Source organism: Podarcis muralis, chromosome 2 (genome assembly GCF_964188315.1).
Source record: "Podarcis muralis chromosome 2, rPodMur119.hap1.1, whole genome shotgun sequence".
Taxonomy (NCBI): Eukaryota; Metazoa; Chordata; class Lepidosauria; order Squamata; family Lacertidae; genus Podarcis; species Podarcis muralis.
The window spans coordinates 79,744,378-79,796,776 of NC_135656.1; the positions used below are offsets into that span (position 1 = coordinate 79,744,378).

The window sequence follows — 52,399 nt, forward strand, 5'->3', positions numbered from 1 at the left end:
CTTGGCTTAGCAAGTGCTGGGAGTCAGGCCCTGGGTTTTCCTTCTGAGTCCCCAAACCATACCTCTCTGTTGCCACTTGGCCTGTCCTGAGCCTGATAAACTGGGGCTAAAAAGGTAAGGAAGCATTTCATTCCTTTTTCATCAGGACAAAAAGTAGTTTCTGATTGAAACATAGATATAGTCGATCCAACTGAAAAATAAGGTATTGTAAATCCTGGAAATAATGGTCATTGTTGGCTGTACAATTGAGTTTCCAACAGGGAACGTTGCCTAGATACTTGTTGAACCAAAATGTAATTGTTTTGCAGAAAACTACAGATCTGGAAATACTCAGAAGCGACCAGTCTTCGTAGCTGGTATAATTGGACTCAACTTCGCTCTGAACAGAAATCATTTTTTCAGACGTTCTGCCTATTTCAGCTCACACTTTTTGCTCTACTTTTGCTTCAACATATGTCAGGGCCAGAAAAAAACTAGGTCTTTTTTGCTGAAGTGCCCCATAAGAATAGAATTGCACGGTGAGGGCAAACCACTAAGCATGGGTAGGCAAGAGGCATATAGTAGGCTGCCATCAGAAAAGAATAAAATAGTTTGATAGTTTAAATCAGCAGTTCCCACCGCCTGCTTGGTTCCATAAACTCATTCCCAGTACCCCTTCTCTGTGAAAAGCCTAATTCAGAATAGCGGTTTGCATGACCCACTGAGGAAAATAGTAACACAATAAAATTCAAAACAGAAACAATGAATTGCACATGTATTCCAAATCCCATTAAAACTATTTCATTTAATCAGCAAAATTGATGAATTTGATCAGTGATAATCCTGCCATCCCCTGAAGGGTCGAGAATCTCTGGTTTAAGTGTAAACCTAAAATAGTGGCCACAAATCAAATCCATGTACAGTGGTGCCTCGCAAGACGAAATTAATCCGTTCCGCGAGTCTCTTCGTCTTGCGGTTTTTTCGTCTTGCGAAGCACGGCTATTAGCGGCTTAGCGGCTATTAGCGGCTTAGCGGCTATTAACGGCTTAGTGGCTTTAAGAAAAAGGAAACAAACTCGCAAGAACTTGCAAGACGTTTCGTCTTGCGAAGCAAGCCCATAGGGAAATTCGTCTTGCGGAACGACTCAAAAAACGGAAAACCCTTTCATCTAGCGAGTTTTTCGTCATGCGAGGCATTCGTCTTGCGGGGCACCACTGTAAGGACTTCCGGGACAAGTTTTGGCACACGGGTTCAGTGAATATAGGACAAAGTATCACTTGCTAGTAGTGAGATACTTAGCCTCACTCTGCAGACACCCAGGACCAACTTGATAGCTTCTCAACTGTCCTCTTGCTGAGTATTTATTGAATTTATTCCCTTGCTTCCTAAGCAGTCAGATCCACAGTCAGTTTCCTAACTAAAGCAGTTGAAGCATCAAGGACCTGAACATAATAATTAAATCAAAGGACACATTCTACTCATGTAAAAACACGCTGATTCCCGGACAGCCCGTGGGCTGGATTGAGAAGGCGATTGGGCCGCATCCGGCCCACGGGCCTTAGGTTGCCTACCCCTGCTATAAAAGAAAAACTACAATTGGAAGAGAAGGGTAAGGAGTTCCTGATACGGAATTATGTGCAAACCATAAAATGTATGTCCGAACTGATATCAATTATCATTCAGTGGCACTCTCTGGGGACTTATTACCCCATAAAAACAAAGCAACATCAACGAAACAGAAAATAGCAAATGAGCAAATACTTTTAAATATCAAGGGCAACATCCAGCAAAAGCTATTCATTAATCAACTAAAACCCCAATTGCCTCGCTCTATTTGGAAGCCACGCCTACACAGGGAAGCCTACAAGTATGGGGGCAGGATCCTGTCTCTCTCCAAACCTTCCACCCGATGTCTGGATGGGGGTGGGGGAAGTGGGAGGGAGATCTGACAATGGGCCTGGCAGGCTCAGCCCGGTAATTAGAACCACATGAGGAGATAATGACCAATTAAGGCTTCATGTTTCCTGGACTCTGTCCTTCCACCCCCCCCCCAAAAAAAAGTTAAAATAAAATACAATGTCAACATTTGCAGTATGTGTTGTTGTTTTTTAAAAAAGCATTATATCTGGCTTTCCAATGTAAACACACATCTCCTATTTAATTCACAGGCTTTCTTCAGTTCAAATTTACAGAGTCATGCAGGAAACACATCCGTACAGTTAATTTGTGCCTTTGCCTAGCAACCAGTCTTCTCGGTGCTCAATCCTCTGAAGAATGACAGTTTCATTAACAACTAGGATTACAGTTCCTTTAAAAGAAGAAGAAAAAATCCCCAACACTGATGACAGTAGAGAAAATGGAGTAAATGTTCACAGGGAAGGTCATATGAAGTTTATAATGTATTTTAATTGCTGCTGTGTGAACTAAATCACCAGGCCGTACTAATGACCTAATCCTCGATGACATCACCAACTATAAAAACACCTGTTCCATAGTGCACTGTTTTTTATTGCTCTGCATTAGGTCAGAATGAAAGTCTATAATACCAAGTCTTCGGAGAAAGTCATATTTTAAATTATTTGCATTTAGATATAATGAGAGGAATTCAGAGTCACGTTCTTCTGATTGTTCCATGAGCAAAAACATTTCAGCTTTCCTGTTGGGATCATACACACCCCTTCTCCACCCATGCACTGTTCTGCGGGTTCACACATTCCCCCCAGAGCCAATTTTGGGGAGTGGGATGAGGGGAGGAATTCCTGTTCCACAAACAGAAGTCCATTTTTGTAGCTTGAGGTATACTTTTAAGTGCCAATACCATAGCCTTATATTCACATGTTGGTATGTGTTAGCCCTGACTCCTGAGTGTTTCCCATAGTTCTGCAGGCAATATAATTCCAGACACTTTACTACACCCTAACATAATATTATTTTTTTTTTGACACCTTCTTTTCCTTTATCCACTGCTCTAAAAATTTTAATATATATGGTTCTGTTTTCTGGGACGGATAGGGAGACATTTTGACAACTGGGCAAAATTCTTGGCAAGATTAAATTGAAAACAACCAGGATTTTTTTTTTTTTTTTAAAAAAAGCTCTGCATATGCTAAGGAAAAGGCAACAGATTACACCTTCACATATTCAACAGTGTTTTCAAAATGTCTACCTGAAAATACATACAGTATCTGTACTTTACTGAAATAAGACTGTAAAAATAGATATTATACCTTTTTGAAGCACATGACCACCATATATATATCATCAGCAAAATTTTTTGTCTAACATTTTCTCAAGGTTTAATACTATTATGTAATCCAATAAAAGCATGCTATTTTTCTAGCAAAGTGGTGCTTCTTTTAATACTTCCCTCCCGCAGCCATTTACAGAGCAATGCTACACTCCCATTACACCAGACGGAGAGATACTCTGCCACTACGCCAGCACATGGATCTCTTAACATAAGAGCATAAAAACATCAGGATACTGTTGCTGGGTCAGGCCAGAGGCCCACCTAGCACACAGCATCCTGTTCTCATATGGCCAACCAGATGCCCACGAAAGCCCACAAGCAGGAGAGGATTGCAACATTTCCCTCTCAACTTGTGATTTTGTGGAGGTAGAGCATAGCCATCACAACTAGTGGCCATTTTAAAGAAATCCAAGTTGATTGCCGTCACTACATCCTGGGGGAGCAAATTCCATAGTCTGACACTGTGTGAGGAAGTTCCTACTTTTGACTGCCCTGAATCTTCCAATATTCAGCTTCTTTAGAAGGATCCTCGGAATGACTGCTGGACCTTGCATGGGCAAGCTCAGCTTGAGGCCAAATTATTGCTGAATAAATATGAATCCTCCACTGACACAGAGTAAAAGCATATGGCAACTTACCAAGTAATAACGTTGTGTTCATGTAACCGTTTGATAACCTCATCATTGACAGCTTCCTGTCAAGTGGTGAGGAAAATCTTGCTACTCCCATGATTGCTTGGGTAACTGCTGAGATTTCCCTCACTACTTGGATGGGCAATACAGATGACCAATTTACCAAGCGGCTACATTCTCAGCATGCTAATTTACCACACAGTAAAGCAAGAGGAAAATGGCCGACCCTCACACTGTCGTTTCAAACATTTCAACTGTCATTTTCTCCTTTCTGCGCTACCTTGATTTCATTATGGGTCTAAAGTTGTTTTTTCCTGGCAACATCCCCCTCCCCAGCAGCTGAGTGATTGGTATGCCGTTGTGACATGCTCCTGACACAGAAAATCTGAAGAGCTGCCTATCGTATTGTGCTGGGCTGGAATCTGTGGTCGCTGTTGGATTCTGAATCTCTTCACTCCCCATCAGGAATGAGGGGAGTTGTAGTCCAACAATATCTGGAAGACCACAGGATTCCCTCTTCTGTTTCAAGCCATAAGAAAGCTCTCAAAATTCACTTGTGTCATCACATGCAACCTGGAAAGGTTACATGCCCATATTCATTATAAATTTCTTCCCTGGTTTTAACAGGCCTGATAGGACTTGGTTTTAGGATTAGGATTGTGTTTTTGTTGTTGTTGTTGTTTATGTTTGTTCATTTGCTTTTTTGTTTGTTAATAGCAGTGATGAAGATAGGAAAGGATACTGCAAAAGAAGAGGTGTAAGAAATGGTGAAAAGAAAGGGAAGATAAACAAAAGGGTGCAGTCACACAGAGCCATTTCCCTGGGCGATTGTTCACTGGCATTGCAGCCTTTGCAGGAACTCCAGATAGCACATCATCTTAATGACAGTGCCACAGTGTGAAGGCAGAAGGCCAGCTCAGTGCAACTGCTGTGAAGGGGATGCTGCTGCTGCTGCTGGGCCGATAGACTACTGCTGTCTTCACTAGCAGCAGTATAGGATGGAGTTGGAAATGGACTTGCTGTCAAAAAGCAGATGTGCTTCTCTTTCATCTGAATATGAGAGTTTATGTTACTTCGCTTATGCTCAGCAGTCTGAAAATTATGTACATGTTGGCAGAGGCATTTGCATTCTTTGACTGAGAGAGTTTTGACTCACTTGGTGGTATTCAAGTAAGTTTTGCTCAGAGTTTGATCTGTTGAAAGTAATGGACTTAACTTGGGGCTCATCCACACTTGTCATGTGCCTAGAAAGCACAGGTTCAAGTGGTTTTCTGTTTGTCCCACTACTTTCCCTGGGGAAACCTGCTCATTTGCTCCAATTCAGAGTTAAAGAGTGAGTTTTCCCAGAGAAAAGCAGCGAAACAAGTGTCAGTCTGGATAAGGCCCCAGTCATGTTCATTCATTTCAGTGGGTCTAACTCTAAATAAAACTTACTTGAATGCCATCCTCTTTATAGATATCAATGACACACATAATGTCCTTTTTCATAGCTCATTTGAAAATCCAACTATCGATGTTGCAATTATTGATGTTGTTATTAAAAACAATCAGGCTTGTGATGTGCTGTTTGGCATTTTCTTTTTATGGATCTATTGTTTAGGAACTGTGGTGATCCAAAGGCCCACAAAAGCTATCAATATGAAAAATTGCCCCTTTTTTGCATTTTTATTCATGGGTTATTAACCTTAAAGGGAGGTACATTTCTAAGCAACAGAGGAATCTGTTTTCCTCTGTTAACAAAGCACACATACACCAATTTGTGACAAAAACATGTCCACAGACTGCAACAGCATTGTTCACTCTCCACAGATAACACAGCTGCGGAATAAGCTTGAAAGGATTATGGACTTGTTAGCACATTGGAGACAAAAATTGATGGAACAATGGAGCAGCCAAAACAATGATAAGCAGAGGCGCATTCACAGGCAGCTAGAAAGAATCAATTCACACACATGATCATATTGCCATAAAAACAGAATAATGAAGCAGAGGATTTGCTTCCTTTCCCCACTTTCCCTAATGCCAAAGGAATCTTGTTTTTGTGTACAGTGAAGTAGAGTAGACTTCACTGTTAGGACTGACAGCATTTCCTCAGCAACCTGCTAGAAGGAAGAGGAGGTTTGTACATTTGAGGGGAAAGTTGTTGTTGTTGTTAATATTACATTTATTTGTGTTAGAGCTGGAATGTTAGTTGATTCATTAGTCAATTAATGAATCTGAATAATCAAGTAAAGCTTTTTGACTAAAATGATGCCCCCAATTAATGGATTCAGACTCTTGAGTTTTTGGTTCCCCTGAAGGAGATATGGGTGCAGACTTCTTGTTTCAGCGCAGCGGAAGTCTCTTCACCACAGCACTGGTGTCCAAGTGTATCGGATAACCCCTGCCTCAAAGCGGCTCTTTGTGCTTGTTACTACAGTCCATCTGAAGTCAGCACACAATAGGCCCTGTGGTAAAGCTAGCTCTGTATGATGCCTTGTTCTTTGTTTTGCCTCCTTCAAGGCAGAGTTTCAGGGTTTTGTTTTGGAACTTGATCCTGTAGCACCCACAGCACTTGTATAAGACACAAGGAAGGCATCCAGAAAATAGTCCCTTAGTCACTCTATAGAAAATTATTGCTTGGGGGTGAAGGATGGGCAAATCCATCAGTGTTGGTTTCTCTCAGTTTCTCATTTTTCCAGTCTTAAATTTGATTCTCTGCATTTCCACAACATTTTGTTTTATTTTTTTAAGTCCTCATGAAAATTCATCACATTGTCAAATGCTCTTTCCCCTAATACACACATTTCATGCAAAGTGGTTTTTTTCCCTTATGTAAAGTGTTTTTGTATGCTATTTTCGCTAATATACACATTCACATGAACATTTCACCCTGGTTTATGCATTTCTGTGTACGTTACTTGGCTGGAGAATTGCGTTGCAAAATTTGGAGAAATGTGACTGGAATGATGGCTGTGTTTCAGTCGGTGTTCTGTTTCAGAAAGTGGAAATTCACTAAGTTCACCTGTGAACTAGTTTTTCCACCATCCCTCTTGGGGCACAATCCACCAGCACAGGTCCCATTAAAATACATGTGCAAGAGGACCGCCATGAAGCCTTTGGGGACAGAACCTACCCTGACATTCTGTAACGCAAGATGCAGTGCAGTAAATGGGACCTGTACAAAATGTCAGTTCATGGAGCAACTTTAAGTTTTTGCATGTATTTGCATGTTTGTTGAAAAATATGTATAGTCCACTTTTCAGTTTAAATACATTCTTGCAACCAAAGACAAATCCTTAAAATATACTGAAGGCAATCAACTATAACACCAGCCTTCGCCAACCCGGTGCCCTTCAACTGTTGACAGGGGCTGGTGGGAGTTGCAGTCCTAAACATACGGAAGGCATCAGCTTGGCAAAGGGTACAATACTCAAGAGGAAGAAATGCAAACAATACATGTAAGCTTTCCAGTAGCTTTTTTTTTTAAAAAAAAAAAACCTTTACAAAAAATTATTCCCATATATATATATGAGAGAGAGAAATTAGAAAGATAAAGTTGTTGGCGGCAGCATCCATCTGTCTCAAGTGACGATGGAGTGTGCGTCCAAGGGCTAAGTCAAACTGCTGTGTTAGCAGCACTGAAGTGACTTCCCTAGGGTGCAAGCCTGGGCAGTGGGTATGGAGGTCCTGAGCTGCCCAGAGAACAAGGCCCCCCTCTTGTCCCCACTGAGGTGGTCCAAAGGAAAGCAGACCAATATGTTTGGCACCAGCTTGGCTGCAGGAGTTGCTGGAAGGTGGCGTACAAGGCGCCATCCAACCTTCTTAGGGACTCCATTCTGGATTTGTGTAGAGTTTATTACTTAGCCTAAGTACACAAATAAAGAGAGTAAAGAAAATAGAATTATCAGGCGTAAGACCCATACCAGCAATGTAATGAACATTATTCATGCCATTAATCACATTGTTTGCCCTTGAGTGCAATATTTTTCTTTCACAAACAGAGCCAGAGTCCCTTCCAGATCAGGACCTTGGGGTGAGAAGTACCATCATCATTTTTACTCAGTGTATTTCATTTTTCATCATCATTTTTACTCAGTGTATTTCTAGACTTCAGGATCACAGCACAATTTTCAATCTTCATATTACAACAATAAAAACATCCATAAGCTAATAACTAAACCAATTCAAAAGTTTAAAACACTGTATCAAATGCAAAGCAGAAAACAGCGTTTCAGTTTCATCGAACAACTCAACTCAACATGCCCCCCAGAGGCCTAAGGGAAAACGCAGGTGTTAAGGCCGTTACAAAACCATACTAAGGTATCCTGTGTAGGCTGATGACTCAAGCTGCTGTGGAGAGTAAGTGGAGGATGAAAGGAATACAAGACAAGAACATAATGTGCACATTTTGCAGCTTCATAGAATAAAAATGCCCTTTATAACTTACCAGAGTTGCCCACTTAAGTTTCCATGAGATCAAAGGACCTGGCATGTGAATGGAAGAGGGGACTGTTGTAGAGGGAAGATGAAGAGTGTCTGCTGTGGTGTCTTTGTCTGACTACTGCCTGGCCCCCTGCACAGGCAATGGTTCACTTGGCTGCAGGCCTCAGTGAGTGAGTGGCCACTGCCAAATAAAACACAAATGTCCACATGGGAAGAAATCTATTTTCCTGCTGCACACAGTCTTAGGTGCAGGTTTGCTCCATCTGCCCAGTGCCAGCTTTTCTCAGTCACGCTGTGCATCAAGGTATAGGTATAGGTACCCCTGCCCGTATGGGCCAGTCTTGACAGACTCTAGGGTTGTGCGCTCATCTCACTCTATAGGCCGGGAGCCAGCGCTGTCCGCAGACACTTCCGGGTCACGTGGCCAGCGTGACAAGCTGCATCTGGAGAGCCAGCACAGCACACGGAAACGCCGTTTACCTTCCCGCTGGTAAGCGGTCCCTATTTATCTACTTGCACCCGAAGGTGCTTTTGAACTGCTAGGTTGGCAGGCGCTGGGACCGAACGACGGGAGCGCACCCTGCCACGGGGATTCGAACCACCGACCTTTCGATCGGCAAGTCCTAGGCACTGAGGCTTTAACCCACAGCGCCAATCAAAGCAATCCATTAATTTTCAGGTATGCACCAGCAGTTCTGTATGGTGAAGCATTTTGGGTTCTGCAATAAGCAGGAGTTCAACTTGCTATTGCAAGTAGAAAGGTTTCAACCTTTTGCCCCTCCTGCAGTCCTGGTCCAGATCAGGCCACTCTCACCTGCTGCTTGCATTGGGGAAGGGGGTAGTTCAGGTGAGGGAAGTTCCCAACGGGCAATGTTTTCCCATGCAAAGAGCAGGCATGAGGGATCAGGATCTGGAACAGGATCACAGTGGGTGCAGGGTCTAGTAGAGGGTCTCGGTCCAGATCAGTGGCCCTGTGCTGGCTGCTTGTGGGAAAGAAAAATACTGCATTCAAAAACAAGCCACATAATTAATGTGGCATGGAGTTTGGTCCTGAGTAAGGCGACATCAAACCTAACAGTAAGAATAAGAGTAAGGCTGACCTAGACAGCATCTTAAAAAGCAGAGACACCACCTTGCCAACAAAGGTCCGTATAGTTCAAGCTATGGTTTTCCCAGTGGTGATGTATGGAAGTGAGAGCTGGACCATAAAGAAGACTGATTGCTGAAGAATTAATGCTTTTGAATTGTGGTGCTGGAGGAGACTCTTGAGAGTCCCATGGACTGCAAGAAGATCAAACCTATCCATTCTCAAGGAAATCAGCCCTGAGTGCTCACTGGAAGGACAGATGGTGAAGCTGAGGCTCCAATACTTTGGCCACCTCATGAGAAGAGAAGACTCCCTGGAAAAGACCCTGATGTTGGGAATGATGGAGGGCACAAGGAGAAGGGGACGACAGAGGACGAGATGGTTGGATAGTGTTCTCGAAGCTATCAGCATGAGTTTGACCAAACTGTGGGAGCCAGTTGAAGACAGGAGTGCCTGGTGTGCTCTGGTCCATGGGGTCACAAAGAGTCGGACACAACTAAATGACTAAACAACAAGGCTACATCCACACCATGCGTTCAAAGCACACTTATGCCTCTTTAACAATCATGGCTTCCTCCAAAGAATCCTCCATCCAGATGGGTGGGGTATAAATAATGAATTATTATTATTATTATTATTATTATTATTATTATTATTATTATTAAGCTACAGTTACCAGCACCCTTAACAAACGGCAATTCCCATGATTCTTGGGTGGGGGAAACCATGACTGTTAACCTGATTTATATCAGTGCTTTGGATGTACAGTTGTACCTTGGAAGTCGAACGGAATCCTTTCCGGAAGTCCGTTCGACTTCCAAAACATTTGGAAGCTGTGGAAGCCCCGTTGGGTGTTTGGCTTCCAAAAATAGTTCACAAACCAACACTTCAAGGTTTGCAGCGTTCGGGGGCCAAAACGTTTGGGAACTAAGCTGTTCAAAAACCAAGGTACGACTGGATATGATTCAGGACGCTCTCTCGGGGACGCTGTGGCATAGTTTCACCAGTTGCCCACAACTGTGTATACAGGATATGAAAACTGCCCCAGGCTGCATCCTCAGCAGCACTGCTATGGATGCTGGACTGCCCTTCACAGATGCCACATGACTTTGCTGGCACCCCTAAACATACTGTCCCCTCCTCGTGGAGCTGCAGAGGCCTGGCTTTTGTTTTGCGCCCTCCTCTCCTGAGGCTTGTGCCCTTTCATTTCCGCTGCCTCACAAAAGCTGCTTTTTAATCCACCAGTTTAATCCACTTTGGCCCAAGTTATTTATTTTCTTAAAGCTCTTCTGAAGGAAACTGTAGAAACCTTTCTGAACGCCTAATTAAATTACTCGCGCCAAGTACCTCTTTATCAGCTGATTGGAAATCCTACCAAAAAATGTTAATATACTCAAAGAGCGTGCTATGCTCCCAGTTATGCTACGTTGTCCCCCTCCTCTTAGGTTTATTATGCAGCTATTCAAGCCTCGTGTTAATCTCTTCTATATTACACGTTTAATCAATTTCACAAGTGGAGCTAAACAAACTGCCCTGACAAGCAGGAATCTTAACCGTAACCAATGCAAGCCTAGGACCCTTAAGCCAGTTTTATGACACATCATGGTGAGTCTTTGGCGGCAGAATAAACTATTTCGGTACCAAAGAAAGTTGTGAAATTATGGATGGATGGCAGTTCTTTCCTTCTTCCCATCAGTGCGAAATGCCTCATTTTATTTTTATTTATCAGGGACAGAGCCATGGGTATGAGCCTCTCCAGCCTTCAATCAAGTGGTGTCTAATTTTTATGAAACAAACAAACAAACCTGATGCCCTCCAGATTTTGACTGAGGCTAATGGAACGCGGGTGGCACTGTGGGTTAAAGCCTCAGTGCCTAGGACTTGCCGATTGAAAGGTCGGCGGTTCGAATCCCCGCGGCGGGGTGCGCTCCCGTCGCTCGGTCCCAGCGCCTGCCAACCTAGCAGTTCGAAAGCACCCTTGGGTGCAAGTAGATAAATAGGGACCGCTTACTAGCGGGAAGGTAAACGGCGTTCCGTGTGCTGCGCTGGCTTGCCAGATGCAGCTTGTCACGCTGGCCACATGACCCGGAAGTGTCTGCGGACAGCGCTGGCTCCCGGCCTCTAGAGTGAGATGAGCGCACAACCCTAGAGTCTGTCAAGACTGGCCCGTACAGGCAGGGGTACCTTTACCTTTACCTAATGGAAGTTTCAGATCAAAATATCTGGAGGACACCAGGCAGGCAAAGGCCACCATCCATGGTTCACATTACCACTTAGTACGCATCTGGTGCAGAGCTTCCAAGTGTCCTGATTTTCCAGGGGCAGTCCTGGAATTACAAAAAACTATCCCAGCTTCTGATTTGATCCTGGAAAGTCTGCTTTTAAAGACTGAACCCTGACAGGTATCCTGATATCTTTTCCTTTTGCTAAGAGGTGCTGTGTGTATGTATCTGATCTGGATTAGGACCATGGTGCTGGGAGAGAAGGAGTCCAGCATTGTCCCCTGATGCAAATTACTCCCTGAAGTTGCTGTTAACTGTGGAAGGGGGGAAATGCAGACACAGTAGGAGTATTTGCCTCTGTCCTGAAACTACTGTCATTCGCTTTCATCGGTGCTCTCGTCCTATGCACCATGCATCATTTTATACGCCTTTATCACATTCTTTCTTTATTTTCTAAACTGAAAAGCCCCGGGTGCTTTAGCCTTTCCCCATGAACGTAAGGGAAACATGAGCTGCTCTGACCTAATCTAAAACAGGAGCAGTGTTACACTGACACTGCATAGCACAGGGCAGTCAGGCCTATATGCAAGTGCTGTCTTCCTTGCTGCTGCAAGTTTATTCCATCAGTGCCATCAACGCTTCTGTGGCATTATTTCCGCTTGTTATGTTAATTGCACATTAGACAAGCTAGAGGGCGCTATGTTCTTTAAGCTGTTTTGCTAGCACTGCAGAAGATCTTTACAAAACAGGGGAGAGAGAAAAAGAAAATGTTTTAAAAGAAATGAAAAGCATGCTTTTAACTTCCTCATTCTAGGGGGGCCAGCTGCACAGTTGCAGGCTATCTAGTATTCGTCATGAAACACAAAGGCAATATTCAACCTAATAGTTTGTCAATAAAATTGGCAAAGCTCAGTCTTCCAGAGACACAGAAAAGAACTGCCAGCTTTTTCTAAATGGGTTCCCACTCCTCAGACACCTCTAGAATGACAAGACTTCTCTAAAAACTTGGGGGATAAACACAAAGTGCTGTTTGGGACTCCAAATATTTAACCGCCAATTTTAAACCTTATAAATAGGATTGACTAAAACCCACAGTGAAGGAGATATCTTAGTTGCACACCCTCCAACATTTCTCTGATGAAAATAGGGACGTCCTATTCCTTAATGAAAATTTTTCTATTTATACCCCACACATCTTACTGAGTTGTCCCAGCAGTCTGGGCAGCTTCCAACATATATAAAAACATAATAAAACATTAAACATTTAAAAAACTTCCCTATGCAGGATTGCCTTCAGACGGCTCGAGGGTCGGATAACTCCATACCCTCCAACATTTCTCCAATGAAAATAGGGACATCCTAAGGAAAAGTGGAACATTCCAGGATAAAAACAGAAACCGGGACAGCTTCTGTAAATTAGGTATGTCCCTGGAAAATAGGGACACTTGGAGGGTCTGTAGTTGTAAGGGGCAGCTAGAATGTCACACAGGAGTGGAAAAGATTTTGAGGTCTCCAGAACTTTTCTTCAGCTGAATGTGAAGCCAAACAAGTAGGCTGGGAGAGTAAAAAGCCAGGAGGCATGAGGAGAAACTGCCACACTTTGCTGTTTTGTAAGAGTCCTAAGATAGTGGGTTGAGAAGTTGAATCCATTTCACATTTAAGGGAGAATCAAATTTAACACTTTCTGAAATAATAGGGAAACCAAAACACTGCTGTCCTTCAAGATTCATGCTGCTCTGCATTTTTCAATGTGTTTCTCCAGCCAAGTAATGTTGACAAAAATTCATATAGGAAAGTAACATGTGCATTGTATATTAGTAAAAAAACAACATTCAAATGCATTAAATTAGGGGAAACTGCCTTGCAAAAAAATAGATGTATTTGGCAAAAATGCATACAAGCCTTCAAAGGCATTTGCTGGTGACTTTTCATGAGGACTATTTAAAAATCAAAAACCCAAACTGATGTGAGCACCCCCAGGGCTGTGCTCATTGCAACCAAACCAGTCACACTCCTTTAAATCTGCCTCTGAAACTATGCAGAGATGGGCTGGCTGTCAATAGACTGCAGTTTTGGTCCAGGGTAAGGGCTGAGACAAAAACATGTCCCTGTTCCAGCTACTAGGTCACATAGTGGCTCACATGCACCCTTTGTGTACACATCTATGTTGCCGCCATTTGTTCCTATGTGGAAAAGTAACGTACTGCACTTGAACACAGGGCTGAAACCATGCTGCTTCCCACAACGACACTGACAAGGACCTGGCAGGGTGGGGGTGCATTGTATCGCTTTGTGCAGAGTGCTCAGGCCACCCTCAGGGACTCCCCCCAAATATACCATACCTCGCTGCACATCGCCTGCCCCTTTCAATGCTGGTTTGTAAACAAAGAGCCTGGCTAGCAGAATACTTTTGCCAGCACTGCACAAACGCCCTTGTTTGCCCCTTGTTTGCCACTGCTCTCTGACCGAGCATTTTCCATCCCACCCCCCTTTTCCATTTTGTTGATGTGAAGTGGCTGTTGGCAGGCAGCTGAAAGAGACCTTTTCTTTGAAACTAATGAAGGCTTGGATGAGCAGGCACTCTTCCCCCTCTCCTTTCAAAGTGCGACTTGAGTCCAGCTGATGATTTCTCCCTGAAATCCTCAAAGTGCTTGGTGGCGGCGGAGCTGTCTGTAGCACTGTCAAGTGCCTTCTTTTCACAGGCATTCCTTCAGCCTTAAAAATGTGGAGCAGTCGAAAGGCTGCGGTGGACGGATGGCTATTTATATAGAGATATGCACTATCAACATGATGGCCCTCCCAGAAACATGCTGCTGATTAAAAGAGAGCAGGCCCAGGGGATAGAGACCGGCAAGGCAAGCACTCATGTTTGCAGGAATGCGAGTTCATGCAAGGACAACTTTCCCGGGGCAATTTTTTGCTCAGAGAACAGGCTGCATTATATTGTCCTGTTAAATAAATCAAAAAGGCAGCGCCGTGAAGATAAAACCCCTGCATTCGGCAGCTTTGCCACAGATGGGTCTTCTCTATATACCTGGACAGTTCAACCAGATGGGCTGCTTCTGGTTTATAAAACACGTAGCGTGGTTCATTTGCTGCCTGCATGGTTTTCTGTGTAGATAATGGCATCGATCCAACACAAGCTGAAAGACTAACGTTGCTGGGGGCAGCGATGGGAAAGAGAAGAAGCAGAATCGTGACCCCTGTGGGTATGTTTCATTTGTATCACCCATCCTCAGAGGAGGGGAAGGAAAAGACTCAGTCCTCCTCCTGATTTTTTTTTATTTTTATAACACAAATGAATGGTTATATAACAAAATATCTGGGCATTGTTGGAATGTAGGAGAGCTGATCCTTTGTCCATTAGTCTTCTTTTCAGAGGGCCAGCAGTTTGAAAAATAGACAGGGAAGAATCCATTTTATGAGATCGAGACTTGGTCTCTAACATTTAAGCACCGCACTCATGAAGCTGTGACTTTCATTTTATGTTTCCAACACAACTTGATGTAGTGATGCTAAACACAGCATGAGAGAGAGGTTGCAGGAACTTGTCCCAGTAGCAAGTTATAGAAATGTACAGTGGTACCTCAGGTTACATACGCTTCAGGTTACATACACTTCAGGTTACAGACTCCGCTAACCCAGAAATAGTGCTTCGGGTTAAGAACTTTGCTTCAGGATGAGAACAGAAATCGTGCTCTGGCGGTGCAGCAGCAGCAGGAGGCCCCATTAGCTAAAGTGGTGCTTCAGGTTAAGAACAGTTTCAGGTTAAGAACGGACCTCCAGAACGAATTAAGTATTTAACCTGAGGCACCACTGTATTTTGTGGATTTGTGTCCTATTTAGTGATCTTCTCCTGATAATTCTATCCACACCACTTCAATTACGGTATATTAACTTTTTTCATTTACTGTTCCAACTGCAAAAAAAAAAAAAAAAAAAGAGGAGGAAATAAGATCTGGCTTTACATTTTAAGCAACAGCAGGAAACCCCAGTCAAGCTGAGAGAAAGGAAGGAAAGGTTTGTTGACCAACATAGCTTGGCTTTTGCTACGGAGTGTCACAATGCATTTCTATGGAGGAGGAGAAAGAAAGTGCTCCCAAAAATCCCAAACCAGAAAAGCACACAGAGGCATGACAGGAAATCCATTAAAGCAATTTGTATTCATACTTTTACAGCCCCAAGGATATATAAACTGAACTGCACAAGTGCAATAAATTTCAGGGAAAAGGTGAAAGCCCTGAAGGAACGGCAACTGTTACTGACATCAAGCGTTGGATTTGTAATCTCTGTTCCCATGTGAATCAATGCCCTCCTCCACTTTCTTTGTATATCTATTGCTTTGTTTCTGTTGTGCATGAATGGGTGACATCCGTTTTTCCAAGTGAGAGAGAGTACTGTATCACATCAAGTTTGTTTAAACTTGTGCACTTGCTTGGAATCGCCAACTTATGTAACAAGCTTTTATAATGGCCACCTAGGTCAACTTTCAACAATGTTCTTTTCATTTTGGGAATCTCTTTGGACACTTTCTCCAGCCGCAGACGATTACGATTTAAAGAAGATTTTTAAAAATATGAGTTTTCAAAAAAGAATAATTGGAGAATTATTTTTACTACAGCACCATTTTCTTCCCACTAAATAACCTGTCCTTTCATAAGAACTGTTTTCTCCTTTGGAACCTCTTCCTCCCCAAACCTCAAAAGCAGATGTGGAAAAAAGAAAAATGATGGTTTAAACAAAAGTAGATGTTTGAGTAACGCAGGGATGGAGGAGCCCAAGGCATAGGAACAACTTTGGCCCCCACAATAAAATATTTGAGGGAGCTGGGCCCCCCCAAAGTTGATGGGCACTCCCATTCACATAGAGTGTGTGCACTGCATCATGTGATTAAGAGGGGGAGGGCTTACCTGGGTCCCCACAATATTTTTTTCAAGTTGGCACCCCTGCCCCAAGGTGTTGGTTTTTTAAAAGAAAGCAAAGAAACCCGTTTTAACAAGGAGAGCTAGAATAGATGGGTATAGCATAGAAGATAACACAACAGAGCCTTTCCAAACTCCCTTCTCGCTGTACTCAAATCTTGTTTAAAACTGCCACTTCCCCCCTCGGTGTCACCTCTGCTCGCTCTATGCAAACTCCCGCAATTGTTTAAAATCGCCACTTCCCCCCTGTCAGTATCTTTCCATTCCTGCTTTACTCAAACCTCTGCTGTTGTTTAAAAATGCCATTTTCCTCTCAGTGTCACTCTACCTCTGCTCTTCTCAAACTTCTGCCTTTGTTTTAAACAGTTATCCCCCCCTTTAAGTATTTGCCCCTTCTCGCCGTACTCAGATTTCTCTGTCGTCCATTCCTCAGCTGCCAAATGTGAGGGAGATAATGGATGCAAAGCCCTCAGTATTCCATAGTGCTTTACTCAAACAGCTGCTGTTGTTTAAAAGCATCCTTTTCCTCTCAGTTCTTTCCATCCCTGCTATACTCAGATATCTGGCATTGCTTTGAACTACAATTCCTGCCCCCTCCCAGGGTTTCTCCTTTTTTGGTCCCATGCCATGGCCACTGCTGCTGTGCCTTCACTCTTGCTTCCCTGCCCTGCCCTGATTTCATGCAAATCCAGAATTGTGACACAACAATGACATTGTTTCACTTTTATTAAATAGAGAGAAATTCCTCTACTATTTCTTCATCTGATCTTGTAACGCCTCCTTCCTCCTTTCTTGGAAGACTTGTTTTCAGCTGTTAATCTAATAACCTAATACTTACTAGCCCATTCATAGGTTTTGTTTCATCAAGTTGAGCTTTCGATATGCTTTGTTTCTAATTAAGTGTGTGTGTGTGTGTGTGTGTGTGTGTGTGTGTGTGTGTGTGTGTATATATTCAGCATTTAAGATGCTATGTTAGGAAAAGATTTCATATGCTCTTTTTTCTAATTTATCAGCTTCAGTTTGTAGCACGTAACAGTCCTCATACTCCCTTTAAAATGATCCAAAAGAAATCGGATGTCCCTTGATAAATGTTTTGCTAGTATCTGAAACTACACCTTATGATACCTCCTGAGAATCATTTATAAGAATGAGTACATTATAAATGGTTTCATTTATAGGAATAACTTCTGGGTTCATTAATTAAAAATATTCAGTTTCCACTGGCAACCCCCTCCTTCTCCATATAATTCCATTGCTACAAAGTTATGATCAGCATGTGCACCTGTTTCAATACTGATCGGTAATACCGCTGATGTAACCCAGATCAGATCAGCTCTTGAATACAAATCATGTAATATTGAGTGCAATGTATAATCTCTCTCTTCTGTGTTAAAGTATCTCCAAGAATCTATTAGCAATCAATCTTTCATGTTTATACATGCTTTTTTTTTCAGGATCCCAGCTTTGTTTATGTTTCCTTACAGACTTTCTCTAGGCTCTGTGATCTGTCTACTTTAGGATTTAAAATGCCATTCATATCTCCTGCTAATAGGTTTTCATGTAATGCAAACTTTTAAAATTTAGTTTGATCATTATTCATTATTCAGAGCACAAATTCTGCAGTAATCATACCCAGTGATCCAGGGATAGGCAATATAACATAAATCTTCCTTCTGTATTCTACTTTCCATTCATTATTTTGCAAATATATAAAAACAAATCTCTTCATTTGTACTATAGGCTTTGGATTCTGTTCCAGCTATTCTATTTTAAAGTACATGGTCCTTTCATTTTCTTACGTGTGTCTCCTGTAAGCAATGGATAGCTGTATTTTTTAATTTCATAATTTCAATTTAGAGTATACTTACTTCCTTTTAATCATAGCATTAATACCTCTGTTGGCAAAACAACCACTTATTTTATACACTTTCCCTTTGAAACAGCGTCAGTGACAGAAATTCCTAATGTTAGAGATCATTCAGGCAATTAGATATTAGATTAAATATAAAAGAAGATAAAGCAGCCTTAAATTAGTTAGGATGCTTTTTGTTGGCTAGAATGGTACTTTTATAGAATTGACCTAGAAAGGTAGGGTAACAATAAGAGAATGTGCTGACCTACTAAATAGTTCGTTCTCTTTGCTTGGTGGGATGGTATGCATCCATGAGTAGAAAACATTGCAAAGAGTGTGTGCATGCAATGCTAGATTTATGCTTTTTCAGAAACCCAGATATTATGGTACCAACATCCTGGATTTTTGTTTTTAACAAAACAAAAAACTCAGATCATTTTTGAGTTTTTAAAGAAAATACACCCGGTCTTTCATGTACAGTGGTACCTTGGGTTACATACGCTTCAGGTTACAGACGCTTCAGGTTACAGACTCCGCTAACCCAGAAATAGTACCTTGAGTTAAGAACTTTGCTTCAGGATGAAAACAGAAATTGTGCTCTGGTGGTGCGGCGGCAGCAGGAGGCCCCATTAGCTAAAGTGGTGCTTCAGGTTAAGAACAGTTTCAGGTTAAGAACGGACCTCTGGAACAAATTAAGTACTTAACCTGAGGTACCACTGTATACATCTTTTAACATTTGATGGACCACACAGAGAGTTTGTACTAAGGAAAGTTTACCCAAGCACAAGAAGTGAGAATTGGCTCTATGACTTCATTTAAAGACTGGTGCCTTTAACCTTTTTAGTAAACCATCTAAAACTACAAGTTAATACTCACATGTGGACCAGAAAGATAAATGTTTGGTTTTAGCAATAGTTGGAAAGTGGAAACTATATTTAACCCTATTTTCAAGCAGCCCTGTCTCTATGTAACCAAAATCCTAGCACATTCACCTCCAAGAAAACTTGAAACGAATCCACTTGCAGGGTGCAGAGAATAACTATTTATTTGTTTATGTGTGTGCTTTGGGAAAGATTTGTGTGATCTTAATGATGTCAGAGTGTTAAATGTCAAGGTTGGAGACCTTCTGCTGTTACCATGTTGTAACCTTGGTAGCTGCTTAATGACAGGTTCTGAAAGGCACTCTCTTTTAGTATACAGTGGTACCTCGGGTTTCAGGTTAAGAACAGACCTCCAGAATGAATTCTTAACCCAAAGTACCACTGTAGTAATAAGAGCAGAAGCAACCCCCATCAGCCACTAGGTGGTGCTGCTCTATATTCCTAGTGCTTAGCTAAGGTTCTTCTTGGTGTGTTGTCTTAGAAATGCTCCCATAAGGATCAGTGTTGTGCAAGAAGTCTGTGCTGTCAGTTTATCTGTCAGATATGTAATAAAGTGTTTTGTTCAAAGCCAATATCACAGTATTTATCAGGGCCGGATTTAGGTTTAATGAGGCCCTGAGCTACTGAAGGTAATGGGGCTCTTTATATGTCCTGCTGTCCTTTGTCAACAACAAATTGTTGCTGTTTTTGTGTTGAATATATGCTATAGGGTAATTTATGGACCTAATAATCTAAGCCATTTGCACATTATTATTATTATTAATAATAATAATAATAATTATACCCCAGCCAAGGCCAGGCTCAGGGTGGCCATTCAACTTAAAAACAAGTTTAAAATACAACATTAATATTAGATAACAGGTACAACAGCTTGACCTACATTCAATTGTGCTGCACTGCAGTCTGCAGCTACATGCTATATGTTGCCATGCAACTAGTCCATGCAGAATATAGGCACCATATATATAGATATGAGCAAAGCAGTGATATTTTAGGGAGCAGGCTAGTAGGCAGGACCCATTACTAGGAGCCTAGACAACACAAAACACTTGCTATATGTAGGTTTTATTTTATTTGTTTTTTATCTTATATTTTGGAAATGTACATCCAGGTTTTTTCCTTTAATTTTCTTGGGGCCCCCAAGAGAGTGGGGCCCTAAGCTATAGCTTGTTTAGCTTATACGTAAATCCAGAACTGGTATTTATAGATGGGGCCTATGATTTAGGTGGACTCATTGTTATTGGTCTGGGAAACAACAGATTCTGGCTGGCTGGAGGTTCTGCTATGTGAACAAAGAACAGTAAACTCAGCCGAAGTCAGCTACGGATCACATGCAAGTCTATTGGTTACTCCAGATATGGTCCATTTACCCAAACCCTACACCATCCTAAAATCAAGGATGAGTTCCCTAAAGTTCAGCATCCCTTTATTAAATACATTTAAGTAAAGGGACGTGATTGGCAGTCGCCCTATTGTCATGGATTCCTTTGGAGCTCAGCAACTTTGGAATAATACCCAAAGAAACTTTTTTTGTCCTGATTTTTGCCTTTGGGAATATGGGAACCCTATTTAAGCTATTCCTTCCCAGTGTGATAATCATACTTTGTTGCTGGTGATCAGAAGGAGTGGGTGTGTTAGGCTAAGAGGCTTTCTTACCAGAAGAGTGCACAAGCAGGCTTTTTTAAATGCAGGCCTTTCATAGAATCATAGAGTTGGAATAGACCACAAGGGCCATCGAGTCCAACCCCCTGCCAAGCAGGAAACACCATCAGAGCACTCCTGACATATGGTTGTCAAGCCTCTGCTTAAAGACCTCCAAAGAAGGAGACTCCACCACACTCCTTGGCAGCAAATTCCACTGTCAAACAGCTCTTACTTTCCCTTCCTGCCATTTGCCCACTCAAAATCACCTTGCCCAAGCTACTTTTCTCCCTGCAAAGACAAAGATACTGAGATCCCATATTTCTGGGATGCTGCCTCACATCTCTGATATGCTAAGCAAGCTGTAATCCAACAGACTCCCACATAGGCGCCGACTCCATGGGGCTTGAGGGGGCCCGAGCCCCCTCAAAAATTCGTTTGGGGGGGCTCCGCCCCCCCAATAATCTCCGGCGCCCCTCCAGCAGAGCGCCATCGCCGCCCCTCCCCCAGCCCAAAATGCACAGGGAGGGGCGGGCTGCATGCCTCCTGCCCTCCCTCCCGAGCAAAAGCTCCACCCAATTTCCTTTGGAGCTGATTAATAGGCGCAGCACGCTCTCCCCTATTCGCTCACGAGGAGGCGGCGCCACTTTATTTGCATATTCATGAGCTTATTTATTATTCATGAGCTTTCCCGGGCCCCCCCCAATATTTTTTATAAGTCCGCGTCCCTGGACTCCCATCACTTCATGTGTTTAGGAAAGCCTAGAAGACCTGCAGATTCCTGCCTTCTGCTGATGGCTTTCATTATTGCATACTGTAGTTTGGTATTTTTTGGGGTACAGGATGTTCATGGTTTATTTTAACTAGCTTTTCGTGTTTCTGCTGTTGTGGAATTGCATTGTATTTCATTGTACGCCACCTTGGGAGTGATTTTCTTTCTTTAACAATGTCATTATAAAAGTTCAACTATCAATTAAAATACATAAATAAATACATTTTCCCCCATGCCAAACAAGCAAATTGGCAAATTGTAGGTACTTTTGACTGGACAAAGGGCAAGAAGTCGTTCAGCTAAGAAGATCATGCCACTGCTATTTCATCTGCTCCCTTATCAGCCTCTGATAACGGTTGACTCAAAGTGTTGGTGCTGACCTTTAAAGCCCTAAACGGCCTCGGTCCAGTATACCTGAAGAAGCGTCTCCACCTCCATCGTTCTACCGGGACACTGAGGTCCAGTGCCGAGGGCCTTCTAGCGGTTCCCTCGCTGTGAGAAGCCAAGTTATAGGGAACCAGGCAGAGGGCCTTCTCAGTAGTGGCACCCGCTCTATGGAATGCCCTCCTACCAGATGTCAAAGAGAAAAATAACTACCAAACCTTTAGAAGACATCTGAAGGCAGCCCTGTTTAGGGAAGCTTTTAATGTTTTATAGGTTATTGTATTTTAGTGTTTTGTTGGAAGCCGCCCACAGTGGGGAACCCAGCCAGATGGGCAGGGTATTAATAATAATAATAATAATAATAATAATCTGAGGCTGCTTCTCAAGTAAAATAAAAGGTGGGAGGAACTGTGTGGAAATGTGTAGCTAGGCACTACGAAGAAATATCCAGACAAGAATAAGCAACATGTCAGGGTGTGTGTGTGGATTTCTTCTTGAAGATCTAGTCTGAAGAAGAGCCCCGTGTAAGCTTAAAGCTGCCTTAATGCATTGTGAGACGTGAATGGCTACTTTGGGACAGAATATACTTTGATCTACTGTCAGGGTGTCTCACATCTCGCCATGTGGACTGTAGCACTATCAAAGAGCGCGCAAAATCCACTAGGATGATTAGGGAGCCAGCTGTCGTCTCCCGCCTTTGTTAGATGTCGAAGGGCTTAGCCGTCATCCTCTGGCGAGGAGGGCGGGCCGCTTTCCTGGAAAATAGGTATCGCGCCGGGCCGCCGGCTGAAGTCATTCTCTGGCAAGGAGAGCCCGACACGCGCCTGGCCCAGGTTGCACCAATAGCAGGAGCAGCAGCAGAAGAAGAAACTGCCCTTTGCAAACAGGAGCAGCGCGCCGTCGGCGCCGCCCCAGCAGGCAAAAGGGAAGTGCCGCGGACCGCTCCCCATCTGTAGCAGCGCCCGGCCCTCGGAGGCGGGACGGGGCTTCCCCCCCTGCAAGGCTGCGAGGCGGGAAGGAAACCCGGCGCTCCGCTTTCTCGCTCCCTCCCTCCTCGCGCTCTCCAAAGTGCCCGTAGCCCACAGCGCGAGCGGAGCTCCCGGGCCTAGCAAGGCTCCCATTCCCGGCTGGCCAGGAAGAAAGGCGGAGAAGGCAGCTCCCACAGCAGCAGCAGCAGCGGCGACGACGGCATGGGCTCCTCCACGGACACCCACGAGATGAATGGGCTGACCGCGGAGAACGGCGACGCGACGCCGCCCGAGCAAGTAAGGAACGCCCCGGGGGAAAGGGAGAGGGAGTGCGCGCGCGCGCGGAACTGCTTTGCAGTAGCCGCGGGCTATTGAGCGCGCTTGCCGCGAGTCCGAGGGAGAAGAAGAAGGCAGGCGAGGCAGCAGGAGACGGGGAGCTGGCGTTTCAGACGCCGTGCGCCCTGAGGGGCCTTGTTTGTTTCCCGGGCGGCAAAACGGGCAAAAGTCCGCTCTGGGAGGCAGCTGGGGGGGACCTGTCTTGCCTGGCCGAAAAGCCTTTAGGAAAGCGGTGAGGTCAGTGCCAGCCTGGCTGCTGCTTGGCAGGGATTTCCCGGAAATCTCAGCCAGCTTCCCACAAATCTCGGCCTCCAGGGAAGGACAGGGAGAAAACAGCGAGGGCGGCTTCTGGGCGACGGAGGAGGAAAGGAGCCTCGGCCCAGGCTGGCAGTAGATTTGCGTTCCCTAGTTCTGCTGCGCTCACAGCTGCTTTTGCATCGTGTAGCTGGGGCAACCCCGGCAGACGGGTGGGCTACAAATTATTATTATTATTATTATTATTATTATTATTATTATTATTATTATTATTATTATTATTGCCCATCACTGTCACAGTCAAGAGTGTTGGAAATGAAAATAGCCCGAAAGAGGAGGAGCCAGAGGATAGCTTTCTTCTACTGATCTACAAAAGAATGTAAACAAGTGATCAGGTGACATATAGACTTCAGAATGAGCTGGGAACTGCATCAGGCCCAGGAGGAATTCATGTCATTAAGCTGAAGGCTTGCCAACTGAAGTTTACTTGTGTCTCCCCCATGACCCACCCAGTTACCACCTTAGAGACAAAAGAGGTGTGGAGCGGTATCCGTGGCAACAGAACCTGATTTCACTGAAAGTCTGTTTTGATGCACTGGTCCATCCACCTAGATCAGGGATCAGCAAACTTTTTCAGCAGGGGGCCGGTCCACTGTCCCTCAGACCTTGTGGGGGGCCGAACTAGATTTTGGGGAAAAAATGAACGAATTCCTATGCCCCCCCCCCCAAATAACCCAGAGATGCATTTTAAATAAAAGGACACATTCTACTCATGTAAAAACACACTGATTCATCCATGACAGGATTCATCCAAGGAAGGAGAGTCCACCACGTCTCGTGGGAGTCTGTTCCACTGCTGAACAGCTCTTCCTGTCAGAAAGTTTTTCCAAATGTTTAGTTGGAATTTCCTTTCTTGCAGTTTAAAGCTATTGGTTTGAGTCCTACCCTCCAGAGCAGGAGAAAACAAGCATGCTCCCTCCTCCTTGTGACAGCTTATTTGAAGATGGCTATCATATCTCCTCCGTTTCCTCTTTCCCAGGCTAAACATACCCAGCTCGTTCAAGCGCTCCTCATAAGGCTTACTTTCCAGACCCTTGATCATCTTCGTTGCCTACCTCTGCAAGCATTCCAGCTTGTCAACAAAATTTTATTATATTACATTGGTACTGTTTGCCCTGCCCTGCCCATTTTGTTTTGATTTTCATACAAAAGCTTGCCCTGCCTCTTGTCAAATTTCCTTAGATCCAATTTCAGTTCCCTTTTCCCTCTGATGTGAGATATTGCTGGTATCCACTTGCTCATTGGAGCTGTTTGTTCTGTCTGAAAAGGGCAGGAGGTTCTTTGTGCTAGGGTGCACCAGGGCTCAGTCCTGGCATTTATGTTAAGTGCCACAGCTCAAAGCAACACACAATGAAGGCAGAACAGATTCAAAGCCATAGATTAAAAGGCAAAGGCTTTGGCTTCCTAGTCAGCTCCTGTTCCCACCACCAACTTCCTCCCCTCACCCAGTTCCACTGGCAAGTGCATAAGACTTGGGAGAGGGAGGTGAGGATTTATCTCATTTGTATTGGACTTTAGCGAACATCAACAAGATGTCCTCTTGTTCAAACCTTAGAAATAAACCCCCGTTTGTCTCCCAAGTCATCTGCTTTTGCCCTAGAGTTTGGAAGAGATTTGAGGGTGGGGAGATGTTTCTCGTGTTGTTAGAATAGGGTAAGAATACTCCAAGGAGGGGATATGTGCTGCTGGGTTCTCTTCCTCAGAAGATTAGAAGCATTTGTCCCTGGTGATTTGTTGAGCAGATTTGTGGACACTTGAAAATGCCTCTAAGTCACAGAATGCATTTCAGTTACTACTGAGCAACTACTGAATCCTCCCTCCCCCATCATAGATTCAAGAGAAGGGCTTTCAGTTCGTAAGCGTGGTGTTTCAAGACAATCTCCTCTTTGTCTAAGAAAATTTAAGCATAAGCCTATCAGAGTGGGAGTTCTCATCATAACCGCCTTGAAAATGGATTATTGGCTGGTGGCGAATCCTCAAATTTTTGATTGGTTTCTTAGTTCACCTATTTTGGGAAAACATGATTGAACTTGTAGTTTATTTTGCAACTCTAAGCAACTTTGGGTGGTAGACCTTTTTTTGATATGCTTTAGTTTGGTTTCTGGTTTGGCCCTCAGACTGAGATTGCTTTATTTGCCATGGGGAGTGAGTGGTGCCTGGAGGCTGAGAAGTTGTAAAATCTTTTTGATTTTACTGGACCTGCCAACAGCTTTTGATCTAGAAGACCATGGCATTCCACTTGAGTGCCTGATCGACCTGCCAAGAGTTAGGGGACTGCTTTTAAGTGGTTCCACTTCTCTCTGACAGGACAGTTTCGGAAATAGTCACCGGCCAACTGTTATTTTTAGTTCTCTGCAACTATCTTCACTTAAATGGTTTTATCCCAGCCATTTTTAACATCTGTATGAAACCGTTTGTAGAGAGAGCCTGAAGTTTTGGAGTACAATGTTAGCAGCATTCTGTTGACACTCACCTCTGTATTCTTCACATCCAGGAACACCAGTCTTAGAGCATAAAATGAGATTTGGTGGTCATGGAAAATTGAATGAAAACAAATAAGCTGACACTGAATTATTGCAAAGAAGAACTAGAAGTAGTGATGGTTTGAGAATTCTAGAATCTGTGGAGATCCACTGGTGATCACTAGAGTTTATATCCCAGCTCTGTTGCTGAGATCACTGTTGATTGTGTCCTGAGTTGGGGAGGCTCATCTGATGTCGACATGAAACCAAGTCTTTGTGTTATCATCCCAGTCCTGTGGAAAGCTCTTCCAGTAGATATTCGGCAGGCATCTTCTGCATTAACTTTTAAACGTCTGCTGAAAACTTTGTTATGCTGCCAGGCTTATGCAGACAATTAGGAACAATATTTTTTTGGAATAGCTAGCTAGTAATTTGTGATTTTAATTTGTGAGGGGATTATGTGGTTTTATTTACAACAGTCTGTATAATAGTTGAAAACTGCTTTTTAAAATTAAATTTGGCATATAAGTATTTTTTTTAATAAACAAACTAATTAAAAGGCAAGGGTCAAACTGGCAAGTGGTAGCCCATATATCTCCAAGCACCCTGTTCACACCCCCAAGCTCATTTTTCTTCCCCTGCCCCACATGAGTGTTTCAAGTAACTTCTGATCAGGTGTGAAAGTAAAGACTGGACAGAATGAGTTAAATATATAACAATTACAATCAATCAATCAATCAATCATTTTTCTTCCCCTGCCCCACATGAGTGTTTCAAGTAACTTCTGATCAGGTGTGAAAGTAAAGAATGGACAGAGTGAGTTAAATATATAACAGTTACAACCAATCAATCAATTAATCAATATGGAAGGTTTAGTTTTGCATTCCACCCGCTTCCCCTTCCCCCCCGCCCCGCCCAATTCAGTGTGTTCTGAAGGACAGTGGTAATATTAGTTGGGCCGGAAATGCATACTTGCATACCAAATTTACCATGCAGAATTAAACAATTAGGCTTACTAGCTAACCATTTTTATTATATATACATTTTCATAAGGCAGCTGCACACAGTTCAGTGGTTCAGTGGTTCTCATTTGTATGAAAGCAATCACTAGCAGCACAGAACTGCTAGTCTGGTCGAATTTGACTTTCAGCTAATTACTCCATGCGTGAAGGCATTAGAAAATGCCTGTGTGTCATAACATTAATCCTATGACTCAGATCCCTGTTTATATTCTGAGCTTATGCAAATGCAGGTCTATGTGCAGGCATGAGTACTTCTGAAAACATAATAGTATGCCCACAAGCCACAGCAAGATTCTGCTGGATATGATTTTTCGGGAACATCTTCCAAGAGAATATTCCTGAGTAAATTAAGACCTTGACATATAGACAGGATATAAAATGTAAAGGCCATATTTTGAGAAACTGCCATTCATCTCAAGAAGTCTGACCCACAGATGGGAATGTTTCCACATGTGGATCTACTATAATGCAAGGACACAACCGCACTGCTGTGAGTGTGAAATGCAGCAATTTCCCTGCAAACCTTTCCCTATTTCTTAGTACAAGAGCTTCAGGAGTACCGTTTCTGGAGTTTGCATAATCAGGATCCAAATCTCTGAATACTTAAAAAAAAATGTTTTGTTTGCTTGAAATTTGTTGCAAAAAAGGAGATTTTTAAATATGTACTTTTAACGGAATGGTGCAAGTCCTCGCTATGTTGAATCGAATGTTTGTTATAACAGGGTGGGGTTATTCATTTAAAACCACTGGGCTTCGCATTTGAAGGCCAGGTGCAGCCTCGGCATAAGCAAGTCTGCAGCTTATACTTTCCCCCATGAGGTCACACATGCAGGATTTTGGGGTGAGACTGTCTACATGTTAAAGGTAAAAGGTAAAGGGACCCCTGACCATTAGGTCCAGTCGTGACCGACTCTGGGGTTGCAGCGCTCATCTCGCTTTATTGGCCGAGAGAGCCGGCGTACAGCTTCCAGGTCATGTGGCCAGCATGACTGACCCACTTCTGGAGAACCAGAGCAGCACACGGAAACGCCGTTTACCTTCCTGCCGGAGAGGTACCTATTTATCTACTTGCACTTTGACGTGCTTTCAAACTGCTAGGTTGGCAGGTGCAGGGACCGAGCAACGGGAGCTCACCCCGTTGCGGGGATTCGAACTGCCGACCTTCTGATTGGGAAGTCCTAGGCTCTGTGGTTTAACCCACAGCGCCACCCGCGTCCCTTGTCTACATGTTACCTTCCTTATAAAACAGAAGCTGGAAATGGTCTCCATGTGATGGGAGTCTTCATGTACTGTGTGCAATCATCCATCGCATAATTATTCTGTGGTGAATGTCTGTCTCAGCACCGGCCATAATAATGTGCTGCTGGCATAGAGACTCTCTGTGTAATGTGAAAGAATCAAAATATAGTTAGGTAGTGGTGTGAATGGTCCATTGTGTCACGGCTTATGTGTGTAGCTTCTTTGTGATGAAGCTATTTTGTAGACAAGTCCTCTAGAGTGGTTCTGCACAGTTTTAACGGCCTAACTATCTGTTACTTTAAATCTATGGTTTGGCACAGCATCAGTGTTACAACCATTAAACGTAGAAGTCTGCATTTCACGTGGGGACCATGTAGAGAAGCAGGGAAGTGGGGTTTGGTCCACATTTCTTCTAGATTCTAGTCAAATATTTTAACAGGCTTTATTTATAAATGAAAATCTTCTCAATGTAGTATTTTTCCGTGTATAAGACTAGGTTTTTCCCTTAAAAATAATGTCAAAAATTAGGGGAAGTCTTATACATGGATACATCTCACATTTTCTTAAATCTGAATCTCCAAAAATAGGGGGCGTCTTATATATGGGGATGGGATGCAGGTGGCGCTGTGGGTAAAAGCCTCAGCGCCTAGGACTTGCCGATCAAAAGGTCGGCGGTTCAAATCCCCGCGGCGGGGGGCGCTCCCGTCGTTTGGTCCCAGCGCCTGCCAACCTAGCAGTTCGAAAGCACCCCTGGGTGCAAGTAGATAAATAGGGACCGCTTATCAGCGGGAAGGTAAACGGCGTTTCCGTGTGCTGCGCTGGCTCACCAGATGCAGCTTTGTCACGCTGGCCACGTGACCCGGAAGTGTCTGCGGACAGCGCTGGCTCCCGGCCTATAGAGTGAGATGAGCGCACAACCCTAGAGTCTGGCAAGACTGGCCCGTACGGGCAGGGGTACCTTTACCTTTACCTATACATGGGGGCATCTTATAGATGGAAAAATACGGCATTTAAATCATACTTTACCACAGGCCTACTAGCTTCCCTAGTGCAAATTCATATCAAGAGTCTTCTTGTTGTTGTTGTTTAGTTGTGTCCGACTCTTCGTGACCCCATGGACCAGAGCATGCCAGGCACTCCTGTCTTCCACTGCCTCCCGCAGTTTGGTCAAACTCATGTTCGTAGATTCGAGAACACTGTCCAACCATCTCGTCCTCTGTCGTCCCCTTCTCCTTGTGCCTTCAATCTTTCCCAACATCAGGGTCTTTTCTAGGGAGTCTTCTCTTCTCATGAGGTGGCCAAAGTATTGGAGCCTCAGCTTCAGGATCTGTCCTTCCAGTGAGCATTCAGGGTTGATTTCCTTCAGGATGGATCAGTTTGATCTTTTTGCAGTCCATGGACTCTCAATAGTCTCCAGCACCACAATTCAAAAGCACCAGCCTTTTTTATGGTCCAGCTCTCACTTCCATACAACACTACTGGGAAAACTATAGCTTTAACTATACGGATCTTAATTCTGGCTTGGGATTCATCCAGTCCAGCCTTTCGCATGATGTATTCTGCATATAAGTTAAATAAGCAGGGAGACAATATACAGCCTTGTCGTACTCCATTTCCAATTTTGAACCAATCAGTTGTTCCATATCCAGTTCTAACTGTTGCTTCTTGTCCCACATAGAGATTTCTCAGGAGACAGATGAGGTGGTCAGATCAAGAGTCTTAAGCATTACTTAAGAATACGAAAAAAGATCTAAATAGAATATGGATGTTAAAAGACATGTATTCTGGGAAGCAGTTTATTGTGTTAATTAAATGTTTGAGATTTCCAGTTTAATTCTAATAAATTTGCATTTGCTACAAGTGAATTGTTTCTTTATGTTGGTCTGTACTATGTTTTTCAGACATGCTTTTGGAAAAAGTCACTGATTTCTGAAGAGGTAAAGAAACACATAGCTAGAGTTTAACTGGATATCTTAAAAGCAGTTCAGGTCTTGATTCTGTTTAAGCCAGGGCTTAACTTATAGATGACCAATATTACACAATGCATACATAGAGCCATACTACCTTGAGGAGCCATGTCACATCCCATTAATATAGCCCTGCCTTAGCTCTTAAATGCTCAAAGTTGGGAAAGTGAATAAGAAGCAGTTGAGCATGATAGTAAGAAAACATATGCTTGATGGGAACAGAACGCATGATGCTAACCAGAACAATACCCACCCACATGCCAAGATTAAAACACCACTTTTAAGTGCTTAACAGATGTAAAGCTTTTTCTAGAAGAAAAAGCAAGTTAAAAAGAGAACAAGGAAGAGCCAAACAACACAGATCACAGTTTCAAAACTGATAAAATAATTCTGTACATCTCATGGTTCCAAAAACATTATAAGTAAACAAGATGTCTAATCCACCAGAAAAGCAGTTAGTATTAAAATGTATGTTTGCTAATCATAGGCTTATAATTGTGAAGACCAACATACAGCCCCAAAATAAGGAGTGGGAAATGATTTTCTTTCAGGTTGAAATGGGCTGCTGCATTGGAGCAGCTGCAGGGAGGCACCTCTTCCTACACTCGAGTAGGACCTTGGCAGAGACACATGCCCGACTGGCATGTTCTCTCCCTCCTCCCTGTAATATCTCCCTCAAACAAAAGTCTCAGTTCTTTCCCCTACTAGCCCGCTGTTTCAGCAGTTTTGATGCAAGCAATCAGAAATGAGAACATTTTCCTGTTCCAGGAATTAGGCAAGAGGGAGATGCCCAGCTCTGCCTCACTTCCTTAAAAAAAAGAAAAACGTATCTCAGTGCTGGACTTGTTTGCGGCATTTAATTTTATTTCACTTCTTGTCCAACAGTTAATATTTGTGTTTTTTCTTCATGTATGCACTTGTTTATCCAGCGGCGTAGCGTGGGTTGTCAGCACCTGGGGCAAGGCAAGTAATTTGCGCCCCCTAACCCATGGATTTGCGCCCCCTAACCTGTGGATTTGCGCCCCCTAACCCGTGGATTTGCCCTAACCCCAGATGTTGCGCCCGGTGCGGCCGGCCCCCCCTGCACCCCCCACGCTACGCCACTGTGTTTATCCCAAAAAGATGTCAGAAATGCATATTCCTGATAGAAACCTGGATAAATACTATGAAGGGTCATTTACAAATCTCTAAAAAATGCAGGGCAGATTGTGTTCATGGGCCCAGAGGGGGCGGGGGGGGGGGGGAGTCAGTGTGGTGCAGTGGTTAGAGAGTTAAGACTAGGGAGACCCAAATTCAAATGAGACCTATTTTGCCATGTAGCTTAATGGGTGACCTCAGCTGGCCTAAACCCTCTCACAGACTGTTATCTGGATAAAGTGGATGGTGTATGCTGTCTTGAGCATATACTAACAAATCAAAACCCCTGACCTCACTTTAACAAGGAGTATGCCCCCCCCACACCATCCCACATGCACAGATGTGCAAAAAGATGGTATTCAAAATTAGGGGAATAAAAAGTGGGTGTATTTATACAAAAACCAATGTAACTTGAAAAAAAAGTTCTAATAACGGGGTGGGGGGCAGGATGGGGCAGTAGCAGGGTGGTGGGGAAACACATGCATTTAGTTTATATCAGGGGTCAGCAAACTTTTTCAGCAGGGGGCCGGTCCACTGTCCCTCAGACCTTGGTGGGGGGGCAGACTATATTTTGGGGGGGGATATAAGAACAAGTTCCTATGCCCCACAAATAAACCAGAGATTCATTTTAAATAGAAGCACACATTCTACTCATGTAAAAACACCAGGCAGGCCCCACAAATAACCCAGAGGTGCATTTTAAATAAAAGGGCACATTCTACTCATGTAAAAACACACTGATTCCCGGACCGTCCGCAGGCTGGATTTAGAAGGCGATTGGGCCGGATCCGGCCCCCAGGCCTTAGTTTGCCTACCCATGGTTTATATTAACAAGAAGACTTGTACCTCTTTAGTGAGGCAAGAAAGCAAAAATGTAGTGGAATGCTAATGGCTGGGAAAAGACAATATATTTATTTTCCAGATGGCGTCATAGAAGCTTTGTTGTCTTCTGTGTTGTGTCACCCTCATCCACTGCTGTCTCTTTTCACAGATTTTAATGTTTCTGTAATGCTTCAAAACTCTGCAAAATCTGTTTCACCAGAGTCAATAATGGAACAAGAGAATTTCTGCATCCTGTTCCTATGAAACAAGATAACATCTGATTTTGTCCAGCTCCTAAAACTCAACCATAAAACAATATTCTTTTTCCCCACAAGTTCTTCATAGGCTTGAAATGTTTAATGAGATTTTGCTGATCCAGGGCCAGTGTTTACCAGATGACAGTAGGATGAAAGTACTGTACATGCTGCACATATGTGTATCTTGGAAATATATATGAAAGTTTTCAGGGTCCGGATATTGGGGTCCCCTCTTAGCCTTAGATATTTTGATTGCAGGGAAGGTCTGCCCAAGTGTGTATATTCTGCAAAAAGGTCAGAAACCTGTTTATTAAGTAAATGTTGGGAAATGCTTGCCAAAATATTGCACATTGAAGTTCCACTTCCCCCACAACTCAGAGCTTCCTTGCTGGAGTAGGACCAGAGGTTCACATGGCACAGCATCCTGTTCCCAGCAGTCTCTGCTTCAGAGACGCCCACAAAGTTCACCACCCCAGCTCTGTGCCTTTGGCATTTAGCTCTCCCATGCCTCCTTTCTGCAGAGCCAATGCAGCTTTTGTGTCCTGCTCTTATAACTGCTTCTAATCATTTCCTGTCTCCTCTCCTAGCCCTGTCTTACCCCATCCTATTCCATTCCACCCATCAGGAGCTGTGTGCTGGGCAGAAAGAAATGCAAAAAAGAGAGCTGTAATGACCAGAGAGCTGTTGCTTCTTTTCCACCCAGTGGTTCCCATGGGTCAGGGGAGGTACATGTGTACTCCTTCTCCTACCATATATACCATTCCTGTTTTCCTGAAGCCTCTGCCTGCCCAGGGAAAGGTGTACTATCTGTGCATACCTTTAAGCATGTTGCTGTTTTCATTCATGGAGGAACTGACCCTGGTTTAATGGCAAAAAGATCCACTGGCAGCAGATAGGCTTCCCTCAGGACAACTTGGTTCCCATGGTCCCCTCTCCTTTCACACACAAATGCCAAAGTTGGGCCCTCTTTGGCCAGCTACGCATGTGCACAAGAGTGCTAGCGTGATGACAGCCATACATTTTTATGTATATAGGAAGATACTTTGAAATTAGGGCAAATTTACCCCATTAAATTATCTCTTTTTCCATTAGTGTGAAACACTGAGTTCTTTTATGTTTTGTAACTAGTCATATAACTTCTTTCTGCACAGAAAGTATGTTCTTGTAAACTGAAAAGCATGAGTCATACTGGGAAATTTCCAAAAACACACACACAAAAACCCCCCTCACTGCACATTGCATTGCATTGCAGCAATACTGAAGTGTCACGCTTCTCAAGGAGAGTTCCTAACCCCCAATTTAGAGCTCAAATAAAAGTGACAAGAAAGGAGAAGGGCATGTTGGAAGTCAGCAGGGGGAAAAAACCCCATCAAACTGATTTATGCTGTTAGGAAAAATATCCAACTACATTTTACTGCAAATACATGATCTGTGGTGGCACAATTAACAAGCTTACTGGATGCTTAATTGCACACCTTGTTAACTTTTTGCTTGGTAAACTGAAATTTACCGGCTCATGATGGACAGGTCAATGTTCCATTTCCCATGAGCACCTTCCATGCTACCGTGAAGGAAACAGCATTTGCCTCAAGCAGGTTGCTGATGTGTTGGTGAGGCCCACAATATCCTTTGATATTCAGATATTCAACAGGGGTAGAGGAGCAATGATTTGTGAGCAGAAGCTTCTGATCAGCCATTGTCATTTGATAGGAAGTCTCTCATACAACCTGATTTTAATTCCACCCTGTGCCAGGAATTAATTTACCATAAATATTAGAACAGACCCAAACTACAGTTTCTTCCAAACAAATGTCAAGACATTGGGGTAGGAAAAGGATGCTGACACGACTAGTTATAGGAAGCAGCAAGGTGTCATAGATGCTGGGGCACAGAAGCACATGAGAGAGGGAAGGGCTGGTGCTGCAGCCCAACACAGACGTGGAGGGGGCACCTTTCCCTTTGGAATAGGCAAAGTGAGGGGACAGCGAAGGAAGGGCCATCTGTCTTGGCAGCTGGGATGGGACGAGCAAAAGTGAAACCACTTTGTATGTATGTGGGAGTGGTTGGGCTCACCACAGATTGGCTGGCAGGCTGAGGGCATCCGTGGCGCAATGTGTGATTCTTTAGAAACCTAAGGTCTGATGAAATGTGTAACTTACGGAAGATTTCATCAAAGGACAAATCTCAACACTAATAGGATTGTCATACATCCTATTTGGAATACTGTCTGGGTTGAAATCGGCAAAAATGTCCAGGAAAATCCGGCCACATGGCAGCCCATTAAAATTGCCAAAAAAAGGCAAGTTTTTTGCAATTTTGCCAGAAAAGCTTGACAACTTTGGGGGGAAAAAGAAAAGTGCCACAACTTTTCTGTCCAGATTTTCACTGTTTGGAATATGGCAACCCTAACTAAACTTGTTAGTGTAAACCAAATCGTGGTAATAAACTTCATTCTGCTATTGTGATGGGGCATGTTTGGTGATTTAAAAAATAGCTACAGGCAGCAGAGTATAAAACTTATCTTTGTCAAACAGTGCAACTTTCTCCAAGTACGGTAGTTCTGAAGCTCTTACTTCTTACAGTTTAACCAGGACTTTACACGAATATCCATCTTACTCACTTCTTCCTAGAACATAACTTTTCAAACGGTGAAGGAGAGCTGCTTTCAACCATGAAACAACCATGACCAGTTGGTGTTCTGTATTTATGCCACACTGTCCTGCCAGAGAACACAGAAGGGCTTATATGGGGTTTCCCATCTCAGCACTGCTCAAAGCAGTTGTATTCTGTGCAACCTGCTTCCCATACAATGTACGGTACTTTTAAACACAGCTGTAGCTGATAGGAAGCAGGGTATTATCACACTCTGACCATGCCTCTAATGCTGCCTGAATCATGACTCTTTGAAATGTTGTGCCTTTCAGCCTCGAACACAATGGCTGCAGAGAAACAGACAAATTAACATCAACCATTATGCCAATAAGAAGAGTGCGGCAGAAAGTATGTTGGACATTGCTTTGCTTATGGCGAATGCATCCCAGCTCAAAGCAGTTGTGGACCAAGGACCTACCTTTTCAACCTACGTTCCACTTGTTGTCCTCATCGGCATCTCGCTCTCACTTCAGATCATAGTAGGCGTGCTTCTAATATTCCTTGGTATGTATAGTCACATGAATTTCTTATGATTTTGTGCCATTTATAGAATTCATTTCTCTGTTTCAAAAGAGGCATGCTCATATTTTTCAAAAATAATTGTTACAATCTTGGTGTTCATTTTTCCATTTTAAAATGGGCATGTAAAAAGAAACTTCTTTAAAAAATAGCTATATCCTACTTTTATAACAAAGTTCCTTTAAATAGTTCCATATAAGTGGATGGGTGCATTATTATATTTTATTATTATTATGTTCTTATCAGATTCTGTGCACTGCGTGAGAGACAAAATGAATACATATAATACATGAACACATACAATATAGGAACAGTTCTCTCTGAATAAGAATATTATTGATTAGCCCCTTTCAGGTAGTCCCCTTGATGTTATTGCAATTGTGTCAATCAGGAAGGTGGAGCCAACTGCTAGCCTAATCCATAGGTCCCTCACAGGTCGTACCCCCAAACTTTGTAAGGGACATCAACAAAGGAAAGCAGACTGTGTGCCCTGTGTGATCAGGTTTCCCATTCATGAAGAAAATAGGCTTCCATCAGACTACAAACATGTGCAGGTTAGGAAATATATGTGCAAACTCTACAGTATCTTTTGTTGGGTTATTTTGCAAGGCTGCCATGGAATTACTTACATGAAATATTTACTGAAATAAGATACTAAATATATTCTTTTCTGAAAGCTTTCCTGAAATTTTACCATTCGTGTTGTGGAAAAGAAGTATCAAAAGACTACAGTTATGACATTTGTTTCTGAGGAGTAATTTTTAGCTCAAGAAGTATATAGGAACTGTCCTTCCAAACCCTGAATTTATGTAGCCTGAACTATACTTTTCTTCCATCTGAACTATACTCTTCTTCCATGCTGAGGAAGTCATACTCAGTATTTTAACTACTCTGTCATTTTCTCAGATCTATAAATAGTTTTACTTTGGCTTATAGCATTACAACACTATAGTCTCATTAGGAAATAAAAGTAATTGCTTCAAAAGCAAGCCCTCCAAGGTTTTGAAAAGGAAAGTAGTAAATATGGCTTGGAAGCCAAGGACTTGTGACTGGAAAACTCCAAAGCTTGTATAGCCTTTCACCACAATGGGTTTATTACATAGGATTCCCTTGGGCATGTTATCAACGTCACAATAGTTTTCTATTACATAATGTTCCAAGGTACTTATGAAAGTAGCTAAATGACATTTCTGCTTCTGCAACAGGAGATAATCAGTCACTGACCACATTTTGCTTTTACTTTTTAAGAATATTTATAGACCACCAGTTCATAATAAATATCATGAAATATCATAATTAAATCATTGTTAAACCATAAAATGCACAACGAGTGACCAACACTGAATAAAATTCATTCTCTATTGAGGAAAACGAAAATGTTTTAAGCAGGCAACAAACTATCAGGATTGTAGATGCTTGTATGATTGCAATAGGAACATGGTTCCAAATTACTAGTGCTACTATGCTTGGTTCACGCAGAAATGAAACAAATGTTAATCTGTTTAGAAAGTGTAAACATGAGGTCAATTTATAAAGAAGAAAAGCAGCTTAAGATGCTGTCCCCCTCCATGTCAGCTGGTCAGGAAGGGGATAATGTTTCTCAGACACCTTGTGGAACATTGAGTTAGATCCAAATTTGCTCAGAGCAGACGTCTCTGAACTAAATGCTCCCAAGAGCAAAAGCAGAGAAGGCAATATCTGGCAATTCCTCTTTCTCCATACAGCCACCTATCCTCCCTAACCGCCCCCCTGCCAAAAATCCACTTTTCGCAGAAGAGTGAGTTTATACCCAACCAGAATTTTCATCAAATGCTGTGATTTTATATTTTGTGTGTATGAAATGAAAGCACATTGTGAGGGCTTGGCTTTAAAAAGCACTTTTACACTTTTTAAAATATAGATTTTAAATACGTAACAATTAATGTTGGTAGAGTATGAGATTCTTAATCCTGGCATCGTGGGTTCAAGCCCCACATTGGGCAAAAAGATTCCTGCATACCCATCCAGTACAAAAGGCAGGGTTGAAAACATTGGTTTATTGGCAGCCTCAGTTTCACCTCAAAGTTTGCCTTTAGTAATCATTTTTCTTGATTCAGGGTAGAACTGGGTAGTCCAAATGTTGGGCTACTTTTCCCCCTACCCACACAGGGATATTGAGAGGTTTATAGGAGCAGCTCACTTGTTATCAGGCCTGTTCATTTCAGGGCAGAAAGGGAAGGAAGGAAGTGGTCAGATCCGTAGCCAGAGAGATGTTTTGTTCCAAATGTGGCCTGGCAGCTTCTCTTGCCAGATTCCAAGCCTATATTTTAGCAGTAGGACTCTTCCCCTCCCCCTTTACAGTGGTACCTCAGGTTAAGAACTTAATTTGTTCTGGGGATCCGTTCTTAACCTGAAACTGTTCTTAACCTGAAGCACCACTTTAGCTAATGGGGCCTCCCACACCGCCGCTGCATGATTTTTGTTCTCATCCTGAAGCAAAGTTCTTAACCTGAGGTACAATTTCTGGGTTAGCGGAGTCTGTAACCTGAAGCGTATGTAACCCGAGGTACCACTGTATCTGTCTTTTAAATTGCAAGAGCCAGAGAAGTTTAAATCCTTCACCCCTGTGTCCTGTATTGCCATGCTGCAAATGAGAGCATAAATCTACTTTCCTTGCTCCAAGTTGAATTGGGAATTGAGCTAAAGTGAACTATTAACCCGTTTAAAATGCCAAGATTACCTGCCCAGATCACACCTTAAAAGAAAGAGAGAGCAAACGCTCTGTACGTGGAATGTCTCCTTTTGGTGGCACTGAAGTTCAAATTTATTCATAAGGCAACCAAATACAGACATTCATCCCATAGATTCTGTAGTACCAAAAACCCTTTTGTAAGACCTTTTTCATTGGCAGGGGGATGAAATAGATTAGGCTACATGAAATGACAGTGGGATTGGATTACTATAATAAAATGCTTAACAATACCTGTACTTAAGAATGGTTTCAAGTTTAGCTCTATTGTGTAGTACTACAATAATGAAATAAGATTACTGCAATTCCCTCTGAAAGCTCGGAGCCTGGCTTTGTTAATAGACAGTGTTGCATTTTAAAAGAAATAATCAAACCCATACTTTATATCTCCAGTGCTGGTGAATCATCTGAAACTGGGTGATGTCTGAATGTATAAACCAGAGTGTTATACCTTGAGCTCACTGGTTTCTTTCCTGCCAGCAGCCCACCTCATTGATTAGATCATTACAGTATTATTTTTTTCTAACAGCTGTGTCAGCTCTTAAAAATCATGTTGTATAATAGCAGTCACTCTGGACTGCTTGCATTTCTTGGAATCATATTATTGTGATTTTAGAAGAAAGAGGATAGCATCCACATGATTGAGTCTGTACACCGAAGTTAATTTTAGGGCACACATTTCCCACAGAGAGCAGCTCTTCCCATCATACAAGATATTGCTTTCGAAATTTTTGGGAGTTTCCAAAGCTGATAGTGATGTAATATGGGAAGTCTTCTGTTCAAATAAAGAAAAAGAGATTTCGTTGAACCTGCACATGCTTCAGTCTGGCATTTCTCAACAGGTTCTTTGAATTGTGGTTCATATCAGCTGCAAAGTTTATTTTGAAAAGTCTGAGTTTAAAATTAAGCATTTTTTGATCCTCTCCAGTTGCTTCATGGTGCTTTTCTCTGTCTCAATATGAGGCTATGTTACCCATCCTGCCTAATGCTTTTGAAAAAAGTATCTTGCTCTTCGTTGATTGAACTTTGTTACTATTTTTTTCCCCATAGTACTCTGCTCTGTAATAGATTGATTGTGCTGTATCAACAGCTTATCGCATTTGAATACTGAAATAACTGAGCCTCGTTTCTCCCTTATTAACCTAATTCCTCATAGAATGCAGTGTTCTGGCAATCAGGAGAGCCTGGTCTGTTGCATTGTTAGGAATTTGCTTGTGGAGAAATGTAGCCGGGTTTAATTTTGGAGGACCAGGAGGTTCACATCATATAGCACCCATGGGTCATGGCTCACTGATTCTTTAGATTCTGCCTCATGTCCGTGCAAACTTTATTTTTAAAACTCTGAATTAAATATTAAGCAATTTTACATTGTTTCCAGACAAGTGAGAGCATTTTGAAAAGCAGTATTTATAAAACATGAAGAATCTGTGTAGTTGGAACTTTTATTGTGCTTCTTATTTTGTACAGGCCACTTTAAACAATTCAAAATAAGAGGAGTCTTTGCTAATGCCAATTTCTCCCATTCATATTCTCACAATAGTTTCTGTCTCACAAATTTCTGTGGTAGGAAAAACAAGACAAAACCATCACTGCTCAAGTTGCCCTAGTCATCTCCTGCCTTATGGAAATATCTGCTCATAGAAGGTCGTCTGAGGAGAGCCTTCACTCTCTCCAAATGTGGAGCAGTTCCTTCAGACTTCATGCAATTCCATACAAGAGCATGCATATTTAATACGGCCCATTTATACATTTTTCAAAACCTGGAAGTAAAAATAACACGATGCAAATCCCATCTCTCTTTTCATCCTGCTCTCTTTCCACCTCAGCCACTCAGGCAAAGAAAAAATGCAAGAAAACAGCAGGTAGTTGTGATTCACACAACTGAAGCCCATTGCTTGCAAGTCCATGTTATTTAGTTGAGCAGGCATAAATGTTTTCTTTAGTAAAAAATAAAGCAGTAGGAAGTGAGCAGTGAGCTCATTTAGAATTCAAAGGTCGGAGAGACCAGGCAGAAACCTGTGGTAGAGGCTTTTAAATAATCTTAAGCAGCACTGCCTCTGGTAACAAGGTAGCAAGAAATGGATAAAGCAAAGCAAATGACAAAATGTCACATAAAATTAAGGAAACTCTAGAAACATTCTAGCTTAGGATAGAAGGCCTCAGGCCTGGTGCAGTGAGGTTGAGGGAACTATCTTTCATATGTGGTGGCCCTGTAAAAGGGTAAAAGAGTATTGGGAAATAATCCATAATGAATTGAAAATTTTAAAGTACTTTCCCCCCAAAACCAGAGTCCTTTTTGTTGGGGATAACTCAGACGGAAATTCCCAGGTGTCAAAAAAGGTCATATATGTATGCCACTACTGAGGCCCGTGTTTTGTTAGCCCCCAAACTGAAAACGAGCGAGGTCCTGACTAAAGAAGAGTGGCAACTTAAACTCATGAAAGATGCACAGCTTGGTGACCTAACATATAGAATGAGAGGACAAGAAGAACATACATTTAAAGAAGATTGGAAAATGTTTATATGGGGAGGAATTGTGTACACTTGAAATCATTGGCAGCATTAAGATAAACTCAACAGTGTAGACAAGTTTTGAGGGATGTAATAATGGAATACTGAGTGGTTCAGTTTATGTAAAATTTGCAGGGATTTATGATATGCAAAATGAACCATGGAAAGAGAAGGGAAGTCGCTGATACTTTAAGGTTGTTTAAATGAATATTTTGAATTGTAAAACATTTGGTGTTCTCTTCAGGCTATGTCCTGTCAAGCCACACCTCCTCACCAGGCCTGCTCCAAGCCACCCTCAAGAGCTCGAAGGTGTCCTTGAACTGTGGCAATGCTTGCCTGGATGGAGAACAGGGATAGGTGCATGTGTGTGTGAGTGTGTATGTGTATGTGTAGAAACCTGGCTTTTGTGGCTGGAATGTAGCCCACTTATGCAAAGAAAAGTGCTCCAGCAATTGCTCCACCCACTTTGCTTCTGGCTTGTGGCCTCCGAAGATTGCCAACTAAAAAATAATGTCCCTCAGGCTGAAAAAGGTTCCCTGGCTGTTGTAGTTGATAAAGCCTAGTTTGTATGGATGATTAAAGTAATCATTTCCTTAATAAAAAAAAGCATTTCATTTCACCTACTACTTCAAATATTGGCCTGTGGTTGCAAATTCTTTGTCAAGACAGCCACTGAAAAGCATCCAAGAATAATGTTTTTTTACTTTTTTATTATTCAGATAGTTGGCACCCATATCTCTCTTGAGTTCTACTGGCACACAAATTTTGTTACCTTCCCTTGCTGATATCTCCCCCCCCACCCCCAGCAGAATTCCAATAATAACAACAACATATCTCTCATATTTGTGCTTGTTTCTCATTGGTAATATTTCTTTTGTTATTTCCCCCCCTTGCAGTCAAATATGACCTTAATAATCCTGCAAAACATGGCAAGCTGGATTTCCTCAATAATCTGACAACTGGACTGGTGTTTATTATAGTGGTTGTGAATATCTTCATTACGGCCTTTGGAGTTCAGAAGCCAATGGACTCAAACGTATAGGTCAAAGAAGGTGAGTTCCTACCCATAATATAGTTTCCCGGTTATTTTTCATCTGTGATGTGGGCCTCTGTGTCCCCAGATCTGAGGCACTGAGGGAGCCCCTCCCTTGAATGGAGCAGCCCGTATTTCCTCCTCATCTGTATTTTCCTCACAATTTTCCTGCCATGGTTGTGGTTGTAGTTTAGCATTCCATGCACAAACCTGAGGCTTCTGGGCTTTCTTTTCCCACAATGAGACTAGAAACTTTCCCTTCCATTTTCAGCTACCCTTGGTTTGTTATTAGGGCAAAACCCTAACAACAGAGTTGTGATTATCCAAACTGTGGTTTAGGCTTTGAAATTGTGCTTTGAGGATGGCTTCTTTCACTAAACCGTAGTTAAGTTTGACTAGTGTTGTCTGGGTTCACCCACAACAACCAACTGCAGTTAGTTGAAAATGGAAGCAAAAGCTTCTGAACTCTTCACAGTCCCACCAAGTTACCAGTATGTCTGAAGCTTGTTTGTGTAATGTTAAGCTATGGTTTAGCATTGTGTTTGAATGCAGCCACTGAATCAGGATACGGATAAAGATTTAGAGTGCAAAAAGGAAGAATAACTAGTGGTCTTTTAGCCCCTCTTTCCCCCTCCCCTTGTCATAAATGACATTCTCTCAGAAGCAGAAATGTTTTCTCTTCACTGTTGCCCATGAGTGAAAGCACAGTAAAATTAATGTCCTCTGTCATTATAATAAATAACCTTTTAATGCAGTCACGAATTTGCATTAAACCACATCTGTAAGCATTAAATATATGGGAGACTCATTCTGACGTAACCTAAATATGCAGTTTTTAGACTGGACAGTGTTTCCCCCTGCTCAATACACTTCACCTCCTCTCTACAGGAAACCCAGCCTAGGAAATTCTGAACCACAGTTTGAACCACATATTTGTGGAAACTTAGAACTGTTTGGGCTTTTTCCTCACTAGATCACTTGAAGAAAACCAAGCTGCCTCAAAGCACCACCCTGCTCCCCCGCCCCCCGGCTTGTAAAGGGTCAAAGTCAGTGCCTGGTTAATATAAGAAATCATTATGGAAATTCACACCTTCCCCAAATACTCATTTACTACCAGTGCTCCACATTTAGCCCTTCCAAAGGCAGCAGAAAGGCAGAAGTGCAGAGCAGGCAGTGAGCTGATCAAGTATGAGAATGCTAAAGGAATGGAGTCAGCAAATTGTTAGAAAAGCAGAACCCAGCACTGTACCACTGTGAAGGAGGAAGTGGGACAAGGGGGTGGCGGGGATGTAGACAGACAGACAGACATTCAGAGAGAGAGAGCAGCAATGAGTGGAAAAGACCAACCAGTGGAAATGGGTGGCTCCTTGCTTACACAGTCTTCTCATTTACAGGGAGCTGGTAAAATTTGGGCTCCTCCCTTGAGGGACTGTGAAGGGTGTCTCCGCACCCCTCACCCTTGTTGACACAAACGTTAACAAGTTCAGGTTATTTTGGACCAAGATGGAATTTCTAGGCCCTCTGACAGTACACCTACTCTCAAATGTCACATTGCCTTGTCAAAATACTAGCACCGATATTTGCTGACACCATCTATCAAAGTGACAGGAGGAGAAACCGTATTTCAGGTAGCATGTTATCTGGGAGACGTTAGCTTATATTAAGACAAATGAGTTGTAAGGAGCTACTGGGCCACCTGGAGAGCTCTGCATTCTGGGGTGTGCCAGAAAGGGTGTGGCAAGGCTACATGCAGGAAAGAAGAAAGGCATGCAGTCACCAGCCAACCTGCTGGTAGGCAGCAGACTAATTTAGAGGGGTAGGCCGTCTGCATGCCCAGTATTAGAACATAAGAAGAGCCTGTTGGATCAGGCCAATGACCCATCTAGTTCATCATCCTGTCCTCCCTGTGGCCAACTGATGCTTGTGGGAAGCATGAAAGCAGGACTAGAGCTCAACAACACTCTGTCTATCTGCAGTATTCACACTTCCTCTGACAGTGATGGAACATCACGGCCACTAGCCATTGACAGCCTTATCCTCCATGAATTTGTCTAATCTCCTTTTAAAGCCATCTGGGTTGGTGGCCATCACTGCTTCCTATGACAGCGAGTTCTGTAGTTCCATTACATGGAGAAGTAATGTATTTTATCCCATCTTGAATTGTCAAACATTCAGTCACATTTGGATGTCCATGAGGTCTAGTGTAATGAGATGGAGAATAACTTTTCTCTAACTACTTTCCTCATAGGGGAGTTGTTCCATCCCCTTGATTATTTTCATTAGTTGACAAAAAAGACAAATGACTGGGGAGGAACAGCTGGAGGCTGTTGCCATTACCCCCAACATCTGTTGCCTAGGGTGGTTGCTTACTCTGTCTAATGGCAGGTCCAGGCCCAACAATTCAGATTGGAAGCTCTTCCTGTAGAGACCTGTTCTCTTATACTTTGTAAAATGGCATGCCCATTTCTAGTTTAAGGAAAGTGGTGGTGTCGCTGGTGCAATCTACTGGGGGGCACAGCGTGACCCAGTTGTGGGTCATGACTCACCAACTGAAGGTCAATAGTTTTATATACTTATCCTTGTATTTAGCATGCTCTATAGAACAGTAAGAATCAAAAAGGACTGGAAGGTCATATGGGAATTTTGGGGTGAAATGGTGAAGTGACTTCAAAAGGGAATGTCTGTTTTACAAAATAGTCACCATTCTGCTTATAATAATAATAATAATAATAATAATAATAATTTCTTTATACCCCACCCATCTGGCTGGGCTTCCCCAGCCACTCTGGGCGGCTTCCAACAAAATATTAAAATACTGTAATGCATCAAACATTAAAAGCTTCCCTAAACAAGGCTGCCTTCAGATGTCTTCTAAAAGTCTGGTAGTTGTTGTTCTCTTTGACATCTGCTTGCATCCTTTTAACTACTTTCTTTTCTTTTCTTTTCTTTTTTCTTTTCTTTTTACAGAGACCCAAGATCTTAAATGTTGGGAGATAAATGTTATGAACTTGAGCCAGTATCTCTTAAATGGAAAACATGAAGAACCTGAAGCAATTCAAAAAAGCATTATTCTCTTTCAATTGAACTGTTTCTCCAGGAACTGTTATCCCATGCCTCCGATGGCAGCTCAGAATTCCTTGCTCTCTGTGCCTTATATGTTGAACAGAGAAAGAGGTGATTTCTACACTTGAAAGTATGGGCTTCACAGGAGTAGAAAGACAGCTGAAAATTCTGCACTAAAAGAAAGCTAGTTCATCTTGCAAAACTCAACTTTCTGATCCCAATATTTAACACAAATGAACTAATTTTTGTAATTTTTCTTTACATAATTCTAGCCGTAAAATGTCTCGTATTTGGAGCTTTATCTCTTCTGCAAAGGTCATTATACCTCATGCTCCTTCAGAACTCAAGTGTTCCAAGAAACAAGGCTTCAGCCCCACCTTTCTTTTTAGAAATAATTTGCTGTACTTCTTTCTGAGTCTTTACAGAAGTGTTGGCGTAAACTCTACTGCTTTGAGAGCAGTATCTTAAAATGCAGCCCATAGCATACACTTCTCAGTGCAATCCCAGCTTATGATCAGTCATTTAACAGTGTTGATAGATAATAGTAGCATGATACTTAGCTGATCACAACTCTAAAAGAGATATCCCCAGCCATCCTCCAGATTTACTCTGAGGACTGCACACATCACATTTATAAAGACGTGTGTGAGGGGAAAATGTGTACCCTAATGCTCTGTTGGATGTGAAGATGGCACATGGTTGTAGACTCATGCTCACTATGGACATGGCTTTGTGGTTTTTTTACAGCAATGTGGGAGGATATTTATTTGGATTTATAGTTTATCAGATTTGAGGGCTCAGGTGGCCACTAGTTTCAGTTCTGTAAAAGAATGACAATAAAAACAAATGATATAAGGAGATCCAGAAGGAGAGAAAATTAAAAGAGGGGGCATATTCCCAAACCCTCTCTAAACATATACAAATATCTATGTGAAATAACCCTAATTGGGGAGGAGAAAAGGCTAGAGTAAGACCTGTACAAATCCAAAGTGGTCCCAAAGGCAGTTGGATGGTGTCTTGTATGCCCCCTTCTGGCGACTCCTGCAGCCAAGCTGGTGCCAAATGTATTGCTCTGCTTTGGGCCACATCAGCAAGGCCAAGAGGGGGGTCTTGTTGTCTGGGTAGCCCAGGCCCTCCATGCAAACGGCCCGGACTTGCACCCCAGAGAGGTTTCCTTTCAGTTCTTTATTATAATAACCAAAAAGTTTCCGATTCAGACTGTAATTCTAACAATGTCAACTCATTGAAGGCTTATTGAATTCAATGGGGCTTACTCCCAGGTAAGTGGAGTTAGGATTGCAGCATTATTCAACATTAACTCTCCACTGAAAGGTCCTCTGTCTTTTGATAGCACTTCTCATATGATCCTTGTTGTACAGCGATTTTCGCAGAGGGCTTCTTAGAAGAAAGTCTTAAAGCTTTCCTTATTTTTTAGTACTTCAGGGGGGAAAGGCCAGAGACTTTTCATTCCCAGACTCTGTATTAAAGAGGCTCTGTTCAGACCTCTTTGATTCTGCAGTGATGTACTTGAGACATCTACTTTTACTTGAGTTAACTCTCAGGTTCACTCTACAAAAGCCATGGTGCATTTATTCCAGACTTCCAAAAGTAACTCTCAAATTGTAAGCAAAGGTCAGTAGGAAAAGACAGTTATGCATGCTTACCCATCAAAATGGGCTTTAGGGCTTCTAACTCTCTGCTGGACTATCACTATTTTTTTTTTTTAATGTAATGTGATTTCTTATTTTCAGTGCCTTCTTGGGTAATTCTGCATGAACACAAGAAACAAAACTATTCTTGAATATATACTGTTGCTGGCAATTGTATGCATCACACATATTTTCTATAAGAAAATATACTCAATATTTTTCTTAATGTACTGTATGTTAGAACCTGCTCCTAAGATATAGCTATGTAATTATTGTATTCCATTATTGTTTTCATTTATTATATGTATAAATATTTAAATGTACATAGAACTTAAGGTAATTAGTCAGAAAGTGTGGCATTTTCATTTACCATTTCAGTTGCTATTTTCCCCCACTGATTGTAAGAATAGCAGATTATTAGGGACTAATTTTTGGAGTAATATTCCATGGTAGGCATCTTCAGAGTAGACCCACTGAAATTTGTATACTTACTTAAGTTTATTGATTTCACTGTGTCTACTTTGAGGAAGACTGAAGTTGGCTATCACCAAAAGAATTATTATTATTTTTCTGTTTTGCCAGTAGGAAAATAGAGAATAAGAAGAGCACAGATGTCTCTTGAGACATGAGCTGGTTCTTTTTCAGTAAAAATGGTTGGATTTTTCTAAAATTGTATGTTAGTGAGAAGAAGAATGTGTCGTAAGACATGCAATGTACAGTTTCTTCTTGTTAGAATATACATGTTCCATAAAGGGCTGCAGAATTAAGGATTGGTTTGGCTAACATGTATTGTGCTTTCTCATCCATTTCAGCTGCTTAAATAATGCAGCACAATATTCAACCCTTGGGGCGCAGTGAATGGTGCAATAAAATAAGATTTCTCATTTATAGAAGAAGTGCAATGCTTTTTTATGATCTCTAGAGGTAGTGCAGGTTTTTTGTGTGAACTTTTTCAAGAACAGAACGTATAGCACTGATTTTACAGATTTTTAAAGAAAGCTTTAGAAATATAGTTACTTAAACTTTTGTGGCATTAAGGATGCAATCTTAAAGAATACTTACTTGGAAGAAACTTTTAAACAGATATGCTTAGGATCTGCCTTTATCATCCATGCTCCTGGTTGCTTGCAATTAATGTGGAATGGAGTGCATTTATTCCCGTAAGTTTAAACATGCTTTTTTACTCAATATTGTGTTAAGGCTGTAAGTCCTGTACTGTACACATTCACCTGGAAGAAAGGACTATTAAACTCAATGGGACTTTCTTCTGAGTAGACATATAGAGCACTGTACAGCATAAAACATACATACAATTTTTTAAATGGGAGAAGTGTGCAGGGGAGGAAGAATAGAATGCTAATGACTTCCAAGCCATAGAGGACCAGATTTTTCTATCCTGAGTGCCTCATCCCAAAGCTGGAGGCAGGAACTGAAATGCTTCCGATCCTTCTTCTCAGGTTGGGATCTTTATTTTTTTACTGCCGCTGAAACATGTTTTCCAGTGATGAAGATGAATTTTCTTTCTCTGATAAATAAAGCATTTTTTTCATTGTGTATATCATTTGTTTCATTTCATCTACACTGACCCACTGATCCAGTTGCAGTACTTAAAACATGAATCTGGTGTGAATGAGGACCCCCGTGAGTGCAGGCCGAAACTCAGTTGAGTGCTCCAGGCACCTCTCTGTCCCTTGCAACTCTCCCCCGGCAAGACACCCTCACTGACCCTGCTCTGCACCCTCCTCAAGTGTTTTTGCCTGGCTTGTTGTTGTTTAGTCGTGTCCGACTCTTCGTGACCCCATGGACCAGAGGACGCCCGGCCTCCCACAGTTTGGTCAATCTCATGTTTGTAGCTTCGAGAACACTGTCCAACCATCTCGTCCTCTGTCGTCCCCTTCTCCTTGTTGATCTTTCCCAACATCAGGGTCTTTTCCAGGGAGTCTTCTCATGAGGTGGCCAAAGTATTGGAGCCTCAGCTTCACAATCTGTCCTTCCAGTGAGCACTCAGGGCTGATTTCCTTAAGAATGGATAGGTTTGATCTTCTTGCAGTCCATGGGACTCTCAAGAGTCTCCTCCAGCACCATAATTCAAAAGCATCAATTCTTCGGCTAGAACGTGCCATTGAACACTGACAGTGCTTCTTGCATGCTCGGATGAAGAGTGTGGGATGGTTGAGTGGGTAGAAATTAGCCTACTGTACAAATAAAATAGAATGTGCTGCTCTGCCCACATTAGCCTCTAGCCCTGCCTGCCACAAGCATGTCCCCCCTCACCCCGCCCCCCAGAGAATGTGGCTTTTGATTTGAGAAGGGTTCATCATGCCTGGAGTCCAGTTTTATTTACCTCCCTATTAACCTCATCAGGTATTCAAGGAACTGGCTCTTTCCGATCGACTTTCTCCACAAAGTATGGTCTGGTGACATAAAAGCACATTCGGTGAGGAGAACAAAGCTTTAAAATGCTCTCATTTGTTCCCCATTCAAGGAATTCTTGTCTTGCCTTTACCCTGTAACTTCTCCGTTCCCCCACCCCCACCCCAGTGCCAGAAACTGTGCTAATATGGCCCACTGAAGCATACCTGTTCTTTTCTGTAATCCCTTCTCAGCTGACCTTGCTGACTTTACACATGATCACAGAGTTGGAAAGGACTTCAGATGTCATCCAAGCTACCCTTGCTTGATGAAGGCTGCACCTACAGCATCCCTGATAGGCAGTCACCCAGCCTCTGTCCAAGTACTTTCAGGGAGAGAAATCCCAGCACCTCCCAAGGCAGCCTGTTCCACAGTCTATCTCCTAATGCTTGAGATTTGCCTCCATGTAATTTTTGCCCTTCCTTTTAACATGCCCTGTGGCTGGGCCTTCAAGAGCAGGTTGATATAGGATATATAGCAGTTAGCAAGTCGCTCTGTGGTTGTGGTTTTCTTTTTTTATCTTCCTATTATGAAAAGCCTCATCGCCTGGTGGCTGCAATCTGTCGCAGGCTGCTCCCAGCTCCCACCTCTTAGTGATGCCATAATATGCAGTTGTGAATGTTTCCTACAAAGACCACTAGCCCAGTACAATCCCCCAACTTACCTTTATTTAAGCCAGCAATTTAAGCCTGGAGCTGGCACAGAGCTGTGTTGCTTACCTCCCTATGCACACCTGGGAGAAGAACACAGACAGGTGGCTGCATGCACCTGGAACCACTGAAGCAAGAATTGGGAAATCTTTGTTACTAAGCTGGCAGTCGGACTAGATCAGGTATGGGGCTCCTGTGTCCCTCCAGATGTTGCTGACAGCTGCCATCATCCCTGGCCCTTGGCCATGCTGGCTGGGGCTGATGGGGTTGTAATTCAGCAACATCTGGAGGGCCAAAGATTCCCCACCTCTGGGCTAGGTAGCTGACAAAGCCCCTCCAGCCCTTATGATTTGATATGGCGAAGGTGACCAAGATTATAGGATTTGTTTCATAATCCCCACTTCCCGAACGAGCACTAAAGCAGCCACAATAAGCTGCTGCTAACACTGCTAAGAAACCTCTCGTTTTACAGGAATCTGCACAGTAAGTGACTTAAGGGTTGTATTGTTTTGCTTCCCTTTACAACTTTTTTGTTGTTGTTTAATCTGCTCTCTACATTATCGCTGTTTCCACATTTGCGCCATTCCTGCTCACTATGCCTATCTCTCATGTTCCGTTTCCTTATATCTCCCCAGAATATCCCATTCAACGCCTCCCATTTCCTTTGCGTGGTCGTTTGAGCCTCATAAAACAAAATTCCAACTATGAAGAAACACGATTACTCAAAAGGAAGCACGTTTTTCTTGTCAGCACTTCCTGCCTCAGGGGTCAATGTCCTGGTTATGGGAGACACCATTTAGCACTATGTCTTGACAACATGAAGTACACAAAAGTCACTATAAATTTTCTTCTAATTAGTGCCAAGCTAAAATTGGCCTCCTAAATTCTGCACCCCAACCCCCGAAACATACATTTGTAAATTGGCGACAGGGAGGGTGCTGTGGCATACTGCAATTTAGGAGCAAAATGTACACATCTTTTTTTTTAATGTTGTAAATTGTTTTAACTTTTTTATCGATAATTGTAATATTTCTTGCATACTGCTTAGGGTTTTACCACAATTAGGCAGCATACATTACTTTGGTTAAATGCAATAAACATTTTTTGTTTAGGCAGGCCTCCTCAGTAGTGGCGCTCTTCCTGTGCAACACCCTCCCATCAGATGTCAAGGAAACAAACAACTATTGTGACTTTTAGAAGTCATCTGAAGGCAACCCTGTTTAGGGAAGCTTTTAATGTCTAATTTTTTCCTATCGTTATGTGATGTAAGCCGCCCAGAGTGGCTGAGGAAACCCAGTCAGATGGGCGGGGTATAAATAAAAATATTATTATTATTATTATTATTATTATTATTATTATTATTATTCAGAAACTGAGGTGTTGACCTGTTTCAAACTTTTTTACTGTTAATTTTATTTATTTTCAAATGTTTTTTAAAAACAAATTTAGCATTTCTTGTAAACTGCTTAGACGTTTTGTGACAATCAAGTGGTATATAATTGTGCTAAATCACTAAATAAAAATATCAGATTACTCTTATATCCCATTTAAAGCCCACATAAATAGGCATTTTTAGTTGGCATTTCAACACCACCAAAGAGCATTTTGGTGAATAGACTTTTTTTGTGGGGTGAGGGGTGGAATGCCACAGACAAGGTAACACAAGTGAAATGGCATTGTTCCTTCCTGCCAGCCACCTCCCTTCAAGGGTGGAGAGCTTTAATAGTGAGGCAGGTTCAAATGGGAACAAATACCCCAATCTCAAGCTATTTAGGGCTTCATTGGTCAAAGTCGCCACAGCGAATTGTGCCTGGACACATAAAATGGAGGTCAGCGAAGCTCTTCTAAGTACTGGCAAGATACAAGCACTGTTGCCAATACTACTTAACAGCTTTTCCACTGTGTCCTGGACGAAATGAAGTTTTGAAAACAAGTCTTCAGAGACAGGGAAGTGCCTTGCAATAATTTAGTCTAGATGTGGTGAGATCCTGTCTTGAAAGAAACAGGAAGCCTCAGGTGGCATAAAAGGGAAAGGGAAAGGGGCCCCTGACCATTAGGTCCAGTCGCGGATGACTCTGGGGTTGCGGCGCTCATCTCACTTTACTGGCCAAGGGAGCTGGCGTACAGCTTCCGGGTCATGTGGCCAGCATGACTAAGCCACTTCTGGCGAACCAGAGCAGCGCACAGAAACGCCGTTTACCTTCCCACCGGAGTGGTACCTATTTATCTACTTGCACTTTGACGTGCTTTTGAACTGCTAGGTTGGTAGGAGCTGGGACTGAGCAACGGGAGCTCACCCTGTCGTGGGGATTCGAACCGCCGACCTTCTGATCAGCAAGCCCTAGGCTCTGTGGTTTTACACACAGCGCCAAACTCCCTAAAGGTATTACAGACCATGGGAATACGCAAGAACCCATCTGTAAGGCTGATGATTACAGTACCTAAGATGACTGGGTCTTCACCCATCCTTGTTCTCAGTGAAATTTTGGGAGGGTGTTCGGTCCCCTCTGATGCTTGCTCCAATGCCTCTTACTCGCCTCCACTTCTTCCATTCAGCACATATGTGCTTACAACCCCTGAGGTTGTTATCCTGCCACAATTCAACCACCT

General features: G+C 42.6%; 1 protein-coding gene across 1 annotated transcript; it reads left to right on the forward strand.

Moving 5' to 3' along the window:
- Positions 1-22,788: 22,788 nt before the first annotated feature.
- NINJ1 (ninjurin 1) lies at positions 22,789-48,283 on the forward strand. The gene is made up of 4 exons (XM_028719010.2): positions 22,789-23,312; positions 35,497-35,728; positions 41,879-42,034; positions 44,983-48,283. The coding sequence occupies exons 1-3, from the start codon at positions 23,238-23,240 to the stop codon at positions 42,022-42,024; spliced, it is 453 nt and encodes a 150-aa protein (XP_028574843.2). The 5' UTR covers positions 22,789-23,237; the 3' UTR covers positions 42,025-42,034; positions 44,983-48,283.
- Positions 48,284-52,399: the final 4,116 nt, after the last annotated feature.

Bases quoted from the DNA above. Each gene is read 5' to 3' on its own strand.
- NINJ1 (XM_028719010.2), top strand. From the start codon at position 23,238: ATGGGCTCCTCCACGGACACCCACGAGATGAATGGGCTGACCGCGGAG. The intron at 23,313-35,496 runs GTAAGGAACGCC...TGTGCCTTTCAG, and splicing joins ACGCGACGCCGCCCGAGCAA to CCTCGAACACAATGGCTGCA. The intron at 35,729-41,878 runs GTATGTATAGTC...CCCCCCTTGCAG, and splicing joins CGTGCTTCTAATATTCCTTG to TCAAATATGACCTTAATAAT.